The 72,089-nt window shown below is 43.0% G+C and overlaps 1 protein-coding gene across 1 annotated transcript; it reads left to right on the forward strand.

Annotated features, from left to right (window-relative positions):
* Nucleotides 1–1,428: 1,428 nt before the first annotated feature.
* Nucleotides 1,429–28,472, forward strand: LOC147440111 (large ribosomal subunit protein eL20z-like). The gene is made up of 5 exons (XM_086483876.1): nt 1,429–1,631; nt 26,487–26,575; nt 27,357–27,471; nt 27,813–27,930; nt 28,080–28,472. Exons 2-5 carry the CDS (start codon nt 26,560–26,562, stop codon nt 28,137–28,139), a joined length of 309 nt encoding a protein of 102 aa, XP_086340002.1. The 5' UTR covers nt 1,429–1,631; nt 26,487–26,559; the 3' UTR covers nt 28,140–28,472.
* Nucleotides 28,473–72,089: the final 43,617 nt, after the last annotated feature.

Consider the following 72,089-nt stretch of genomic DNA (forward strand, 5'->3'; position numbering starts at 1 on the left):
ATTGCATCACCTAGGTCATAATAAGGAACACGAAGATTGTATTGTACCAAGTCTCTCTTGATGGGAGAAACTATAATACAAATGCTTATTGGAGGGGGGACCGACTCCACATAAATCGGGTCCTCAACTGTTGTCATGTTCTCTAAATTCTCTCTCTTGCAAGAGTACTGTTCTTGCCAAGTTAATTAAATGCTATGTTTATGTTGCTACCATCAATTAAGTTCACCCGCTATGCTCACAAAGTAATTTCACAAAAGAAATTTCTCTCTAATTTTCGCTACTCTCAAAGTTAATAGGCCATTTCCATTACAAAAACTATGCACACAAATACTATGTTTTGCTTCAATATAATAGATAAAACAGTTTCTATATGATATCGCAAGTATTTAGACCTCCTTGATGTCACTAAGATCTTCTCAAATCTCAATCTATATTGTGTAACTGTGAGATCATTTATACCACCAATGTAGATCAGTGGTTGACATCTATAGAATCATTAGAGAATTACGTGTCTTTATAATAGTTAAGCAAAGTTTTGTATGGGATCACAAGTATTCAGACCCTATTGATGTCACTAAGATTTTCTATCATCTCAAACTGTATTCTCTAGATCTAAAGTCATTCATAACACCAATACAGAGCAATGTCTTGACATCTATACGATCACTGCATAATTATACCCTCGTTATTACTATTAAAGGAAATGGAGCTCATGATAGGGTGGATGCACATAACAAGCATAGAGCATGTTTGAAAATGTGGTGCAAAGATACTTGTTCTTCTCTTTTCTTTTTGTCAATTGAACATAAACAATTTTAGAACTAACATATGAAAATAGGCATGTTTGAAAATGCGGCACAAACATAACGTATTCTTCTCTCATCTTTTGTCAATTGAACATAAAAATTGAAAATTAGAATTGACTTCCCACCTCTCCAAGCATTCAAATACAGGTAAGTCTCACGTACCCTAAGTACTGTTTAAGCAAACATTTGTCTATCTTTCAACACATTTACACACAAATGGTAAAATCTTTCCCTAACCATGAAAATTATTCAGGTGAAATTCTCTCTTTCTGTCAATCATATGGGTTTTTGCCTCATGTTGGAGGAGGACAAATTGCTTACGAGTCTACGAAAACACGTGTAGAGGATGGAGTGTGCTAACTTCTTGTCCATGCCACACTATCTATCAACCTTCCTTTGCGTATAAAGGATTGCTAGGAACATGTAATCTTTTGTCCCTCAAGGCTCGGCATGAGCTTGAGGCAGATTTGTATATTTCTTGGTGATTTTTTAATACAATCACTCACAATTGTGAGTTTTGGGGGGAAAAAAAAAGGATGGAGTGCGCTAACTTCTTAGATTACGTATTGCAAGTCCTATAGAAAGTTGGAAACATATGCGTAGATTGCCCAAAGGCAAACTCCATCGAATTAGCGCCCCGGCCCGTTGAATTGGGTAGGTGGTCTTGTCAAGGAGGGTTTGTCTTGGCTTTCCGAATGAAATGAAGAAAACAGAGAGCATTTTCTTCTTCTGCGCATGTGAAGAGTCCGGAATCTGGATTGTTTAACTCATTCGTTTACCTTTGTTCGCCCCCCGGCGGGACTTGGCGAACAGCAGAGCAGACAGGTATTTGCACGTTTTCTTTCCACGTTTTCTTTCCATTCTGTACTATTGCGCATGTTCTCACCTCCGCATTTCTTCGTCCCCGACTAGCTGCATGTATGCGCTAAGCTCTGCTCTCCCTATTTTTTTTGCCTCACCTCTTGCATGTTTCAAGGCTCTAAGAATTGGCTTTGGCTGGATCTCCCCATGAGAATGGATAAAATTTGATTGTTCGGAAATGTGTAGTATATGCTGATCAATCTCACGCTTCAGGGTAGTTTCCACATGCTTCATCAATTAATCTCAACTTTTCTTGTATGTTTCTAAGGTTTTATTGCTTAACTGCTAATTTGGCAATCTGTCTTGCTTGCTCATTGATATATGTAACGGACTTTATATTGAGGTCTTAAAACTAATTTGGGCGAACAATCTAGTGTGATCCAGATGCGCGGTTTTTAAGAATTCACGGAAGTGTCATTGTTGGGATACTTAAATTCTTGGGTCATGTTCGTTGGTGGAGTATCAAATAAAACTGATGTGTACATAGGAGAGGATCTTGTTACCAGAGAGGCAATTGGTCAAGGTGTTGGAGCTGTAGAGCTAAAGCTCCTTTATTGTAGGTTGGCCGGCACCCTCCCTTAGTTTGGAGAAAGGGGTGGTGACCCTTCACCTTTCTATTTCTATGATGTACCTTTATATGTGTTGTGGACTGTATTGGAGTATTTTCATGTCATCGGGATCTATTAGGGGGCTGCTTGGCATCTCAGGTGAATACTATGGGCCTCTAGGCTCTGCCACCTCTTGGACATCTCTTCACATCCTAGGTTAGGTTTTAGAGCTTGTACACACCTCTCTTGCTTGCAAAGGAAACATAGTTATATTTTTAATTTTGCAAACTTTTTGGAGATGCTTAAAATGGGCTTGTTCCTAGGGGTAGTACAAATGTAAATACATGAGCATGGCATGAATTCAAAAGAATGATAAACTAAATCCTTTTCTTTCTTTCCTTGCGTTAGCAATTCCTTTTTGCTGATGGTTCCTTTTACTTTTCCCTGAAAGAGAGAGAGAGAGAGAGAGAGAGAGAGAGAGAGAGAGAGAGAGAGAGTCCCAACCAACCCTCTCAAGGGACCCCTACACGATTGCCGATGTGGTATTTGCTTTTGATTGAATGTACACACATACAATACCTCAAGTGCAGACTCTACTAACTCAAATGATGATTGTAGCCATGGTAACTTCTCAAGATGAGGCAGCTCCGGGGCTGATTTGATGCACCTTTGGATCCCTCTCGATGTGGGATTGCGGATGGCCACTAGGGGGTAGATTTGGCGCTCTCGATGTGAGCAATGTAGGGCTAAAAATTGGCTGCAAAAACGCAGATCTGAAGCATAAAATGTAGCAGATTTCTCGCGTCTAGTAGGGCTGAAAACGCAGATATCGATGATGCCAATGATGGATAGCAATGGAGCACTCGATGTCGGTGAGGGAATGGCCGAGGGGAGGCTCGATGGGTTGCCGAAGTACCGGACAGCAACGAGGATGGCTAGCGATCAAAACTGTAAGGTGCAGCGGAATGAATGTTGAACTTTGCTCAAGATGAGTGCTCCGAACTGTGCTCAAGGTTCCTTTTACTTAGGAAGGGAGAGCCTTCTGTTCTTTAATGAGAGAATGCAAGTGATCACAAACAAAGTGAATAGACACTGTGCATGAAGGTGCTGAGACTGAGAGATAGAGAGAGAAGAGAATACGACACCGGAAAGTTGTGAAACCCTCCTCCAAGGGCCCCACTCTCGATGGGGAGAGTGGTCTACTATTGAGTCTAAGTGCGTTGATGCAATGAGTCTAAGTGCTTGCTATGCCGAAGTCGACGCCGACGACGTGTGTGACTATGACGGCGGATCTATTGGAAACACTGGTCTTGCGTGAAACGTTGAATTGATGCTGTTGCAAAAAACGCTAACTTTGCTGTCCTTCAAAAACGTTGCATGCTGATAGCCAAATAGCTGGACATGCTGCTATTTTTGTTGCTAAATTGCTTGCTGAAGATGCAGATCTGATGGTGGTGAAAAACGCTGGTTCATTGGCTGAAATCATTGCTTTTTGTTGCGTGTAAAACGCTGGTCTGAGATACCCTTGGAAACGCTGATGGCTGATAGCAAAAACGCTGATTTATGGCTGTTTCAAAAGCGCTGATCATGGGCTGAATTCGCTGCAGCAACCGCCAAGTGCAGGGCTGAAAAACGCCAAGCTGAGGGGCTGAAATACGCTGGAGTCCTCTTGCTGAAAATGCCAGGCTGAAGGGGGGGGGGTTCTTGCTGAGAAGGTGCCTGTTGAGCAATGCTCCTGCTGCCTCTTCTACCAAAAAGTGCTAGCTCTGGTTTGCTTATATATTATCTTGGCAAAATTGCCCTACCTAGTTCCCAACAAAGGTCACTTAATAAATAAGTGAAAAATGTCAAAAATAGGAAAAATAGGTTTTAATGCACTGGAGAATTCCCCTGATGGATTCTGATGGGAATGCTGATGATCATGCTGTGTGCAACCGGAGGATATGCATCTAATCTAAGTGTCTGGACATGCACGATTTGCGAACAGACTCATAAAAGTGCCAGATCACTTCCTATTCTAGACTGACTTGAACTGAACCCAACCCTGGTCTTATTGTAGCTTGTCCACGGACACATAGGGTTGGATGTGTCACGGGACATCCCCTCCTTTTCAAAGTGAGGTACTGGTATTGAACTGTATGGCGTCGAGGGAGATCGCCAATAGCATCCGGAATCCTGGAAAGGACTCTTTGCGAGCCCACTCTGATGCGTGGAGCATGTGATACTTGAACTTCATAAAGGTCTGCAATGCTTGCTTCTTTGGGCCGCGCCGAAAGCGACACAAAGTCATTTGTGGCTCCTTTAACTTCGACTAGACTCATGCTTCTTCCTTCTTCAAGAATCTCCGAGGTTGAAAATTCGTGAAATTACTTCCAACACAAAAACATGAACATACCCATTCCATGTAAAGTGACTGGAAAACTTCTAGTCTTCTCTAAAGACTGTGCATGCAATGTAGATGAACAAATAGACAGCGCCAAACCGTTCACCACACACGCAAACAATGAGATCGAATCTCGTCTTTCTAATCTAAATCAATCAACAGTGGCAAATCAAAATGGACATACCCATGCTTGATGCTCAATCTTTCTTGTGCTCTTTCTGATACTGTGTCATGTCAAGGAAGAAACATGGGATGTGAATTCCTTGGGTGCAAACATTTCATCTTTTCATGAATCATCCACATACATCCGTGCTCATTCATGAGTGAATCGTACTCAACGTACAATATGTCATGCCTATGATAAGGGATCACATAAAGACGTTGACTAAAATACAGGAAACGATCACGAATGAAACACACAAACAATGCGTGCTGACTAATCATGTGAACATATAGTACTTCCTGTGGGGGTTCTTTGGACCTAGGCTCGAGAGCCAAGATCGGTTCTTCGTGTTTGATCGAATCTTCCTGTGGGGACTCTGTGGACCTCGACTCGAAAGCCAAGATCGATTCTTCGTGATTGATCGAATCTGCAACGAGGTTAGCTTCGCTAGAAAAAGCATCAACTAAACCATCATCCTTGTGAACAATCACGTCTTGATCATACAAATTATCATGCTCGTGAGAAATCACATCTTGATCATCATGCAAATCATCATGCTTGTCATTGTCATTCAAATCATCATGCTTATCATTATCATTCAAATCATCATGCAAATCTTGTGTGTCCTGCTTTGGAGAAGAAGAGACGGAGAGAGTCTCCTTCTCCTGATTCTGTTCAAACGGCGCCTGCACAATTGAAAAGAGTCGCAAGAACTCTTTCATGTGTTGGTCGCTCTTGTCCTTTCGTGTTTTGTTCTCGCGATCAAATTCTGCTCGTCTTTCTTTGGCTTCCAAGCATGCTTGCTCGTGCTCACGCTCTATGGCTGCCACTCTTTCTTTGTATTCACGTTGTCATCATGTCCATCATCGTCTTGCACCAAGCCTCCATAGGATCTGGTGCAATCCTTGGCGTAGATGGGGAAGGGGGAGGGTCAGAAAAACCTCCTGGTGGGGACAATTCTTCTTCGCTACTCCCATGCTCACCACCTCCAAGCGAAGTATCCATTCCGCTTCGAGTGATGACCATCCACTGAAGTCGTGGGTTCTTGTGGGTTCGTGTGGTCTTGGGTTCTTAAGTTCACGAGGAACTTGGGTTCTTGGGGTCCTTGGTTCTTGGGTTCTTGAGGGTCTTGAGATTCTTGAGTTCTTGCGGTTCTTGAGGTTCTTCTTTCGCTTGCAATCTGTGTTAGTCTTCACCCGAGTTCTGCTCTTATCCGCGGGCGCACCCCTTGGCGGCCTTGAGCTCACACCAAGGTTGCTTTTTCCCACCTCACGTCGATTGGCCGGCCGCTAAGTGCACGGTCCGCTCTCAATGAGTGAAAAGAGGCACAAGGGGAGGTTGGACAAGCCCTTCGTTCTTGGGATTCCTGTCACTCTTCAAAAACACGATTAGGGATCGACACGCCCAAGAGGACTTGGGTTATGTGCGACCGCAACAAGCAAAAAAAATTCTTGTGATTCTTGTGGTTCTTTCCTTGAGTGATACAGAACACTGCCAAAGCTCTGATACCAATGTTAGGTGCAGTGGAATGAATGTTGAACTTTGCTCAAGATGAGTGCTCCGAACTGTGCTCAAGGTTCCTTTTACTTAGGGAAGGGAGAGCCTTCCGTTCTTTAATGAGAGAATGCAAGTGATAAAAAACAAAGTGAATAGACACTGTGCGTGAAGGTGCTGAGACTAAGAGATAGAGAGAGAAGAGAATACGACACCGGAAAGTTGTAAAACCCTTCTCCAAGGGCCCCACTCTCGATGGCGAGAGTAGTCTACTATTGATTGCACAATCTGGTACAAGATGTTGATGCAATGAGTCTAAGTGCTTGCTATGCTGAAGTCGATGGCGATGACGAGTGCGACGATGGCGGCGGATCTACTGGAAACACTGGTCTTGCGTGAAACGCTGAATTGATGCTGTTGCAAAAAACGCTAACTTTGCTGTTCTTCAAAAATGCTGCATGCTAATAGCCAAAACGCTGGACATGCTGCTATTTTTGTTGCTAAATTGCTTGCTCAAAACGCAGATCTGATGGTGGTGAAAAACACTGGTGCGTTGGCTGAAATCACTGCTTTCTGCTGCGTGTAAAACGCTGGTCTGAGATGCCCTTGGAAACGCTGATGGCTGATAGCAAAAACGCTGATTTATGGCTGTTCCAAAAGCGCTGATCATGGGCTGAATTCGCTGCTGCAACCGCCAAGTGCAGGGCTGAAAAATGCCAGGCTGAGGGGCTGAAAAACGGTGGAGTCTTCTTGCTGAAAACGCTAGGCTGAAGGGGGGGGTTGTTCTTGTTGAGAAGGTGCCCGTTGAGCAATGCTCTTGCTGCCTCTTCTACCAGAAAGTGCGAGCTCTGGTTTTCTTATATATTATCTTAGCAAAATTGCCCTACCTAGTTTCCAACAAGTCACTTAATAAATAAATGAAAAATGTCAAAATTAGGGAAAATAGGTTTTAATGCACTGGAAAATTCCCTTGATGGATTCTGATGGGAATGCTGATGATCATGCTGTGTGCAACCGAAGGATATGCATCTAATCTAAGCGTCTGGACATGCACGGTCTGCGAACAGACTCACAAAAGTGCCAGATCACTTCCTATTCTAGACTGACTTGAATTGAATTGAACCTTGGCCATGCTGTAGCTTGTCCACGGACACATAGGGTTGGATGTGTCACGTGACAAAAACGCTAGGGCTGATTTGCTGGGCTGATTTGCTCGTCCACCTGGCGCTCATAAATATGAGTGAGATTGCTATGCTAAGTGCTCTCTTTATAGGATTGAAATTTGGGTTATAAACCAAGTAAGGGCTAGGTAGGGCAAATTGTCTACTAGACTCGAGAAATAAATCATAAAAATGATTTATTAATAAGTGTGGCCAGGGGGTCAGTTTCTGGGTGAAACTGTTGCACATCTGCCCACCCGGGAATTCGATCGATGCGGAAAATGGCTTGTTGGATTTCTCTAACCTAGAACTATATGCACATCATGCCCGATGCCTACCGTAGTGTAACAACACTTGTCAAAATGCATGTACAAACCATTTATGCAAGAGGGTTCCAAAACTAGAAAACCTAATCTAATGGACTTGTTCGGACATGCAGGTCCTTCGAATTGGCTCACAAAATTGCTGGTACTGATTCTCCTAGTATTCTAGACACTCCTATCTAGGAAGAAGTGGAAAACTGGCGTTAGAAGTCGATGAAGCATGTCCACGTGGCACGTAGAGCCATGTGTACGTGACCTCCCATCTTGCTTAAGGTGAGGTACAGGTATCGAACTCCATGCATACCATAAGATGGCCTCGGATGAAATTTTTTCTAGATGATGTCCTCGACGGTGACTTTTGAGAAAGAGGCTCCCTTGGGTGATGTGGAAATGTCGAAAACGCAAGGATGGCAATGATGCATCTACTTGTTAACAATGGACTGCCTCTTGGACAATGATGTCCTTGTTGGTTACCGCAAACAATAAACTTTGCTACCCCAACTCGGATGGTTTGAACCAAATTGCAAACCGGATGGATGCTCGTAGAGCGAATGGCTAGCCGGCGAGCCTACGCTGCCCCTTGCAATCAACATCTTCATGTTTCCAATGCTTGTCTTCAATGATGCAATCTGTAATGTGGAAGAATTTATGATTGCAAATATCCATGCTAGGATTTCTTTATGTCGAGGTGGTTGAGCGCGCACACCAAGTCAACTACCCTCTCGTAGGCCCATCGCAATTGTAACCCTTGGTATACAGTGTTTGCATTTTCTACGCTCAAGGCGCATGGTCCTGTGCGCAATTCCTGCAGTTCCCTGAGTGAGAGAAGCGTCCTTGGGCGAAACGTTACAACAGACACTCGAACACTAGAGAGAAAAAAACAAGATTGGCGAATTAGTGCAAAATCTTCAAAGCTCTGATACCAATGTTAGGTGCGACGGAATTGAAATGGTGAATGGTGAAGATATAGGTTTTACACCTCCACAAATTCTTTTCTTTCTTTCCTTGCGTTAGTGATTCCTTTTTGCTTGAATGATGGTTCTTTTTACTTTTCCCTAAAGAGAGAGAGAGAGAGAGAGAGAGAGAGAGAGAGAGAGAGAGAGAGAGAGAGAGAGAGAGACCCCATGTGGCCCCAACCAACCCTCTCAAGCGTCCCCCACACCGTTATCGATGTGGCATTTACTTTTGATTGCGTGAATGGAAACTCTACTGACTCGAATGATGATTGTCATCGTGGTAACTCCTCAAGACGAGGCACCTCCGGGGCTGATTTGATGCACCTTTGGATCCTTCTCGATGTGGGATTGCGGAGGGCCACCAAGGGGTAGATTTGGCGCTCTAGATGTGAGGAATGAAGAGGTGAAAACGCGCTACAAAAATGCAGGTCTGAAGTGTAAAACGCAATAGATCTCTCACATAAAGCAGGGCTGAAAACGTAGATCTCGATGATGCCGATGATGGACAGCAATGGAGCACTCGATGCCGGTGAGGGAATGGCCGAGGGGAGGCTCGATGGGTGCCGAAGTACTGGACCGCAATGATGATGGCTAGAGATCGCAGATCTAGGACGATCCGGCAAGGGAAGGGCTGAAAACTGAAAATGCTAGGGCTGATTTGTGAACAAAACGCTAGCGCTGATATGCTCCTCCACCTGGTGCTGGGAAGTCTGAGTGAAATCGCTAAGTGCTTCCTTTATAGGGCTGAAATTTTGGTTAGAATCAACTAAGGGCTAGGTAGGGCAAACTGTCCACCAGACCCAACAAATAAATCATAAAAATGATTTATTAATAAGTTTGGCCAAGGAGTCAGTTTCTGGGTGAAATTGTCGCACATCTGCCTACCCGAGAATCCGATCGACGCGGGGAATGGCTCGTTGGATTCCGAACCTAGGAATGTATGTGTCAGGTGCAATGGAAAGTGTTTAGCTCGGATATAGTACTCCGCACGAACACAAGGGCTACTTTACTTCACTTGAAAGAACTGAACTGAATGAGAGAGAGAGAGAGAGAGAGAGAGAGAGAGAGAGAGAGAAGAATAAGAAGAGAATTTTAACGTCGTGGGAAACTATCCCAAGAGACCTTAAAGATCTATCCGACGAGGAGAGTTGAACTCAAGACCTGTTATTCAAGAGGGAAATGGCATAACCAATCTACCACACTTGGGTGATAGAAAGGTTATACCATTTTCCTCTTCTTACAACAAGTTTTGCATGTTAATTCCTTGTAAGGCCACAGTGTCAGCACAAGATGTAGCATGGTTGTTCATCAATTTTGGTACCCCCTCTGTGGTTTGCCAAAATCGATTGTTTCAGATAGGGATGTTAAGTTCACGTCCAATTTTTGGCGCGTACTCTTTGGAAATTTTGGCTCTAAGTTGAATTTTTCATCGGCTTTTCATCCATAGTCAGATGGTCAGACAGAGATTTACAATCAGTTGGCTTTTGATGTTTTAAAGTCATATTTGCATGATCAACAGTCTCATTGGGAGCTCTATCTCCCATTGGTTCAGGCTATTTTGAATGACTCTTATTCCTTTGCCATTGGTCGAATTCCGTATGAGGGAGCTTTCGGCCGTCCGTCTTAGTCACTTTTGACTCGCTCGGTTAATCAAGCGCATGATGCCAATGCTGAAAGTTAGTCATTGGATGAGATTTTTGAGAGTGTGAAGCTTCGGCTAAGCAAGGCTCAAGAATCTTATTCACGGAAGGCTAATAAGCATTGTCAGGATGTTTTGATCAAGGAAGGGGATTGGTTGTATTTAAGAATCATGAAGCAACGTCTTAAGCAAGTCGGAAAGAAGTGTCCAAAGTTGTCTTTTCGAATGTATGGTCCATCTCTTGTCATTAAAAAGATAATTGAGGTTTCAATGAAATTGCAATTGCCTAACTCATGGTCAATGCACAACGTTTTCTATATTTCTTGGTTGAAAGTGTTTCAGGGCACATCTCTGAAGGACATTTCCGAAGAAGAAGAACCGGCGATCATCAATGAAGCAGAAGTCATGGAGCCGGAGCAAGTGTTGTTGCATCGGTTTCGACATGGTTCAAAGAAGCAAGTGAGACAATACTTTTTGAAGTTCAAAGATATAGGAACCCCCGAAGCAGTGTGGGTCGACGAAGAGTTTTTCAAAGATTACCCAGAGTTGTTGGCAGACTATAAGGAACCCATGCAGCTCGGTACCAGTACCTCACTTTAAAAAGGAGGGGATGTCACGTGCACATCTAGGCCTATGTGTATGTGGACAAGCTACTTCATGACAAGGATTCAGTTAGCCTAGCTTAGAAAGTGTTCTGACACTTTTGTGAGTCTGTTCGCAGAGCGTGCATGACCAGACACTTAAAGTAGATGCATATCCTCTAGTTTCACACAGCATGATCATCAACATTACCATCAGAATCCATCAGGAGCATTTTCGAGTGCACAGAACCTATTTTCCCTATTTTAGTCATTTGTTACTTATTATTTTTAAGGTGACTTTTGTTGGGAATTGGGTAGGGCAATTGAGCCAAGCAAATATAAAAGAAAACCTAGCGCTAGTGGAATCTGGCAGGAGGAGGAAGGAGAGCACATGCACCAAGTGCAGCAGGCCCTCTGGATAGCTTCTCAAGCAAGAACCCTCCATAGAACTTGTCACAAAACGGGAGCGTACATGAGCACTTAAAAATCTGAAAAATATAATACTTTGCAAACGTGAGAGAAGGGAGAAGATCGACACAGTATTGGGGACCAGAAGATGGGCTGGTCCCCCCCCCCGTTAAGAGTATTCTTTATTCAGGGAGAATTCTTATACAAGCACGAGAACCCGAGGAAACCCCTCCGTTCTGTAATCTTAGACCCGAAGGTCGTGCTTTCCCGTAAAGGGCTTGGGCGCAAGGCCGTTCCTTCCCGTAAGGGACTTAGGCGCGAAGCCGTACTTTCCCGTAAGGGACTTAGGCGTAAAGCCGTACTTCCCGTGAAGGGCTTTCTCGTAAGACGGGAGGTTCCTGCAAAACAAACCACACAAAGCAATAATTCTCAATGCGTATCAACACCTTATACTTGTCGCTCCTTGCTCGGAAAAGCGACCTCCGTACTCAGTCGTCACACGAACACTTGCCGTTTCCGTCGCCAACCTCTCCTCCAGAATCCCAGCGCTAGCACTTTCTGCTGCTCCGGGCCTCTCCTCCAACTGGAACGCTTGCTGCCCTTTTATAGGGCCTGGCACTCGGCGGGAATAGAACCGAAAAAGCAGAACTTGGGCGCCCTAGAGAGAGGAGAGAGAGAGATCGTTGGTGCTGGCGCTTTTTAGAGAGAGGAGAGAGAAATCGCAGATTCAGCCCATGCGTAGGTTTTTAGCGCTGGTTTTTTAGAGGGACTTGCTTTATTTTATTAATAAAGGGCTGGTCACTTAAAAGTGATCGGCCACTTAATAAAATAAAGTGTGAACCTGTTCAAACTTTAAAAACTCACTTAGTTAATGAAAACAATGCTACACAAACACATTCCAGGCGTCCCCGGGTGCAGGACACGGCACAGATGCAATGCAGACACAGACTCCTTGCGGGAAAACATCTGTCCTCCCGCGAATGTTCCTGCTTTTCGTAAAAAGCTTCATTGAACCCATCTTTATTCTTGTGCTTGTGTTCTTACGCGTATTTTCTTACTCAGTTCGGATTTCCTCCTTAGCCTACGGGATGCCCCCTTACTGATGCACCCGTCACCCATCATGTGACGCATCAGGGGCACTCGTAACCCGACCCTTTCCACCGAACTTACGGAAACTCCTTTGCGATGTTTACCGTCACCCATCAAATGACACATCAGAGTTGTCCGTTCTTGATGGCAGTTCCTGTAGCTACAATCTTTTAACAGTTCTTAGTGCACACAATAAAATATCCTAAAAAAGAGATTAATCATTAAAAATAAGAAAATAGTCCAATTAGCAACAGAACCCCCAGCGTTTTCAGCCTTCAAAACCCAATGTTTTCAGCCTTGGAAACCCAACATTTTCAGCCCTGGACTATCAGCGTTTTCAGGCCAGCACATCAACGATTCAAAGCTAGAAGTTCAGCGTTTTCAGGCCAGCACATCAACGATTCAAAGCTAGAAGTTCAGCGTTTTCGAGGACAACAGATTAGCGTTTTCAAGGATAGCAAACAACGCTTTTGCAATCCATCCCCTGGCGTTTTGAACAGCCTGAACTCAGCGTTTTCAGCAGCTGAGACAACAGCAGATCCAGTGTTTTTCAACAGATAGCATTTCAGCCATACGTCGTTGCCGTCGTCTCCAAACTTAGATCCACATTGCATCATAGCCTCATGAACTTGCATCAGCATTTTGTACCAGATTTGTGCAATCAATAGCATAGACCTCTCGCCATCGAGAGAGGGGCCCTTGGAGGAGGGTTTGATAACTTGTCTGGTGTCGTATACGTATTCTTCTCTCTCTATCTCTCAGTCTCAGCACCTTCATTCACAGTGTTTATCCACTTTGTTTGTGATCACTTGCACTCTCTCATTAAAGGAACAGAAGGCTCTCCCTTCCGTAAGTAAAAGGAACCTTGAGCACAGTTCGGAGCACTCATCTTGAGCAAAGTTCAACATTCACTTCCGCTGCACCTTACATGATACAACAGAATACTGTCAGCTCACAATATCCTTGAAACTCAAAAGAGACATCAGTGACTTTAGTATCAAAAATCGAGGCAATCTGTTGACAAAGGAGTAGAGCGACTCCACTCTTGTGCATACCCGCTTCACCAGATTCAGCCCAAGCTGAGTCGGGGTTCCATTTAGAATAGACTATGCTAATCCAAATGCTTCAAGGTAAAGATTCACAATCTGAGGAGTATCTGCTAGGTTCTCCTCCTCCATCCACTTCGCATCCAATGCGGGATAGTTCTTGAATTTAACCAAGAACCTTCTTATGGCTTTACCCTTTATCTTTTTGTCTTTATGTGCCAATATCTGTTCGAGAACAAGGATCTCCTCGTTTTCTTCCACTTCGGGTTGCTCATCAGGCTCCCCATCTTCGGGCACATTGCCTTTAAAAGGCTTCAAGAGACTCACATGAAAAGCATTGTGAATTCTTCAGTATCGGGCAGTTTCAGTCTTAAGGAGACATCATTTATCTTTTCTGAAATCTGGAAAGGTCCGTAGTATCGCATACTAAACTTTGGAAAAAGCCTCTCCTTTCCGTTTTTCTTTCTTAGGCGTGCCTTCTCAAAACGTAAAAGCACCCAATCGTTCTCCTTCAATTTCAAATCGCGACGATGGCGATCTGCTGCCTTTTTTCGTCTTTCTTGAGATTTCTGCAAAGCCTCGCGGACCTTGGCAAAAGCCGTGTCCAAGTCACGCGTGTACTCGTTGCCTTCAAAAATCTTAATCTTTCGTGCTTAGGAAGGGTGGAACCTTCGTAGCACCTTCAATAATCTCAAATGGTGTCTTCCTCGTCGAAGAGTGTATCGTGTTATTGTAGGCAAATTTCACCAAAGGTAAATACTTTTCCCATTGAGTCTTTTGATCCGAGATGTAAGACTTCAATAAATCTAGTATCATTGAATTAGCAATCTCTGATTGCCCGTCAGTCTGTGGGTGGAACGATGACGAGAACTGCAACCGCGTGCCAATGTTCTCCCAAATAGCCTTCCAAAACAAACTCGTGAATCTGGGGTCTCTGTCGGAGACAATTGTCTTAGGCATGCCATGTAATGTGAAGATCTGGGCCACAAAGAGTCTCGCTAAGTGATCTGGCACTGTTTTCTTCACTGGAATGAAATGAACTTGCTTGCTAAATCTGTCAATAACAGTCCAGATATCATCATGACGACTCTGTGTTCTCGAGAGATCATAAATGAAATCCATTGCAATACTTTCCCAGGGGGTGGGTATGGGTAAAGGCTGTAACAAACCCTGTGTTTTATGCTTGTCAAACTTGACCTTCTGGCATACCAAGCAACTGCGCACAAAATTGTCCACATCCTTCTTGAGTCCCGGCCAAAAGAAGTCTCTCTCCACATCCTTCAAGGTGGTAGCAATGCCGCGGTGACACGTAAAAGGTGGATAGTGGCATTCGGTTAAAACCTTTTCCCTCAACGGATATGTAACGCACAACATCATTTTCCTCATCAAGTAGCCATCCCGAATGAAATGTCCCGCCACTATCTCCCCATTCCGTATCCGAGTGAAAATATCTGCAAAATCTGTATCTGTGGCATATTGATCGACCATATCCTCGAAGCTCCTATGATGAATCGCGGAAATAGCCAGAACCAACGGCTTTCGAGACAAAGCATCTGCCACCAAGTTCTTCTGTCCTTGCACATGGACAATTTGGAAGTGAAACTGTGACAAAATGTTCGCCAACCGATCCTGCTTTTCCGATAGTTGCTTCTGTGACAAGAAGTAGCGTAAACTTTGATGGTTTGTGAAGACGGTAAAATCCGCTCCTAGTAGGTAATGTCGCCACTGAGTAAGAGCATGGATAACCGCCAAAAGCTCTTTCTCATATATCTGTGCTATCAATTCCGGCCTTGAAAACAATCGGCTTTCATAGGCAATGACATGGCCTTCTTGCATTAAGACCGCACCCAGACTACGACCACAAGCATAACAATATACTTCAAATGACTTCTGCAAGTCCAACAAAGTCAAAACTGGTTCTGTAGTCAATTTCTCTTTCTGTGTCTGAAAGGCAGTCACCTCTGTTCGTAGTTCCCAATAAAAGTCACTTAAAAATAATAAGTGAAAAATGTCAAAAATAGGGAAAATATGTCTAATGCACTGGAAAATGCTCTTGATGGATTCTAATGGTAATCTGATGGTCATGCTGTGTGCAACCAGAGGATATGCATCTACTCTAAGTGTCTGGACAGACTCACAAAAGTGCCAGATCACTTCCTATTCTAGACTGACTTGACTGGACTGAACCCTGGTCATGCTGTAGCTTGTTCACGGACACATAGGGTTGGATGTGTCACGTGACATCCCCTCCTTTTCAAAGTGAGGTACTGATACCGAACTGTATGGTGTCGAGGGAGATCGCCAACAACATCCGGAATCTTGGAAAGGACTCTTTGCCGGCCCATTATGATGTGTGGGTCGTGCGATACTTGAACTTCATAAAGGTCTGCAATGCCTTCTTCTTTGGGCCGCGCCGAAAGCGACAAAGTCATCTGAGTCTCCTTCAATGCTTCCACTTCTTTTATGGACGTAGGTCCACCTTCTTCAAGAATCTCCGAGGAGGAAAATTCCTGAAACCACTTCCAACACAAAAACATGAACATACCCATTCCATGTAAAGTGACTGGACAAATTCTAGTCTTCCTAAAAGACTGTGCATGCAATGTATATGAACATAAAGACAGAGTGCCAAACCGTTCATCAAGCACATGCAAACAATGAGATCGAATCGTTTCTTTTTGATCTAAATGAATCAACTGTGGCAAATCACAATGGAAATGCCCATGCTTGATGTTCATACTTTCTTGTGCTCTTTCTGATACTGTGTCGTGCCAAGGAAGAGACATGGAATGTGAATTCCTTGAATGCAAACTTTTCAGCTTTTCATGAGAAATCCGCATACATCCGTGCTCATCATGAATGAAACGTGCTCAATGTACAATATGTCATGCCTAGGAAAAGGGATCACATAAAGATGTTGACTAAAATACAGGAAACGATCACGAATGAAACACTCGTACAATGCGTGCTGACTAATCATTCGTACACATAATACTTCATGTGAGGGTTCTTTGGACCTAGGCTTGAGAGCCAAGATCGGTTTTTCGTGAGGGATCGAAACTTCCTGAGGGGGTTCTTTGGACCTCGACTCGAGAGCCAAGATCGGTTCTTCGTTAATGATCGAATCTGCAACGAGGTTAGCTTCACTAGAAAAAGTATCAACTAACACATCATCCTTGTGAACATCATCTTCATGCAAATCATCATGCTTGTGAGAAATCACATCTTGATCATGCAAATCATCATGCTTATCATTATCATTCAAATCATCATGCAAATCTTGTGTGTCATGCTTGGGAGAAGAAGAGATTGAGAGAGTCTCCTTTTCCCGAATCTCTTGCATCTGTGCCTGAACTTGAGAAAAGAGTCGCAACATCTCTTGCATTCTTGCTTTGTTCTCGCGATCAAATTTTGCTTGTCTTTCTTTGTTCTCGCGATCAAATTTTGCTTCTCTTTCTTCGCCCTCACGCTCTATGGCTGCCATTCTGTCTTCGTACTTACGATCAATTTCTGCTTGTCTTGCTTCGCGTTCTAACTTCCTTGCTTCGGGTTCTAACTTGTTGTCGGTCCAACTTCTCCATAGAATCTGGTGCAATCCTTGGCGTAGATGGGGAAGGGGGAGGGTCGGAAAAACCTCCTGGCGGGGAAAATTCTTGTTCGCCTCTCTCATGCTCATCACCTCCAAGCAAAGTATCCATTCCGCTTCGAGTGATGACCATCCACTGAAGTCGTGGGTTCTTGTGGTCTTGGGTTCTTAAGTTCACGAGGAACTTGCGTTCTTGGGTTCTTGGTTCTTGGGGTTCTTGAGTCCTTGAGGTTCTTGCGGGTCTTGAGGTTCTTGAGGTTCTTGAGTTTCTTCTTTCGCTTGCAATCTGTGTTAATCTTTCGCTTGCTGAGAAGTTTTCTGTTGAGCAATGCTCCTGCTGCTTCTTCTGCCAGAAAGGGCTAGCTTTGGTTTGCTTATATATTATCTTAGCAAAATTGCCTTACCTAGTTCCCAACAAAAGTCACTTAAAAATAATAAGTGAAAAATGTCAAAAATAGGGAAAATAGGTCTAATGCACTGGAAAATGCTCCTGATGGCAATGTGATGGTCATGTTGTGTGCAACCAGAGGATATGCATCTACTCTAAGTGTCTGGACATGCACGGTCTACAAACAGACTCACAAAAGTGCCAGATCACTTCTATTCTAGACTGACTCGACTGGACTGAACCCTGGTCATGCTGTAGCTTGTCCACGGACACATAGGGTTGGATGTGTCACGTGACAGCAGGAGCATTGGTTAGGCCAAAAGACATCACCAAAAACTCAAATAACCCAAAAGTCGTCCGAAAAGCTGTCTTGTAGACATCTCTCGACGCGATTCGGATCTGATGTTATCCGCTCTTCAAGTCGATCCTGCTAAAACACGAGGATCCCTGTAGTCGGTCAAGAATATCATCGATCCTAGGAATCGGAAATCTGTTCTTGATGGTGATTTTGTTGGGAGCTCTATAATCGATGCACATTCTCCAAGATCCGTCTTTCTTTAAAACCAACAACACTGGAGAGCAATACGGTGAAGTACTAGGCTGGACAAGACCCTTTTCCAAGAGGTCTTTCACTTGGTTCATAATTTCTTCATTTTGGGCTCGGCTCACATGGTAAGGTGGCCGGTTCGGTGGTGTGCTTCCAGGTATCAGATCAATGGTATGATCCTCAGGACGAGCGGGTGGTAAGTCGCCTGACAGGCCCTTTGAAAAGCAATCGGCATGAGTGTGGAGAAAATCTTGGCGTTCTTTAAAAATTGACATATTTGTCCTATTCACATCATTCAACTCTTTCAAAAAGATCGAGTAAACAAACAGACTGGATTTCATTAATTTTAAAACGGCCGAAGCCAATACAATAGGGATAGACTCGCTCTTAAGTTTCACATCAAGTACAATGGTTCGGCCCTTCTCTGTAGTGAAAGTTGCTTTTCTCACTCGATAGTTGACCTCGGCGTTGTTCTTATGGTACCAGGGAATTCCCAGGAGGACATCACAACCTTCCAAGGGCATTATGTAGAAGACCTCGTGCCCCAAATACCCCTGACAATGCAACCGAAATTTGCCAATGACAGGTGTAATGGCTACATCCTTGCCGAGTGCCGCTAGAACTGCCTCTGCTAGTGGTCCCATCCGATCGGGTGTGATCTCGAGCCGCGCCGCCAATTCAGGTGAAATGAAGTTGGCCTTGGCTCCTCCATCAAAGAAAATTAGGGCTTCTTGGTCTTTCACTTTGCTCCAAGCTCGGCAAAGTTCTGTACTCTCATCCATCGTGCTAGGGTCAGTATCCATGCAATCTGGAACAAGTCTTGCTTTCATCTTGCCTTTTCGTCCACGTTCCTTAGCTGCTTTCGAACTCTCAGGCCTTTCTTCATCTTTGTCGTTTTGTTCTTTCGGTGCCATTTTCGGGCACCGCGTGGAGATGTGCCCAGTTTCCTCGCATCCAAAGCACTTTCTCTCTTTGATGTAGTTAGCCCTCTCTCGAAGAGTGAGCTTGGGTCGTGCATCCTTTTCTTTCTTTTCTGGGTTGCTCTTCTTCTTTCTACTTTCATTGTTCGAAGTCTGTTTGGTCCTTTGCGTCATGATTTCATATGTGGGGTAGGTCAAACTGCCTGAATGAATGGCAAAACCCCATTTCGCATGACTCATCAGTTCCTGAATGGAATCTGAGTTTTGCTCTAAGCAGTGATCTCGAATCTCTGTAGGAAGTCCCAAGGTAAACCGCTCAATCTGTTATTTGAACGAGATCTTCTTAAATGAAGAAGTTGGCAGAAAAAAGCTCCAAAATCTCTCGCAATATGCGTCTAATGCATCTTTCTTGGTCATCCGAAGATGGTTCCAAGCAGCTCGTATGTCGCGTTCGTACTCCCGAGTCAACCAAGAAGAAATAAAAAGCCTTTTAAATTTCAGCCATTTAACTGGCGCTTTCTTGTTCAATAGAAGCGTGGACCACCAAGTTCGAGCATTTCCCTTGAAGTAAGAGGTAGCTGTCACGTGACACATCCAACCCTATGTGTCCGTGGACAAGCTACAACATGATCAGGGTTCAGTTCAGTCAAGTCAGTCTAGAATAGGAAGTGATCTGGCACTTTTGTGAGTTTGTTCGCAGACCGTGCATGCCCAGTCACTTAGTGTAGATGCATATCCTCTGGTTGCACATAGCATGATCATCAGATTACAGTCAGAACCCATCAGATTCCATCAGGAGCATTTTCCAGTGCATTTAGCCTACTTTTCCTATTTTTGACATCTTTCACTTATTATTTTAAGTGACTTTTGTTGGAAAGTAGGTAGGGCAATTTTGCTGAGTTTGTATATAAGCAAACCTAGACTAGCACTAATCGGCAGAAGAGGCAGCAGGAGCACCTTGCTTAACAGGCAACTTCTCAACAAGACCAAGCCTTGGTGTTTTCCCTCCAAGCAAAGATCCCCATCACTGGCGTTTTCCAACAAGCAGCCATACCTCTTAGCCTGGCGTTTTTGCATCAGCACACCATTGCCAGCAAGTCCCAAGCATAGCGTTTTGCATCAGCATCTATGCCAGCAGACCCAACTAGCTAGCGTTTTTGAGGAACCTTCCCTAGCGTTTTTCAGAAACACATCAGCCTAGCGTTTTTGAAGATCCCATCGGTTGCAGACATCGCCAATTCCAAGCAATGAAGACCAGCAGATTCAGCCCCTAAAGAAGTAGCAGATTCAGCCCGGAAAGACCATCAGTTTTCAGCCTAAAGAAACCTCAGTTTTAAACCTGCAGATTTTCAGCGTCAAAGACCTACAGAAACAACCCCCAAAATCAGCGTTTTTGGTTTGTAGCAGATTTCAGCCCATAGCCTTTTTGGACAACAGTAGAAAGATTGCAGATTTCAGCCCTAGTGTCGGCCTCGTCATCTCCGTCGTCGACACCGACATAGCCTAGACTTGCATCAGTCATATGCATTCCCATTGTACCAGTTTGTGCAATCATAAGTAGACCACTCTCACCGACGAGTGGGGCCTTCGGAGGAGGGTTTTACAATGTCTCTGGTGTCGTATCTCTCTTCTCTCTCTATCTCTCAGTCTCATACACTTGCACGCAGAGTGTCCATTCTCTCATTAAGAACGGAAGGCTCTACCTTCCATAAGAACAAAAGGAACCTTGAGCATAGTTCGGAGCACTGATCTTGAGCAAAGCGCAAAATTTCATTCCGTTGCACCTAACATTGGTATCAGAGCTTTGGCAGTGTTCTGTATCACTCAAGGAAAGAACCACAAGAATCACAAGTTTTTTTTTGCTTGTTGCGGTCGCACGAACCCAAGTTCGCTTGGGCGTGCTGATTCCTAATTGTGTTTTTGAAGAGTGACAGGAATCCCAAGAAAGAAGGGCTTGTCCAACCTCCCCTTGTGCCTCTTTTTACTCATTGAGAGCGGACCGTGCACTTAGCGGCCGGCCCATTGACGTGAGGTGGGAAAAAGCAACCTTGGTGTGAGCGCAAGGCCACCAAGGGGTGCGCCCGCGGAAAAGAGCAGAACTCGGGTGAAGAGAAGATCCTTTTCAAACACAGATTGCAAGCGAAAGAAGAACCTCAAGACCCTCAAGAACCTCAAGAACTCAAGACCCACAAGAAGCCAAGAACCCAAGTTTCTCGTGAACTCAAGAACCCAAGTTCCTCGTGAACTTAAGAACCCAAGACCACAAGAACCCACAAGAACTCACGACTTCAGAATGGTCATCACTCGAAGCGGAATGGATACTTCGCTTAGAGGTGATGAGCATGAGAGAGGCGAAGAAGAATTTTCCCCGCCAGGAGGTTTTTTCTGACCTTCCCCAGCTATGACAAGGATTGCACTAACTCCTATGGAGGCTTTGGACCAGATGTTTATGGAAAGGAAGTTAGAACGCTAAGCAAGAAATACAGAAAGAATGACAGAATTTGATCGTGAATGCAAAGAACGAAAAGCAAAAATGGATCGCGCACACGCAGAAAGAAAAGTAGAAATGGATCGCAGACACGCAGAAAGCAAAGCAGAAAGAGAAGCCAAAAGAAAGGAAGCCATAGAGCGTGAGCAAGAGTTTTGGCGACTCTTTTCTCAAGTTCAGGCACAAATGCAAGAGATTTGGGGAAAGGAGACTCTCTCAGTCTCTTCTTCTCCCAAGCATGACACACAAGATTTGCATGATTATGAGTTGCATGATGATGATTTGATTGACAATGATAAGCATGATGATTTGCATGATCAAGATGTGATTTCTCACAAGCATGATGAGTTGCATGAAGAAGATGTGATTGTTCACAAGAAGGATGATGTGTTAGTTGATACTTTCTCTAGTGAAGCTAACCTCATTGTAGAGACGATCAATCCCGAAGACCCGATCTTGGCTCTCGAGCCTAGGTCTACAGAACCCCTTCAGGAAGAACCGATCTTGGCTCTCGAGCTTAGGTCCAAAGAACCCTCACAGGAAGTATTATGTGTTCGCATGATTGATACGCACGCATTGTTCGAGTGTTTCATTCGTGACCGTTTCTTGTATTTTAGTCAGCGTCTTTATGTGATCCCTTCTCCTAGGCATGACATATTGTACGTTGAGCACGTTTCACTCATGAATGAGCACGAATGTATGCGGATTTTTCATGAAAAGTTGAAAAGTATGCATTCAAGGAAGTCACATTTCATGTCTCTTTCTTGGCACGACACGGATGTAGACAGAGCACATGAAAGTATGAGCACCAAGCATGGACATTTCCATTGTGAATTGTCACAGTTGATTGCTTTAGATCAAAAGAGAAAGATTCGATCTCATTGTTTGCGTGTGCATGGTGAACGGTTTGGCACTCCGTCTCTTTGTTCATCTACATTGCATGTACAATCTTTTAAGAAGACGAGATTTTTTCCACTCACTTTACATGGAATAGGTATGTTCATGGTTTTGTGTTGGAAATGGTTTTAGGAATTTTCAGCCATGGAGATTCTTGAAGAAGAAAGAAGCATGACTCGAGACGAAGTTGAAGCATAGAAGGAGGTACAAAAGACTTTGTGTCGCTTTCGGCGCGGCCCAAAGAAGCAAGCGTTGCAGACTTTTATGAAGTTCAAGTACCGCACGACCCACACATCAGTGGGCCGGCGAAGAGTCCCTTCTAGGATTCCGGATGCTATTGGCGATCTCCGTCGACGCCATACAGTCCGGTACCAGTACCTCACTTTGAAAAGGAGGGGATGTCACGTGACACATCCAACCCTATGTGTCCGTGGACAAGCTACAACATGATCAGGGTTCAGTTCAGTCAAGTCAGTATAGAATAGGAAGTGATCTGGTACTTTTGTGAGTCTGTTCGCAGACTGTGCATGCCCAGTCACTTGTGTAGATGCATATCCTTTGGTTGCACACAACATGATCATCAGATTACAGTCAGAATCCATCAGATTCCATCAGGAGCATTTTCCAGTCTATTTTTCCTATTTTTGATATTTTTCCCTGATTATTTTAAGTGACTTTTGTTGGAAAGTAGGTAGGCAATTTTGCTAAGTTTGTATATAAGCAAACCTAGACTAGCACTAATTGGCAGAAGAGGCAGCAGGAGCACCTTGCTCAACATGCAACTTCTCTGCAAGACCAAGCCTTGGTGTTTTCCCTCCAAGCAAAGATCCCCATCACTTGCGTTTTGCATCAGCATCACCGCCAGTAGACCCAACCAGCTAGCGTTTTTGAGGAACCTTCCCTTGCGTTTTTTAGAAACACATCAGCCTAGCGTTTTTGAAGATCCCATCGGTTGTAGACAGCGCCAATTCCAAGCAATGAAGACCAGCAGATTCAGCCCCTAAAGAAGTAGCAGATTCAGCCCGGAAAGACCATCAGTTTTCAGCCTAAAGAAACCTCAATTTTCAGCCCTAAACCTGCAGATTCTCAGCGTCAAAGACCTACAGAAACAGCCCCCAAAATCAGCGTTTTTGGACTGTAGCGGATTTCAGCCCATAGCGTTTTTGGACAGCAGTATAAAGATTGCAGAATTCAGCCCTAGTGTCGGCCTTGTCATCCCCGTTGTCGACATCGACATAGCCTAGACTTGCATCAGTCACATGCATTCCCATTGTACCAGTTTGTGCAATCATAAGTAGACCACTCTCGCCGACGAGTGGGGCCTTCGGAGGAGGGTTTTACAACGTCTCTGGTGTCGTATCTCTTCTCTCTCTATCTCTCAGTCTCATACACTTGCACGCACAGTGTCCATTCACTTTGTTTGTGATCATAGCATTCTCTCATTAAGAACGGAAGGCTCTACCTTCCATAAGAACAAAAGGAACCTTGAGCACAGTTCAGAGCACTCATCTTGAGCAAAGCGCAAACTTTCATTCCGCTGTAGCTAACAGTAGCCCTCCGAATTTTGGAGTGCTCTGAGTAATGTTGTCCAAAGAAAGCTATGTCAAACTGCTGTATGAAGGCATCTCGAAATCCAGAAAACGTGTCAAATTTAATTGATTGTCCACCTTCTTTAAACTCTCGGACTTTCTTGCTTTTATCTTCCAAAAAGTCCTAGTGGTTGGCTTTATAAAAATTCTTCTTCCTTGCATAAAATCTGCTGTCGTCAGAGTCCGAACTATCCGAAGACGAGTCCTCTGTAGAACTGTCAACAACTGGGCGAGATTTAGACTTTTTTGCCTTTTTCTTGCCCTTTTCGAAGCGTTGCTTTTTGCTTCGCTTTTTTCCTTTTCTGTCTTCTTCGCTCGAGTCAGAGGAGCTAGAAGAACTGTACGAAGAAGAAGAAGAAGAACTAGGTACTCCTTCAAATCGCACACACTTCTTCTGCTTTCTTGCCGAGGCAAAAGTAGATTGACAACCCAAATAACTCGGGAAGTTAGTGCCTTTCGTCTGCTTTTTGTCGTGTTGTTTGGCTTTGTCTGCACATCAAAAAGCTGGCTAATCCGTGCATCAACCACCTCTTCTAATTCTTGCTCTGTAAACATCCTCGGCGTAGGAGGTTGTTTGAGCATCGATTTGAGGGGTGGCTCTGTGGTTTGCCGCCACTGTGAGTGCACCTCTTCGAAGGAGGCCTGGGTGAAAAATTTTGCAAGTTTAGGGTCCTTATGCAAAATTCATCATCAACTTTGTCGCATCATCGACCAATCTCCAATGTTCCATCTCTTCAAGCTCCGCCTGAGTAGACTGAGGCGGGCCGTACTCCGCGTGAATCTTCTTCGTGATCTCTTCCCGCATCTCTGGATGCAAAGGAAGTCGATTGTCCTTTGCTTGAATTCATAAGTGCTGCGTAAAAAAGATCAGATTTCGCGGTAGAAGAGAAATCGGCCGCGCTTTGATACCACTGTAACAAACTTGGATACTTCAAGTCAAGAATCTGCCACGAACGACAACAATTCACTTCAAAACAGTTCACAATTTGATTCGACATCGGCCCGGCGGAGTTCCATGCCAAGAGGTATTGGCCCCAAAGACTGGCGCCCTTTTTGGTATTTCTTTTGTATTAAATCTGTTGCACAAAGTACAAGGGAGTGGGAGGGTCTCACTCTCAGACTCTGCGTCCAGATGCTCTGAGAAGTGGGAGCCCAAACTACACTTATAAAGAGTTAGAAGGGATGCCAAAAGCAGAGCCCCAAAAGCTGCCCCAAAAATAGGCTTACAAAATAAAGCAACTTCAAAAATAAAGCCCCTTTCTCTTTCTCAAGCTTGCATAGAAATAAGCAGGCCTAAAAGCTGCCGTATGTTGCTGCTTTTCGGTACGCTGCGTGCCACGTGGCTACCCGTAGTTTCCGCCGCAATTTGCGGGTGTTGACCGTACGGCAGTGCCACGTCATCATTTCAGCTTGTTTTCCCCGTGATTGTCCATACCAAAGGGGAAGGTGTCTGTGTACACGGGCTGCCACGTCACTGGGTTGTGACAAGTTGTGATGTGGGAGGTCAGCATAGGTAGTGGTGTAGAGGGGTGGAGCAAGAGGAGTCCCTTCTCGACCTTTGCCGAGTATAAGGGGGCTAGCTCATGTGTGAAATTGATCGTGGTGTGGGGTGCGTGTCATGGGTGTGTGGGGTGTGGCGTCGCCAGTGAAGGAGAGTTCAAGATAGGTGTGATCGGCTTCAATCGGTATGGGTGGGATGGTGAAAGAGCTAAGTAGGTGGGTGGCCTCTTTGTGTCCCATGATGTAATCTGCGGTACTCCCCCCCCCTCTGCTGCAGTTCCATGTGGTATGCATGTTAGTCCTTCTGAAAGAGGGGGGGGGGGGGGGGGGGGGAATGAAAATGAAATGAAATGAAATGTTATATTAACGTCTTCAAAAGGCCAAAGTGACCTATGAGACCAGAAAGTTACAATGTGGTGGATCTGATACAAAGTCAGAGTAACAAGAGGACAAAATGACAGCAATGACAAAATGACAAAACAAAATACTATGGAATCATGAACTGCTAGGTGTGAACTAAGCAGCTAAACAGCTAGCTGGGATAGCTAGATCACAGGAGATCCAGCATCGGTTGCTGGTGGATCTCATCAATCTCCTCCATGGTCAGTAGTCTGACCAGGCGTCGTGCATGTTGAGCCAAAGTGATCCGAATCCTCTGTTGCAGCCTCCGTCGATGCTGTGTAGTCCTCCGCAGTCGTGGGCGTCTACATCTCCCCAGCTCAGTCGCTCGGTCGATCAGTGTGCCTCTCGGGTGAGGTGACGAGCTCTGCTGAGGTAGTAACTCCTCCAGGTGTCCAGTGGCAGCTCTAAAGAAGTCTGTGATCTGTCTCTGAGACTAGCTAGCCTCTCCTCTCATCAGGCTCTCTCTGTGTCTGCGCAGCTCGAGCAAAAACAAACCCAGGCATCTCTGATCCTCGTACCGCATGACTCTAGAGAATGGTCCAAAGCCCTCTCTGAACAAGCAATGGAAGCGGCCTCGTATCTCGTAGTAGACGGGGCAGTGGCATGTCTCAGGCTCGATGTGAGAGAGAGAGAGAGAGAGAGAGAGAGAGAGAGAGGGGGGGGGTATTGATCGTGTGAATATTTAATTGTTGATTCTATTCTTTGTTTCTAGGATGATTTAACCTGGTACCTTGGGTACCTCTACACAAAGGTTGTCAAATCGGTTTCAAGAAACGTCCATCAACATGGTCAAGTTCAAAGGTACAACTTATTTGCAACTAACTTCAGCTGCTTAAGTATTGTGGAGTAGAAATAAATTTGTCAATTATGTCATGAAATTTATTCAGTTTAAAGAACTTCCAAATGATTGACAAATTATGTCTGGTATCCTTTTTTTTAGTGGATCTTTCTTTGTAGTTTTTGGTGCTGACTCTCAACATCCTTCCCAGATTTTATATCGTGTTTTACCCAAATTGTTTATCACAGTACAACAATCTGACCCTATAATTCCTCGACCACCAGTCCTCCCCATTCCAGTCACTCAGAATATACAGTTATCAATGGACAGCTATACACAGTTACCAATGGATAGTGTACCCATACTGGAAGATTTTCCCTTCCTCCTCACTAATCACCCCACTGTCATGATTCCGTGTTTGTTGTCTTAGTTCAATGATGCAGATGTGGAAAGTGACTGGCCAAGAGGACCCGTGCTCTCGATTGGTTGACTCTTTACTGGATAGACATGCCTTTTCATAGAAGAGCCACACTCTTCCAATGATCGTCTATGTCCCTTTGCGTATGGGTAGTGCCTCTTCATTGATTGGTTGCAGCTCTTTACCAAAAGGATGTGTTGTTAACTTATGAGCAGATGTGTCTCTTGATATGCATCTTTTAATCTCGTTTATATGGAGCCTATTGTAACACTGTTCAGTTGAACAATTGCATAGGACGGTTCTATGTCGAAGCGTACATGTGCTATGATAAGTATGATATGAATGTCAACAAAATGTTCTGACAGCGTCCTGTCTGTCTGCTTCAGGTTCTAAAGCTGCAAATGGGGGTTACATTGCTTTGGAAGATGGAAAACTTGACTCTTATGATGGAATGTTTGACAAGCCGCTTCTGTGCTTTGGATGTGGAATTGGCTGGTTGCTGTAAGTAATTCAGCCATCTGTGATACTTAAAAGGAAATTAGGGTTAGTGTGGGACTGTTACGTGGTGTACTGGTTCCATGCTTGACATATCTATAAAGCTTTCATTGTGGGGTGGGTTAGGCTTCTAGCTGAAGTTGACGATGCCTAATCTCTTACGGGCAAACTCTTGCAGAACCCTTGAAGTGGTTTTGCCTTCTGCTTTGCTTTGTCCTTTTGTAGTCATAATACTAGTTTTCTCCAGTAAAATGAAATTCTTAAAGAGTTATGTCTGCAGCAATGTTTATCAAAGCGGAACTTCATAGTTGCTCAATCGCTCCCTTATGTTGGCATTCATGTGGCAGATTTTTAGTGGGGATTATATTTCCGATTGCATGGTTTGCTGGAACGATTTTATACTTGATAGGCTACTCCAAGTCTGATCCACGAGAACGGGCAGGACTTGGTGCTTGTGCTGCTGCTGTGAGTGTAATCTTTCTTGAATGGCTAAGTTCTTATGACTGCGAACTCTATGAAGCTGAATAGCTTGGATATCTACTCTTTTCTGTTAGTACGAAGGTGTTCCAGAGAAGGATGATCGATTAGCTTTAACACGTTTTTCCTGTATTCAGGCACTCATTTGTACCTTCATAGGTGCTGTGGTCTTCCTGGTGGTAATTTTCAAGGGCTAGTCTATCATTGTGCAAGTTCTCGCTGTCAGGCAATGCGGGGGCGCATATTTGACTTTTGGTGCATCGACATGCTTCTTATAGCTCAAAAGATGTTTCACCAAGCTCAACTAGAGTGTGTACCATAGGAGGAGAAAATATGAAGTTCATACAAATAAGTGTATGTAAAAAGCTACCAGATTTTTTTGTAAATATCATGTTTTAAGTTTAAAGTGTTGTAATCTGCTTTTCGGTCCTTCGATGATTGTTTTGGATATCCAGAGGACACAAACAAATGTACTTTGATTTGTTTCTTAGGCCGGGCTTGGCTGTCTCTAGTAGAAATTGTTACCTCTCTCTCTCTCTCCCCCCCCCCCCCCCCCCCCCCTCCCCTTTTTTCCCTTGTGTCCACCCTCCTGTGTGCATTAGATTTTACTCAATTCACACGGGCTCATATGCTCACACATGCTTGTGCATGTATGTGGACACATTGTTCATAGTAAGATTCGATTGCATTTAGGGAACTGAGCTAGGCGTAGCACGAGGCTGTTGTTTCAAGGGAAATAAGAAGCATTGCAATCATGAGGTTGAGAGACTGGAAACGGACTTATTTAGTGATCTAGTAAGTTTAAGAGTTGAGGTGTTTTGTCCTTAATTTGCATCACTTGATGTGAAGTATTATCCTAAACAGCTAAAAATGTATCTTCCCCTTCATTAAAAAATTATTCCGAGGTATTTTTGAGTGCAAAACAAGGGAAAGAGGGTTCTTGTACTAAGAGAATCAGATATTGCAAGGAATATCAGAACTAATGCAATATATTTACCTGTCTTGTATGAGTTGAAGAAAACACCACCATCCAAGAAAGTATATATCTCGTACTTTGTGTAGTTTATGCAATAGTCAGGGATCGTTGCAATTAGCAAGGTACGTGACGAGTAAGATGTTGATACAAAAACCTTACATTTGCGTCTAATTCTACTTGTCCAAAGTGATCACGAAGTCGAAAGCCAGCTTCCCGAGGTTTTTGTTGAGTTTAGTGTGGGGTCCACAACTCTTTGATTTTGAAGACTACTTGGTTTCTTTATGTTACTGATTTCTTAGCCTAAATTGTTCTCTCTTCCTCAATACAATGCCTAAGGGACGAATTTTTGCTACAACTAGAATCTTTGTGACTTTGCTTGCATTATTGTCTCTCCGGGACAAGTTTTTCGAAATGGCCAATGATGTATGCCCTATTTACAAACCAAGACAACCCCTTTCAATATGTTGGCTTCATGTCAATCTATATATGAATGATAGGTCTCAACAAAGTGTGGCGACTGATAGGAAAGTGTGGCAACTGATAGGAAAGTGTGGCAACGAACTTATGTTGCCACTGTTGCCACACTTTGTTGCCACCCTTTCAATATGTTGACCTTGGATTTTCTGTCTTTGGAGGTAGCGTTTCATCGAGCAAGGCACCCATCTTTTGCAAGAGTTTAGAACACTACAAATTTCCTTCGCCAACAAAAACCACCCTTCGCACAATTGCAAAGAGGTTTCAAAAGGCACACCAAATGCAGGCTTTGTCAGGTTCTTGGGCTTTTAAAATGTTTGGTCTAGAGAACCCAGCGTCTTGAAACATAAGCTAAAAACCAATGCTAAGCTCCATTGTGATAGCATTTTGAAAAGCTCTATACAAGTGGCCTTGCACTTATCACTGCGTTTCAAAAAGGCTTGATCAAAGTTAGCTCCCTGAAGTGGCCAGAACGAGGGTATTTCAAAAGGCCTAGGAAAAGACTGGTCCCCAAGACAAGCCATCGATAGCGTCATAGAGGACCAGCCTTCCCATATTATAGAATGCTCCCAGAAAAGTGGCTAGCTGGTCCCAAAAAATTCTTGACAAATGGCAAGTGTTTCAAAATGTTGTTGCTAGTGGGCACAAAGTTAAGACATTCATCTACTGTCAAAGGAGGTCACAGATTTGGCAAAGGCTCCACGTGTCAAGCTATTGCTCAAGAAGATAGGCCTCAAGGGCTTCATAGAATTATTCCCTTGTGGAGTAGATTATCAAAGAGCCTATGAGCTGCTCTCCACCATTATGGAAGACGACTCAACAACTATTTCAGACCTCAACCACTCTAGTAGAGGTCACACCCATGGGGGATAGAGTGGCCGAGCCTTTGAGGCTACCAGGAGAAGGGCAAACCATGCGACATGGCATCTCTCAACCATTGACATATATTCGAGAGCATCGACATCCTTTGCTAATTTGAAGCAGAAAGAGGTGTTGATACCCTAAGGATTTACCACCAATACTTCCATTTCACTGACAAGAAGCCTGCTAGATACACATGCCCCACGCATGCAGTGGCATCAACATTTACTAAAGCTTACAAGAAAAATGGTAGCTTGCCTATCAACCATGCACAATATGTGCACATGGCACTTACAAGGCTAAAGAAACCCTCTTGCATGTCTTGGATCCCCTCTCCTCCTTTTCAATGCACGTAGCTCCTACCATGATTAGATAGCACGAGGCTTTGATACCATGTCAAAGTTGACGATGCAAAGGCATAGAGATTGGGAGAGATTGCATGAGAAAGAGAAAGAGAGGAGGGAGAGAGAGAGTATTTTGAACCAACCAACTTGCAAATGAACGATATGATTATACAATAGGGGCAGAGATGCCTATACGTACCAACTTAGAAACCTTAAGTATCCCACCCTAGTAAATTTTCCTACATAGAATCATGTCAAATAAGGAGAATAATACCTAAAAGATAGAATATATACTAGGACCACATTGGGCATTCACTTGATATGCATAAGCTTTAACAATAGAAGCACTGCATCATCCGCATAGTATAACAAAAGCATGATTACCGCATTGCAAATAGTTGCCTCTTAAATGACTTCTTATTGAATAAAGTCAAGTACCATGTCAAAGAATCTAATGCTTACTTTTAAATTCACCGAAATTTAACTATGAAAGGAGAGAGTTTTCCTTAAGAGAGAGATAGCAAGGAGATTATAGGTTGTGCCGCGCTGATTTCTATACACAATTACACATAAAAAACACTATAATCATGAACATAATTCAAAAAAAGTACACAATCAAGATCAACAACTTGGTGAAGACCGGATTTTTTGAGAGTCGGTCCCCTCTCCAAAGGGGCTGGTATTATAATTCTCTCAAATGAAAGCTTTGTTACAATACATGTCTGTGCTCTTGGGGAGCCTTTCTTGAATCAAGAAGATGGTGTTCTTCAAGATTCCATGGTATAACCCTCCTTCCCAAACCCTAAACACCCCAACGGGGAGAAATGAATTACAGGAAAAGAGGAAGACGAGGGTAAAAAGAAGTATTTTTCAAGAGAGAGAATTGATAATCCGTGTACGCTTGTTCATGGGCAAGTTCTTAGCAAAGCTTAGTAATAGTATAGTAGAGATGGAGAAGAAGAAACTTTTACCGGCTTGGATTTGCATCCATAGCCAAAAGATTGAGCATAGAGTCCATCTCTAGAGCTCCCATGAGAGAGGGGGAGAGCTTGCTTTGCCAACTTGGGCACTTGAGAGAGCGTGTGAGAGGATCAAGAGAGAAAAAATTCGCAACGAGCCCCTCTTTATATGCTTGTGTAAGTGTGCAAGTAGTCTTTAATTAGAATGCTTACCACTTGGCCAATGAGGTGGGAACACCCCATTATGAAACTCATGCTTATCCTACACTTTTCCTAGCTTGCCTTGCGTGAAGAACCCCCCCCCCCCCCCCCTCCGCTCCCCCCTTTGGGGCTCTTCTTGGTAGGTGGAGACACCACACACACTCACACACTTGTTAAGTTCACACAAAGAGCTCACATCAAGATTACATTGTGATCATAACAAGATCACATTTTGATCACACCCTTTTAGTGCACCTTTTTTATCACATCCTTTTAGTGCTCACCGTGATCAAAATAGTGCACAACTGCAATCCGACGATGTAAATGAATGCCACTCGCACCTTTTGACATGGACCATTGATCCCCATTGGGGAGGTCTGTGTCAACCAGTCTTGAGGATTGCAAGGGATGCAACACATATGCTTGCTGAGAGGTAGAGGGTGCGGGAGGGCCAAATTCCCACAACAAGGCAAGTAGTGGGGGGACCGTGAAAAGCGTGTCGAACATCGATGACATGGCGTAGTTCCTATCAAGGTCAGAGCGAGCCATGTATGCCATGACTTGGATGGGTGAGTTTTGATATGGCACGATGCCCCAACCGCCTAGTTTTGTGGGATTCTGGCCCACCTACCCTGTTTGGCAACTGAATGCCATGTGTGCAATTGGGATGAATTAAAAAGTGATAAGATGACCTAGTATGCTTTGACGTGTCCACATCTTATGCAATTATGATATTAACCAAGAATTAAAACACCTCCAAAAAGCATAAAATAATTGTATAGTTAAGAATCTTAAAGGAGAATTGGGACCTTGAATTTTTTATTCATTATATATGAAGAAAGGATGGTTACAATGGAAAAATCCAAACATTAAAAACCATCATTTTGTAGGTTCTTGGCTAAAAGTACATCTATATTTTTGAAGGTGACCCTTTTGGCATGGGCCATGCAGGAAACTGTGTCAAAGAAAAGTTGGACTATTATGTCCTCAATTGCCTCGTATAGGGCCATTAGCACAATGCTCTATATCATTGTTAAAAAATAACCATACATATCCATTATTCTCAAAGCACGTGCAAAAAAGAAGCTTTAGGTATTATAGGTGCTCCTCTTATTCCTGCATGTTTACAAGTGTGTGGATGGCTTCTTCTTCTTTGCACAATTTTTATAGCATTGTGGAAACTTTTTTAGATTTGAGGTCCTAGATGTAGCATTTTGGGTGATCTTCCTCATCCTTATGCTTTGCCTCGGTCTTGGATTCCTCATTCACATTGTGGGATCTCTCCCTCTCCTATAACCTTAATCCTCTCATCCTCTTCTTGCTATCTTATCCTTCTCCTTTTCATATCCTTATCCTCTCATCAGCCTTACGCTGCGCCTCATCATTGTGGGGTTTCTTCTTCTCCTTTAACCTCATCCTCCCCTCCTCTTCTTGCTATCTTTTGCTCTGAAGTTCTTCTTCTTTCTTCTTTTCCTTTTCCTCCTCTATCTTTGATATCTTTCTCTCTACATCATCATCATTGGGAATGATATGCTTGACTCTTGTATAATGCATGGACCAAATTTTCTTAGCGTTCTATGCCCTGTAGCCTATTGTTCCATGCATGTACTCTCCAACCTAGTTTCTTCTTTAGGAGTGAAGATTTATATTCTTCTTGGTGTTTTTGGACCTTGCTCTTCCTCTATGGATTTCTAGTTTGTTCCTCCTCAACTACTTTCTTGCATGCTCCTACATATATTTCTGCTACTCCTCTTTCTTTGCCCCTTTCCCCTTCAATTCTCTTTTTTTTCTCCCTTTACTTCTGGATATGGGGATGTTTCTCTTTGATACGAAGTTCATCTAGGGGGAGAGAGGATCTGGGAAGGGTGCTCCTGTCACATGCAATCATGGCAGGATGTCATCAAACATATGGCGATAGTGAAGAGTTCATCTACATGCAATGGGGGTTGCAGGTTTTCAATGGCATCTTTTACATGAGGTGGAGCTCAGGTGGAGGTTGTGGGTTTGTAGATTTATGAATGGTGGCCACGTCATTAGCCACCATGGTGGTTAAATCCTTGGTTTGGTGATCATTGCTAGCCTCAAGTAGTTGAATTAAAAAACATGAATGAGAGAAGAGCTGCAAAAGAAGTAGTAGAGAATAGCACTAAAAAGTCTCTATACTGCTTTATTGCAAATAGTGTCTGAATTAGAAGGAAATAGGCCCAATAAGTTATAGGAGGTTATTTGAGAGTGCAACACTAAAATGGGAGTGCAACACTAAAATTTGCAACACTAAAATTTGCACCAATTAAAGGAAGTGAATCTAGAAAAAAATATCTTTGAGATTGATTTAGGATCTATGTATAGAGACATTGAATCTGAGAGATTGATGATATCAGAGAGGAAACTCTCAAAAATTTGCCATCTTATCTAGAAATCACATATAATAGTCCCACCATCATAGAGAAAAATCTTTATGCCGGTCTTGAATTCCAAAGGATTGCAAGATTTGCTTGCAATGCGAGTTAGGTTCACTTTAACCTTGTTAGAGTTGTTAAAAGTTTAACCTTAAATGTGGAAAGATAATGGAAAATGTTTGGAAAATTTGGGAATGAGAAATCCTATGAAAAGCCTTGAAAAGAAATTGGAGGACATGAGTGAACCTAGAAAAACTGTGGAGCTTGTTCCCATAAACAAGGTCAAGGAGATTCTTGTGAGGGAGAAGATGGTAATATACTACTCAACCTTTAGAGTACCAAGGATTAAAACCCCTAGATATTCTAGATAGCAATTCTAGCATTTCCATAACCATCAAAGAAATTTAGGAATAGTGGGATAAACCTAAATTTAGACAAACTTGAACAAAACTCCAGTTAGTTGGCGGGTACATAGAAAAACCCATTGGAGTTTTGAAACAAGTTGTAGTGACCTTGTGAAATTGAGTATGAAAATACTTTTGCAGTGGTAGATTTTAGTATCAAAAAAAGCTATGATGTTATCTTGGAAAGACCGTCTATATGCCAACTCAAGATGGCCCAAGATTGGGGCTACAATTATATCTACTTGCATCATATGGAAAATGCTACTCAAATTAACTTGACTAATCATAGCTCTAGAGATGTACGAAAAACTCCTATGGAAGAGTTTCTTTGCTATAACTGTAGAATCAGATCTTCCATCTTGGCTTAACTCAAAACCTCACTTATGGATGTGTGGAGCATCAGAGAGTAACAACCCAAGTAGAGAAGACTGCTAATCAAGGAAGGATCATTTGAAGATGATGCATATATTCTAGAACCTTTTCTTGAGGAAGACATAGAACCCTTGGAATGGATACAGATTTTGGACACTTTGAATATGTGTGTTAATGATGTAACTCCGACCACATTTTGAGATGAAAATGGGCTAGAAATGCTTCCAATTTTCATAGTTAGTATGATATGAGAAGACAATGAAATAGGACTAGAATTAGAACATAAGGTGTAGTGTCTTGAAAATCCAAGACAAAGTATCTATTCAAAGACCTTAGTTCTAATCCAGAAATAATTGAGGGCCCCACTAAGAGCAAAACAAAAGTGATACGGAAGAGTCAACAAATGTTGAGCGAAAGGGTGAAAAGGAAACTTTTCATGATTTGAAACAAAATTTTGAGAGAAGAAGAAAATAATGAAAGAATTGATGGTTTTGCAAGTGAGTGTGAGAATGAGGAGGACAAGTTTTACAATTTTCATAGTGAAAGACAACATCAATAGTCACATTACAAAAGCAAGGAGTGAAAAAGGGAATCAAGAAAAGCCCCATGCAAGGAGTGAAGGGCTATACACATTTTTTATGCAATTCAATTCAACGCTTTAGATTTCATCAAAGACATGGTAACATCACAATTTTCTCAAGTATCGGGTAGCCTGGTAAGGACCAAGAAGAAAAGAAAGACGATTATAGCAAGAAATCGTAGTCAAGCAGGGTTGGCCTCTACACCTCCACGACCGGAGTACATTACCACAAGGGCAATAGATGAAGCTATCAATGAAAATGGGCGGGGCACCACCTAGCATATGTATGGCTAGGATGCAAACACAGATGGCCTAGAGCGGTAGAAATGGCATGCCATCTAGCTAAGCCATTATGAAAACAAATGGTGATACACACACTAGGGAAGATGCACACTCAAGATGAAGGTATGGGTGCATGCAAGTGGTCTATGTCATGAATTGCTGATAAAATACAAGTGGCTCGTGATATCATGATTGCATGGCATGAAAAATCACCCATGAAACATGCTTCCCAAGTGGGAGAGCAAGGGAGAAAGAGAGAATCAACACAAAGGCATGATAAAATAAAATTTTTATTTATTAATGATACTTATAAGGGCATTAATGTGATGACACCAACATCCAAAGGGGAAAGCTCCTCATGTGAGGCATGCATGATGAGGAAACACCATGATGATGTGGACATTAGTAGTAGCATGACAGATGGCAAATGCTAGGAGCACCCAAGAGCAGGATGACATCGATGCTCGTTGCCCTAGAGTGGTCATGGTGCCTTCATGTGGGTGTTTTGTGTTCGCCTCATGAGTGCTCTAATTGATCTTCCCACTTCCTTAGTACATGATTTTTGTGTGTGAGTGCATGCTATTTCTCTTGTGCAGGTGATGTGTTTTTGGGTCTATCTCTCTTTTTTGTGTCCCCTCTATAGTGATAATGACCCCTCTTATATAGGGAAAGAGGGTGGGATTTTGATAATTTTATTAAGCCCAAACAAAGGCCATGTGAGTGTGGATCACTCTTACCTAGGTAGGTGTGCATGGGCCAAACTAGTAGTCTTATGAGAGAGATGGAAGACAGAGAGAGAGGGGGAGATGGAAGAGAGAGAGAGAGAGAGAGAGAGAGAGAGAGAGAGAGAAGGGGAGGGGGGGGGGGGGGGGAGGGATGAAGAATTTACATGGATTTCTAGTCGTAGCTAGCTTATTAGGAGAGAGAGAATAGGGATTTTCTACTATCAAGAACATAGTTTGAATGAACTTCCAATGAACCATTTCCATCATTATGAATCTTGAGACAACAAGCTGCATCATTACAATGTCTTTTATAGAGTAACAACTCCTTAACACTTGAACATGTAAACCTCGCCAGTAAAAACCCTTAAGCATATTTCTTAAGACCCCTCTCTTGCACATCATTAATTTTTTCCATTCATTGAGCGTGTTTTCATGTTATAAGGCTATATTACAAGGCCTTGCATAAGATACAACTATTTTTATGCCTGTGTGTTTTATAGAAATTTTCTCTTAACATTTATAGTTTATTGCAAAAATTTTCAAGTTTTCAAGTTACTTTTTTTCCCTAGACCAAATATGGGGACAAGTGCCAAAGGATGAGTCCTAGGTGTGTGTAACATATATATAATAGTTTTATATAAAAAAAAATAGAGTGATCCAATAAAAAATAGAAAAACTTTGATGATTTTGGATTTTTTTGAAGATTTCATTTCTCAAAACTTTCCAATATTTGTGGTTGTTTTGTATTTTTGTTTCATGTTTTAATAATTTTTGCTAGACTTTATATATTTTATTTAATTTATATCATACAATTAATCTAAAAATTAATTTTGGTTTACTTTTTTGTAATTTTGTTCCATTTTTCATTAGTTTTTGCTAAATTTAAAGTGTTTTCTTTAACGTACTATAGATAATTTTTTTAATATTATAAACAATATTAAAAAAAAAAAACAAGATTTAGTAAAGACAAGGTGTGATAGAAGTACTACTGGAAGTTAGAGCAAGTGATTCTAAGTCAAATTGACGACAGCCATATTTTTAAGGCAGAATGGCCAAATGTGAAAAATGAGTGAATTCTAGGCATGCAATGTCCATTTTCATCATTTTTTGAGTCATTAGTTGTCTGACAGACACGATAGGACAAAATTATGACAAATTTTGAGAGCATCCTTTACCAAAGGCAACTAAAGAGTTTTGGGATGACATGGAACTGAAGGGTCGTGGTAGCGTACCATTGTAAAGCGGGAATGGAATTGTACTAGTACTAATAGAAAAATATCCTTTCATAAACCACAAGACAATGAAGCCTTTTCTTGTTGTCAGAACATGGATCAATATGCTTTACAAAGGCTAAGAACTTGAAGAAATGTGAGAAAAAAATATGTACATAGTGTAGAAACAAGGTTGAAGGAGACTAGTTTGTGAAAGCATAAAGAAAGTGTTTTAGGTTTATTCAAATAAGTTCTTTTTGTAGAAACCATAGCTAATTGGATGCGACAATGGAGTCCAGCTTGCATTCTGGGAATGAGATTGTGAAAATATGCTCCACAAGAATGTATGATGTAGTCGAGGCTTTTCAAAAACATCAATGTGTTGATGAAACAAGTGAGCATGAGGTGAGGGTGGAGACTAAGTAAAGATCGTGCAAAGAAAGTGAAACAAGTGGCACTACCTGCCCCATAATAAAACATGTGTTTCATAGTACCTAAAAATATTGGAGCTCTACGCTTCATCAAAACATGTGGCCTATGAACAAAGTCACAATCAAGAATATGGGTACAAGGACAACCATGGATGAGTTTGTAGAGTCATTTTCAAGAAGGACTATATATATTCAATAGGGGATTTATGTTCAAGGTATGATCAGCTCCAATTGGCTACCAAAAGAAGGTACTTGACCACCATGAGGACACCTTGGGGTTGGTAAGGATATGTACCTTATCGTAGGGAGCGACCAATTTAGCTGTGCATATGATGAATAAATTTCTACGTGATTTTATTCCTTAAATTACCATGCCCTTTCTTGATGATGTGCGTATTAAAGTATGTGATGTGAACAAAGACAAAGCTCTAGATTCGAAGGGGGTGCTGCAAGTTTGTGGCAAACCATATAATTAGAGAAAGTGAACCTTAACTTATCAAGGCAGAAATCCATGTTTGGGGTCAATGAGGTGATTATTGACGTGGGACATATGTGTGGTCGTGATGGTAGAAGACATTTTCTAGACAAGATTGATGCTATTCAAATAATGAAAGAGACATGTATATCTATCACTCGGGTTTGAATATTTCTTGTGCATATGTATTTACGTTAGATAAATTCCACATACATAATTCTACACATGATGAATATAATAAATAAATTTCTATGTGATTTTATTCCTTAAATTGCCATGCCCTTTCTTGATGATGTGCCTATTACAGTATGTGATGTGAACAAAGATGAAGCTCTAGATTTGGGGGGGAGGTGCCGCAAGTTTGTGGAAAACCATATAGCTAGAGCAAGTGAACCTTACCTTATCATGGCAAAAATCCATGTTTGGGGGGTCAATGACGTGGTTATTGTGGGAAATGGGGAAAACTTTTCTAACCAAGATTGATGTTATTCAAAAAATGAAAGTGACATGCATACCTATCACTCAGGTTTGTAGATTTCTTGGTGCTCCATATGTCTTTTACCTTAGATAGATTCCACATTATGCACATGTAGCTGATCCTCTTTATCAACTTTTGAAAAAAAAAGGTTTCAATGGAAGAAATGTAGACACATATGAAAAGATTGAAGAAGCTACTCGTTTCATCACCGTCAACATTGAGAATTGTTGAGGATGAGTGTGAAAGACTTGTGATTGTAACATTGAATAGCATTCCTATAGGTATTGGATGGGCAATAGGGCAAGATGATGAAGAAGGAAAGAGATATGTGGTTAGATTTGGTTCTATAGTTTTGAGTTCTTGTCACAATGAAATTATCCACAGGTTAAGAGGGACTTGTGGGGAATAGTCATCATTACATTAAAATGTGATAAAGAATAATTGATAGGTGCACATGTAGTTGTGGAAATAGATTGTCTTCCTCTTCTTGGGACAATTACAAGCTGTTCTATTGTCGACATTTCTATGCTACAATGGATTGCTTACATCAAATACTTAAACCAACAGTTTGAGCATATTGCAGACAAAGACAATCCACAATGGTAGACATGCTAGGGCAAGATATGAAGATGAAGACGAGATGATTGATGACAGATTTATGTTGCATGCACACAGTCCTATTCTACCAGTCATGCCAAGAGTGATCACTGATCTTGGAACGAAATGGATGAATTGGCACTTTCTACCATTATGCTGACTTTGGCAGAAAGCATTTACTTCAATGTAGCAGACAAGATGTCGGCTTATCAAGCATGTTTAAAGCTGAGTGATCTTTATGAGAAGCAGAGTGCAGCTTCACAGGTATACTGGCTTAAGAAGCTTGTTGACTTGAAGATGAAAGAAGGGACACCTATGTCCAATCATCTGAATGAATTCAACACAATCTATAGTCAGTTGTCAGCTCAAGGTGTCAAGTTTGATGAACCTGTTAGAGCTATGTTCCTGTTGATCACACTGCCGAAAAGCTGGGACACTTTTCGCACAGCTTTGAGTAATTCTGCACCTCCAGATGGTTTGAACATAGCAGGTGTAGAAGGAAGTCTGCTTACTGAAGAAACCAATAGAAAGACAATGGACAAAGGCAAAGGAACAGCCTTAGTTGTCAGGGGAAGGACCAAAGAAAAGTACAAAAGTGGAAAGAGGAATCAGTCTCGTAGCAAGTCCCGCAGTGCTAAAGGCAAGAGTGACATAGAATGCTACCATTGTGGCAAGAAGGGTCACACGAAAAGAGACTGCAGAGAATGGAAAGCAGAAAAAGGCAAAGAGAAAGCTGAAGACCATGGTGAGAAGAACAAGTCCTCAGTGAAGATTCAAGAAATAAATGTGACAAACACTGTTGCAGAGGATGACAGTCTAGTGTCAGGAGACATCTACTTCTTGAAGAATACAATGGACTCAGCTCTTCTTACAGCATCTGATGGAAATGCACTGAGTGACTGGATTATAGACTCAGGGGCATCACTTCATGTGTCTCCAAACAAGGAGTGGTTTACCTCTTACGTGACCACTAAAGATCATGTTCGGCTAGGCAATGGGCAGACATGTGAGATCTTAGGTGTTGGAGATGTTCAATTGAAGTTTCAGAATGGCTCTTCTTTCATGCTGAAGAATGTGAGACATGTTCCCGCAATTACAAAGAGCTTGATCAGCACAGGTTTACTTGATGATGCTGGCTACGTCACCACTTTTGGACATAACATGTGGAAGATATCCAAGGGTTCTATGACAGTAGCACATGGAGTAAAGTCTGGAGGACTTTACATGATTTATGTATCAAATGTCTCTAAAAATGTAATCAATGTAACCGAGCAGCCGAACGTTTCTTTGTGGCATAGCCGGTTAGGACATATGTCCAAGAAGGGAATGGAAATCTTGTCTTGTTCTGGTTATTTGCCTGGCTTTTCATTTAATGATTTTGAATTCTGTGAACATTGTCTGTATGGTAAGCAAACACAGCAGCCACATAAGCATAGAAGCAGTAGAAGAGATACACAGTTGGCACTTGTTCATAGTGATTTGTGTGGACCTATGCCTAACCTATCTCTAGGGGGAGCTTCTTACTTTATGACATTTATAGATGATTACTCGAGGAAAGTATGGGTTTACTTTCTCAAGCACAAGGATGAAGCGTTGAGTGTTTTCAAAACGTTTGTGACACTTGTGGAGAATCAGAGTTGCAAGAAGCTTAAATGCTTACGCACTGACAATGGTGGAGAGTATGTTTCAAAGGCCTTTCAGGACTTTTGTGAGTCAAAAGGTATAAAACGTGAACTTACTGCTCCTTACAATCCTCCTCAAAATGGTGTTGCTGAGAGGATGAATAGGACCATACAAGAGAAGGTCAGAAGTATGTTGTCTAATGCACAACTGCCAAATGGGTTTTGGGCTGAAGCTGTATCAACAACTGTTCATCTTGTAAATAGATCTTCTAGCAAGGTTTTGCAGAAGGATTCAGTGCCAGAGATGGTATGGTCAGGCAAAATTCCCTCATACAAGAATCTCAGAGTCTTTGGATGTGAGGCATATACTCACGTTCCAAAGGAATTTAGGAACAAACTTGAGCCAAAGAGTAGAAAGTGCATCTTTCTAGGCTATGGTAATTCTGGTGAGATGGGGTACAGACTTTGGGATCCCGAATCCAGAAAGGTTGTCCGCAGCAATGATGTTCACTTTAATGAATCCAAATATCATTCTAAACCAGAGAGGGTTGAGGAGATTAGAAGAGTTGTCTTCCAAGAAGATGGACCTGCACGTGTAAGACAAAATGTCAGGGCTCAAGAGGAGCAAGGGCAGGATAGAGTGGAACCACAGGTTGTGGCTGAGCTTGAGCCACCTATTGTGCGTAGATCTGGACGTGTTACACGACCTCCTGATAGGTTTGTTCCATCTATGAACTATGTCATGTTGACTGATTGCAATGAGCCTTCATGTTACAAGGAAGCAGTGCAAATGAAGGACTCCGGGAATTGGCAATTGGCCATGCAGTCAGAGATGACAGCTCTGCATAAAAACAAGACATGGAAGCTAGTTAAATTACCACAGGGCAAAAAGGCTCTACCTTGTAAATGGGTTTACAGGTATAAGATCACCGCTCATGATAGTCAGCCAAAGTACAAAGCAAGGCTTGTTGCCAAGGGCTTTAAGCAAGAACAAGGCATTGACTTTGATGAAGTCTTCTCTCTGGTGGTCAAGATGACTACATTGAGATGCTTTCTTGCATTGGTTGCCATATTAGATTTGGTGTTGCACCAAATGGATGTCAAGACAGCATTCTTGCATGGTGATTTAGATGTGGAAATTTACATGCAGCAGCCAGAAGGGTCTGTTGAGAAAGGCAAGGAAGATTGGGTATGCCAGTTGTTAAAGAGTCTTTATGGCTTAAAACAATCACTGAGGGCATGGTACCATAAATTCCACAAGTTTATACTTTCTCAAGGCTACAAACGTAGTGAGTTCGATCACTGTCTATATACAAAGAAGGCTAAGGATGGTAGTTGGCTGATCCTTATTTTGTATGTGGATGACATGTTGATTGCTGGCAAGCACTTGGAAGAAATTTCAGCTTTGAAGTCAAAGATGGAAAAATCGTTTGACATGAAAGACATGGGTGAGGCAAGTCATATACTTGGTATGCGCATTGAGAGAGACAGATCAAAGAAGTTGATTTGGTTATCTCAAACAGAGTATATTGACAAGGTTTTGCAACGTTTCAATATGGAGAAGGGAAAGGCACTGAGTGTTCCATTGCCACCATATGTGAAACTTAGCAAACAAGATTGTCCTGTGTCTGAGGAAGAACAGGCTGAAACGGATAAGATTCCATATGCGTATGCAGTGGGTAGTTTGATGTATGCAATGATTGATACTCGCCCAGACATTGCATTTGCAGTGGGAGTAGTAAGTCCATACATGTCAAACCCAGGCAAGAAACATTGGGAGGCAGTGAAAGGAATATTGAGATACCTAAAAGCTACAAAGAGTATGCGTATATGCTATGGGAGTCAAGAGCTAAGTGTAAAGGGTTTTACAGACTCAGATTATGCAGGTGACTTAGACAACCAAAGGTCTGAGTCAGGGTATGTCTTTACATTGGCTGGTGGAGCAGTATGATGGCGTTCTAGATTACAAGATTGTGTTACTCAGTCTACTACAGAGACTGAATATGTTGCAGCATCAGAGGCATGCAAAGAATCAATTTGGCTTAATTGACTAGTAACAGATTTGGGAATCAAAGAAGAGATGCCTGTGTTATATTGTGATAGTCAAAGTGCTATACAATTGGCTCGCAATCCAGTTTATCACTCAAAGACAAAGCATGTGGATGTGAAGTATCATTTCATCAGGGAAACGCTCGAGGATAAGCAACTTCAGCTTGTCAAAGTTCACACCACAGAAAATCCTGCTGATCTACTTACAAAAGGACTTCCCTCAGAGAGCTTTGCGCATTTTTGCAAGCAGTTAGGTGTAGGGTAGTACATCACTTCTCTACATCTCTTGTATATTAGCTTGTATAGTAGCTTCTCTCACACTTAAAGTACCACATTGGACTTTAAGTGGGAGGTTGTTGGGGTATAAAGTCCAATGTGGTCGCCCAGGTAAGTGGGCGGGCCGCCAGGTATGTACACATATTCTTTTGTAAAAACCTAATAAGAACTCACTATGCTCTACACATTACAGTAGAGCGAGTTCACCATATCGTCGTGCTCTTCTTCTCGCACTCTCTCTCGCGTCGCACTTCCGCTCGTACTCCTTCATGTGCATGAAAGCCTCACACCCAAACACTTTGAGAAATGCATAATTCACCGGTTTACCTCCATGCCTCTTCTGGAACTCCCCCATCCAATGCCGTTGAGGGTGACTGGTTGATTAAGTACACAGACGTACTTATAGCTTCTGCCCAAAGCTCGAGCGGTAGGCCCACATGTAGCCGCATGCTTTGTGCTCGCTCCATGATTGTCTTGTTCATCCTTTCCAAAATCCCATTTTGTTGAGGTGTCCTTGGGGTTGTCCTTTGCCTCGGAATGCCATTGATAGCACAAAAGCTTTCAAAAGCTTGGCTGTAATTTTCGCCTCCATTGTTGGATCTGAGGCATTTAACCTTGTTTCATTCTCCATAAAAGCTTTCCACCTTTGAAATATGAAAAATACATAGGGCTTATTCTTTATGACATAAACCCATGTTTTTCTAGTCGCATCGTCTATGAATGTTACATAGTACAATGAGCCACCAAGTGATGGTGTACTTGCAGGACCCCAAACATCAGAATGAACCAATTCAAGTTTTTTGTTTTTTATTTTATTTCTTGATTTTTGAAATTTTACGCTCTTTTGTTTACCATAAACACAATGTTCATAGAACTCTAAGTCCACTTCTTTCAAACCTGGCAGAAGCTTCTTTGTTTGAAGGATTTGCATTCCTTTGGCACTCATATGCCCAAGCCGGTAGTGCCACACCACACTGTCAATGTCATAAAATCTAATATCTGACCAACCCAAATGATTTTCTCATATTAAACTGATCATTTAATGTGGGAGAATAAACGGGAACAAGGGTTAAGATATAGATGTTCTAATAGATCTATTTAAGCATGGGGCCAATGATAAAGGGGCCCATATGAGAAAAGGTCTATCAAAGAGAAAGGTTGACTAATGGAGCAAAAGACCTTAGGGTTTTCTTCATTAAATCCTCCAAAGCTAAGTGTTAAAAGCTTTAAGACATAGTCTTTAAAATTTTACTCTTTAGTCACTAAAGTCCAAGCAAGCAAGGGGGTAGCTTGCTTAAGCTGGGCTGTGCTTAAGCAAAGGGGCTGCCTCCTTACCAAGTTCAAAGTACTTTCTACTAAAGAGGGGGCGAGCCCTACAAAGGGGGGAGGTAGATATTAAGTGATCACCTCACCAAGGACCCATACCCTTATGAAAGGAAAGGGGCCACTTGTCAAGTGTAGAGACACACTACTCAAGCAAGTAGGGGTTGTGATTAAGCAAGGGATGTGCTTAAGCAAGGGGGGTGCTAGCTTAGCCTCACAAAGGGAAAGAAGGACACTTGTCAAGAGGCTACACACCTTGCCCCAAAGGGAGCCCAACTCTCATTGGCTAGAGGGCTACATGGCCCAATCAACTTCAAAGGAACTCTAGGAAAGGGGGTCGACCTAGCTCTCTCTCTCTCTCTCTCTCTCTCTCTCTCTCTCTCTCTCATTTGAGCCTCCCACGAGCTCTCTCTCCTTCATTCTCCCCTTCACACACTCTTGTGAAGCAAGGATTCCATCTCCTTCTCCAAGCTTGAGAAGTTGAGTGCCTACTACCACAAGCTCTTGGCTATGGATGCAAATCCACACAAGAGAATGCTTATGCTTGCCTATCAATCTCTCTAATCTCCATTAACTCTATGCTAAGCTATGCTACAAGAGCTATTAGTGATTATGTGCAAGGGGTTATTTCTTTCTAGTAGAGCTACTTCTACTTCTCTCTTCTTCCTCACTCCCTGCTAGCTCTCCTCACCTTTCATGGTGTTTGAGGTCTTGGGATTGAGGTTGGGCATTTTTCAAGTTCATGCTAATCAGGTTTATTGTTGTAGTTATGCTAATGCTTGGTGAGTGAAGCTTACCATCTTCATCTCATCAAGAAGGTCTCAAGGAACACAAACAGTTGTATTGTAAACAAGTCTTCCGTCATGGAAGAATCTATAATACAAATGCCTATTGGAGGGGGGACCGGCTCCAACTAATCCGGTCCTCTATTGGTGTCAATTTCTCTAAACTGTCACTCTCTTTTGCAAGTATTGATCATGCCATGTTAATGAAGTAATGTGTTAAGTGTTGCTCTCTCTCTATCCAAGCACTTTCTTTATCACTATACATCTCTACACAAAGAATACTCAAGGAAATGCTCAATATGTTATTTACTTTCTGCTCCAACTCAAGTTAAAAGGCTAATTCCATTACATTGGTATCAGAGCATTTGGTTTCTCTTTTCTTGCTTAAGAAGAGAGGTCCTTAAGTAGTCTATAAATGGTTGATGTTGTTAATTATATTAGGGTAAGTGGAACTGGGATCTATTATCGGTTTTGTTGAGACCACTATGTGGGGGACGGTGCACACCTCGAGAGCTTTGGACTTAATAATGGAGTCTTTTTAGACTTGCCTACGGCTTTTGCCTACGGCTTTACCATTATTGAGCCATAAGAAGTCCAAAAGGAGCTAGCCCTTGGCAACTTTGCTATGTTAGACCTACTCCTCTACTCTCTATAATTAACCACTTCGAGTCGTGGGTGTAGATACTTAAGAGCCAATTTTCAAAGGCTAAGAGGAGTGGCAACTAAGGTTTTGAATTGCCAAAGCATACACTAAGTACATACAGAAATTTTAACATGGCTGACAATAATCAAGAGAGTAGAATGAACATTGATAGCTTTGATTTTGCAGATGAAGGTGCTAATGATGATGCTCCCATGTTTGTGAATTATCTCGTTACTAGGTTGCAGCAAGCTATGGGAAACCCTGCTTTGCAAGCCGAAGTTACTCAACAACTTCGTGCTTATGGAATTTCCCTTCCTCTCCAAGAGGAGAGAGAGCTTAGGAGGCCTCTTGAAGAGACCCCCAAAAGAAGACTCTCTGCCATCCGAGAGGAGGAATCCAAGGAGCAAGAAAGCAGTGAAAGTTTAAGTTCCTCTGAAGATGTGGCTCCACGAAGACGGCGGTCTAGACGATCGTCCACTCCTCCCAAGAGGAAAAGATCAACACATAGTCCTTCTCCTCAACATTCTGAAAGGCAAGAGAGGAAACAAAGGAAGAAAAGGGCTAGGAAGAGGCCACCCTCTTCTCCTTCTTCTTCACCTTCCTCCTCTTCTGACGAAAGTTATGGCTATTCTCCTAGAGAATACAAGAGGGGAGGACATCGCAAATCATTTCCTGCATGGCGAAGGTCACAAAAACTAAAGAAGTTCAAGGAGGGAGGAAAGAGTATCTCTTTTCTCACCTATGATGGCACCTTTGGTGCTACCGACAAAGTGTTGGCCTTCATTCATCAATTTGATGCGGCCTTTGGAGATGAGGGCTTCACAGAGTCCTCCAAGCTACGCCATGTAGCTATGCACTTCCAAAAACCAGCTCGTCAATGGTGGGCTAGCCTTCGTGGAAATGGTGAAGCCCCAAAGACATGGAAAACTCTACGCGTTTCCATCATGAAGCAGTTCCTTGCAAGCGATGCAAAGGAAAAAGTGCTTACAGAATGGCGCAGCTTGAAGCTCCTCTCCCATGAGTCTATCCACAAATATGTAGACAAGTTTTGGGATTTACATCTCAAGGCTACTGTCTTTCAAAAGATAGACTTTGCCGAGCAAAGGCAGCAATTCTGTGCGGGATTACCTGAAGAGATGGCCGAATACATCAACTCTCAACGGCCTGGTACTATTAGCGAAGTAATCCATCACACCATGGTTGCTTCACACATCAATTTCCATCAAGGGGCTAGACATAATGTCAAGCCCATGGAAAACAAAGACAAAAATGATGCAAAGGGGAAAACCAATGTTCAAAATACTTCCCAAGTCAATTCCAACAACAACAACAACAATCGGTCCAAGGAGAAGGGAGTTTACAAAGGTAAAAACAAACTCTCTCCTGAAGAGCTTGAAGCTTTTCGCAAGGAACATAAGTGTTTCAAGTGTGGGAGCAAGGACATGGCTATCGTTCTTGCCCCAAGAAGAATACTTGCAATGAGACTCCTAGGGCTTCCACCATTGAAGCTCCAAAAGAAGATGCTCATTGCAAAGGATCATCACTTTCCTATGCTTGGGGAAAGGTAAGAGAGCATGATGCCTTCATCTTGTTTGACCCTGGCTCTACTCTCAACTTCATATCAATGGAGTTGGCCACCAAGTTGGGCATTCAAGCTTTTGAGATGGGAGATATAGTAGTGGCTGATGCAGATTTCAAGGGACAACAAGACTCCGTTATTCCCTTGATTGGGAAGTTGAGGCTTCATGTCCAAAGCTATGTCGACAAGGAAGACTTCTTCATCTCTCCTCTCCAACATGAGGATGTTATCCTAGGGGCACCATGGTTTGATCGCATGGCTGCCAACATGAAGTTCCCTGAAAGGAGAATCTACTTCATCTACAGGGGAAAGAACATGTATATAGATGCTAGTGAGCGTGGTCGCACTATTCCACTTGTAAATCCTCTTGCTTTTGATAAGTCATTGAAGAGCTCAGTTTCTGCGTACATGATTTTTGTCAAAAAGTCTCTAAAAGATACTAATGTTTCATCAAATGTAAATGGTAGGAATCAAGAAGAGTTAGACTTGTCTAATTTTCTAAAAGGATTCCAAGATGTGTTCATCGATGATATCCCTATGGACTTACCTCCAAAACGAGGGGATGATGACCATCATATTGAGCTCCTTCTTGGAAGCTCACCACCTAACAAGCCTCCTTATCGAGTCGATTTTCTCATATTAAACTGATAATTTAATGTGGGAGAATAAACGGGAACAAGGGTTAAGATATAGATGTTCTAATAGATCTATTTAAGCACGGGGCCAATGATAAAGGGGCCCATATGAGAAAAGGTCTATCAAAGAGAAAGGTTAACTAATGGAGCAAAAGACCTTAGGGTTCTCTTCATTAAAGTCTCCAAAGGTAAGTGTTAAAAGCTTTAAGAGATAGTCTTTAAAATTTTACTCTTTAGTCAATAAAGTCCAAGCAGGCAAGGGGGTAGCTTGCTTAAGCTAGGGCTGTGCTTAAGCAGGGGGGGTTGCCTGCTTACCAAGTTCAAAGTACTTGCTACTAAAGAGGGGGCGAGCCCTACAAAGGGGGGAGGTAGATAGTAAGTGATCACCTCACCAAGGACCCATACCCTTATGAAAGGAAAGGGGCCACTTGTTAAGTGTAGAGACACACTGCTCAAGCAAGTAGGGGTTGTGCTTAAGCAGGGGCTGTGCTTAAGCAAGGGGGGTGCTAGCTTAGCCTCACAAAGGGAAAGAAGGACACTTGTCAAGAGGCTACACACCTTGCCCCAAAGGGAGCCTAGCTCTCATTGGCTAGAGGGGTACATGGCCCAATCAACTTCAAAGGAACTCTAGGAAAGGGGATCGACCTAGCTCTCTCTCTCTCTCTCTCTCTCTCTCTCTCTCTCATTTGAGCCTCCCACGAGCTCTCTCTCCTTCATTCTCCCTTTCACACACTCTTGTGAAGCAAGGATTCCATCTCCTTCTCCAAGCTTGAGAAGTTGAGTGCCTACTACCACAAGCTCTTGGCTATGGATGCAAATCCACACAAGAGAATGCTTATGCTTGCCTATCAATCTCTCTAATCTCCATTAACTCTATGCTAAGCTATGCTACAAGAGCTATGAGTGATTATGTGCAAGGGGTTATTTCTTTCTAGTAGAGCTACTTCTACTTCTCTCTTCTTCCTCACTCCCTGCTAGCTCTCCTCACCTTTCATGGTGTTTGAGGTCTTGGGATTGAGGCTGGGCATTTTTCAAGTTCATGCTAATCAGGTTTATTGTTGTAGTTATGCTAATGCTTGGTGAGTGAATCTTACCATCTTCATCTCATCAAGAAGGTCTCAAGGAACACAAACAGTTGTATTGTAAACAAGTCTTCCGTCATGGAAGAATCTATAATACAAATGCCTATTGGAGGGGGGACCGGCTCCAACTAATCTGGTCCTCTATTGGTGTCAATTTCTCTAAACTGTCACTCTCTTTTACAAGTATTGATCATGCCATGTTAATGAAGTAATGTGTTAAGTGTTGCTCTCTCTCTATCCAAGCACTTTCTTTATCACTATACATCTACACACTAAAGAATACTCAATATGTTATTTACTTTCCGCTCCAACTCAAGTTAAAAGGCTAATTCCATTACAGTCAACTTCTGTAGTTGCTGCACAAGCTGAAGGTTGCGTGCTGATAGTACACAAGTAAAGTGTACCGACCTTTTCTCCCTTGGCAACCACCAAAGATTCCTTTGAGATCTTCCACTGTTTGTTTCCGAATGCAATGTTGTGACCTTCATCGTCCAATTGTCCTGTAGAGATCAAATTTTTTTGAAGAGAAGGAACATGCCTGACATCTTTAAGCTTCCATTCATGTTCGGTAGCAATTTTGACAGAAACTGTACCTTTGCCGACAATCTCACAAGCTTCATTATCTCCCAAGTATACAAACCCAAAATTACCTTTGGTGTAATCTTGGAAATGTTGCTTGTGTGGTGTCACATGGAATGAATCCCTAGAATCTACTATCCAAGAATTGGACACATTGTCCAATGAGAGAATTAGAGCATCTTGCTCTACTTTACCTGCCACATTAGCCTTCGATGTTGGCTTTTTGTCTTGAGACTCAGTCTCCTTCTTCTGCTGAGACCAACAATCCTTCTTGATGCGACCCTTCTTGCCGCAGTTCCAACATTCAAGAACTGACTTTGTGCCTGACTTGCTCCATCTTGAGCGATCACAACCCTTTTGGTTTTTGAACCTCTCGTTAGGCCTTCCTCTTGTTTCCACTGACAGTGCAACACTTGATTATTCTCCCGTGCTTCTCCTTCGTATTTCCTTGCTTAGGAGAAGACCCATAACATCATCAAACTTAAGAGTATTTGTGCCAAAAATAGAACTACATTAGGAAAAATATGGACTCTCCTTGGGCCTTTTTGATTAGTGAAGGCTTAAGGGAGAACCAATGAGGGGGCTCTTGGGATATCACTTAGAGGGGGAGGAATGGTAGGGGTGCAACCTAATTGTCTTCCTCTTCAATGTTTGGTTCTTAGAGAGAGGTGGGAGGGAGGCTGGGGGGGGCGGGGGGGGGGTGGTAAATAGGAGGAAAGAGGTGTCATAAAAGAGGGAGGGACCCCCCAAAAGAAAAACGCGCATGCTTAAAAACCCTAAAAAATGATTTTTTTAAAGTTTCAAAATTGATTCATTTGCCTCCAAAACTGCCCCAAAACATAAACTAACTTTAAAAAGTCAATTTCCCCTCCAAAATCCACTTTTCTCTCCCTCCCTCACTACTTTTCTCTCCCACACTCTCCCTCTTCTCCCTCCTCCCATTCTCTCTCTACAGTCAAGGCAGCCATAGCCAAAAGCTTTCCACCACTCTCTTCCTCTCTCCATAGCTCCCCCTTCCTTCACACCTTCATCAACCCTCTACAGTCCCACACCCCATAGCCCACAGCTCCACTATCCTCTCTACCTCTCACTCCTCCCCTCTTTCTCTATCTCCACTGGCAAAGCCACCATAGCCACCATAGGCAGCTCACCTCACCCTCCCCTCAGCTCCTCATTCTCTCTCCACAGTACCCACACACAATAGCCCACAACCTTGCCCACTTCTCTCCCTCACCTTCCTCCCACCCATTTCCAATCCCTTCCTAAGCCCTTCCCAAGCATGTCCACCGCTAACACGCATAGACGGCCCAAACCAGAGATAGAGGAGATTGTGTTGCACAACACAAAAAATTCAGAGGGGGGATGGATCCCACAGGTATTCAAGAAGGGTTCATGGGTCTACATGCAACCGTCACGTGCTAGACCTCATCGCGTACGATGTCGAGGCGTATTGGAACGCCATTGGAAAGGAAGACTATTGGCATTCAAAGAAACCAAGTCCGGAATGGTGGCCATCGTGCAACACGTGTACAGTGCAGCTGAGATCCACCTCAAGAGAGCTTCAACTCAATTTTCACCTCATTGTAAGTCATCATGGTTTAGCTATCCCAGGCATATGTCATGTTTATGTTTATGCGATCATTATGTTTGACTAAGGGCATTTGTAAAGATGTTTTTCCATCCAGCTTAATTGAGGAGCAGCCGCTTGAGTGCCTCTCAGGCACGTTCATGGTTGTGCATGCTCACATTGGGGAGCTTATGTTTCCTAATGTCTCATCGAAAAAACTTACTGAGCAGCGAATATACATGTACTCCCACAAGTACGTGGTGCTGAAGTCAAGCCAAAGCTATGGTAGGTTAGAAGCCGTGGAGACACCCTCATTGCAGACTGTAGAATGGCCAACTCCAGACCATTGGGCCTTGCTTTCTTTCAAGCGCAAGGTGCTGCAAGATTTTCAAGGGTCCCTAAAGTTTGGTAGGGCAACCACATCGGTGGGTCTCAGTTGACATTGTCCCATTCATTTGTTTGTGCATGCATTCCGCTCTCTGCCGATTGTAGAAACACCAACAATGTTTGTTTGCAAAGAAGTTGACATAGATGCAATGGACACCATTCTAGGTGTCAATTGGGGCTATGTTGACTGTTTGCATGATGGTGACCGTTACAAGTGCAATGTGTCCCCCACACAGCTTTGCCTTTGGTATTTGAAAGCAAGGTGCACCTTGTATGCACGGTTTAGCTACGAGAGGTGGATGCACAAATGTGGCAAATGGATACCCTTGCAGCTGACAGCCGAAGAGGTTCAATCCTTTGAAATTGGTGTCCACATGCCCAATAATGAGGTGGAGGTGGTTGCAGTGAATCCGCATTGGACTCTTGCCAATCTTCGGGAACACTTTGTCATAATGTGATTCGAGGATGTCGGCAATGCAAGTTTCAAACTGGAACAACGCAAGGTCTGCTTTGTGCTTACTTAGCTACCTTTTCGTATTTTTTGTGGGTATTTGTATTTTCATTGCCCATTTTTTGGTTGTGTAGATTGGAAGGCGGATGGAGGCCACTATGCTTGTTTACAAAGATTGGGCTACAGACGAAATCATCTTGTCTAAGTGAATTGGCTTGTAACTTTAATTGTTTATATATTGGATATTTTATTAAAGATTTTGAAAATTTTTAAGGTGTTGTACTTGATTTTGTACTTGAGTTTTAAGGTGGTGTAAATTTATTTTTAAAATGCATATTTTTTATTTTTTTCGAGATGGAATATGTCTATATAAGGGGGACCACCTCCTCATTTCACCATTTTCATCCTAGCATTGCAGAGAGACCTAGCATACCCAATCACGCAAAGAGAAGACATGGCTGTACTAGTGCTTTAGATGCATTCCTTACTGAGGTTGGGCATGCAAATCGCCCTGAGCTTCAAGCATTTTTCACAACCCAACCCGATTTGGAAACCACCTTGACCCTCCACTCTCAATCTCTTGATCACATTACTTCATACATTTCCACGTGCATGGGGAGATTCATTGTTGAGTTACCAAACCGGCAAGGGTAATGGGTCCTTGAGGGCCTTCTCCACCACATCTACCAAGGGGACATGCCATTTCATCAGCGGGTTGCACGATTTGCCACCATAGCACAACCCGCCGGACAATATGTGCGGCTTGAAGCTGAGGGAAGGATCGGAAACACTTTTTTATCTGTTTAGGCCATAATGATCTTCCTCCTTCACGAGTGCCCAGCAGACCCTGACGTAGTGATACCACACTTGCAGATTGGCGGGGTATTGGCTGATATGAAGGACCCCAAGCCCACGGCCATTGACACATCCGCAGAGGAGAGGACACTTGCCTTGACCTACCCTGTAGGGATTCAAGGACTCTTGGAGGCCTCTCCATCTGTCGGTTCATCCTCGGGACCGCCAGAAGGAACCACCACTCGGGATGCCATCCCTCAGGTAGAGATTACCCGCTTCTCCTCCATTGTGGTGGGTAGGGAGGAGTTTGTGTTTATGCATGATATGGATAAATCCTTTGAGCTTCGCATGGATGAGTGTTTCGCCATCCTCGATGCCCATGGAAAGTTTGAGGTTGATACCACCACCTCCCATGACGATGATCTCCTACTGCCCATGGGGAATAATTTGGCGGACACAGTGGCGATCGCACAAGCCGAGGTGGCAGCGGCCGAGCAGGCCAAGGTCTCTGAGGAGGAGTTTGTGGCCGTGCAAGACATGTGTTTGGCTAAACGCGCAAGAGTGGATTCACCATCACCTGCTGCAACACCTGTTTTTCTTGATCCAAAGGGGAAGTCAAGTGTGGATCTTTACTTGCACCCGGATGTTGATGAGGAGGATAATAGACAAGAGTTATAGATGCTCACTTACATTTGATTGTTACAAATGATTTTGTTAATGTTATATCATAATTCTGTTCCATATCTCACAAAATCTATGTTTTGCAGGATGTTTTGGAGGTTGACGCCTGTGTTAGGAAATAAAACATAGCTAAATAGATTTTTGAGTAGATTACTTAATGGAGAGAGATAGATTTCACACACAAGAGATTATAGAGTAGAGAGAGAGAGAGAGAGATTACACACGATATACGTGGTTCACCCAATGTGGGCTACGTCCACGAGAAAGCAGCCACTCAATGGCTTTAGCACTTCAAAAGAAGAAGTAGTTTACAAAGGGATTAAACCCTTAATAGAGCTCCCGCCTTGCTTCACTCTCACCACCTCACACTCACCTTGTTGCATCAACTTCACACTATGAAATGTGTGTAGAAATGGATCCTTTTATAGGCCAAAAGGGTTGCCCTCTCTTATGAGAGGTAGCCATGTGTAGCCGCCCTTGTGCGAATAAGTCCAAATCGGACCCTCCAATCCGCCCATGTGTGGCTGCCCTTGAGAAGACAAGTCCGCTTTTGAATTCGGCCACCAGCCATTGAATTCAGCCATCGGCCACCGGCCATTGACTACCGGCCACCGGCCAACCGACCGGTTCTTTTGCGACCACTTTTCGGCCGCCGTCCGGCCATAATATTCCGGCGAAAAGGAATATTCAGCCACCGGCCACTGGCCATTGACTACCGGCCACCGGCCAACCGACCGGTTGTTTTGCGACCACTTTTCGGCCGCCGTCCGGCCATAATATTCCGGCGAAAAGGAATATTTCGGCGAGGGAAAAAAAAAGTCTCGGAGGCCTCCGCCCCCGAGGCCCCTAAAGTTGCCCTTGATTCTTGTCCGTGAAAATTTTGGTTTCCGGTGAGTGATTTTCCTTTACACACGATGGCTTCTCCTCATAATGGGGGCCTTACAAATGTGTGCTTTTACCACAGAAAATTATAAGGGTAAATCAGGCTCCATACTTAACAATCTCCCACTTGGAGACAGATCTCCAAACCAAACCTGTGACTGCTTTCCATTCTGGCTTCTTATCCTTGAATGCCAATTGAAGATGAGCAAAAGCTCAACTTCTCCTTGTTGACCACCTTTGTAAACATGTCTGCAGGATTTTCACTTGTATGCACCTTTCCTAGCTTTAGCTGTCCCTCTTCCAAAAGAGTGCGTATGAAGTGATACCTCACCTCAATGTTCTTTGTCCTTCAATGAAAGGCTGAGTTCTTCGCAAGATGGATAGCATTTTGGCTATCACTGTACAAGACACAATTGTCTTGTTTGAATCCAAGCTCTTCTAAGAATTTGTGAAGCCATAGAATTTCTTTGCTTGCCTCCATCATTGCTACATACTCTGCTTCCGTGGTAGAAAGTGAAACCACTTTCTGCAGCTTTGAAGCCCAGCTTAGTGCTGTGCCTCCAACTGTGAACACATAGCCAGTAGTGCTCCTTCGAGTATCTTTGTCACCTGCCATATCTGCATCAGCATACCCCTCTAGAAAAATATCAGTTCCTCCAAAATACAAAGCATTTGTTGTTGTCCCTTTTAGATACCTAAGTATCCACTTCACAGCTTGCCAATGCTATTTACCTGGGTTGTCCATGAACCTACTCACACTCCCACTGCATGTGCAATGTCTGGCCTTGTCCAGACCATAGCATACGTTAGAGAACCTACCACTACAGCATATGGAACTTTAGACATATAGGCTATCTCCTCTTGTGTCTTTGGACACATATCCTTTGTTAGTTTAAAGTGACCAGCCAAAGGTGTAGAAACTGGTTTTGCATTTTGCATTGCACACCTTTCTAGTACCTTCTTGATGTAATATTCTTGAGATAGCTTTATTGTCTTCTTCGTCCTGTCCCTTGATATTTTCATACCAAGTATCCTCTTTGCAGCACTTAAATCTTTCAATTAAAAAGATTTAGACAGTTCCTCTTTTAGGTCTTTGATGTCTTGCATGTTAGCACTTGCAATCAACATGTCATCAATATACAACATTAGGATGATAAATTTCCCATCTCCCAAATTCTTCGTGTAGACGCAGTGATCCGAGTTGCATCTCGTGAATCCATGATCCAACATCCATCGATCAAAATTCAAGTACCATTGTCTTGATGCTTGCTTTAAACCATACAAGATCTTCTTTATTCTGCAAACCATTTTCTTCTTACCTTTTACTTCATACCCCTTTGGTTAAAGCATGTAGATTTCCTCCTCTAAGTCACCGTGAGGGAATGCCATATTTACATCCATTTGCTCGACATGTAGATCATGAGCAGCCACAAGGCTTAAGACAAGCCTAATTGAGTTCATTTTTACAACATGAGAAAATATTTCATTGAAGTCAATACCTTTCTTTTGAGAAAACCCTTTTACCACAAGCCTAGACTTGTACCTTTTCTTCCCACCTTCTTCTTCCTTCACCTTGTACACCCATTTGTTTTGAAGTGCCCACTTACCTTTAGGAAACTCAACCAATTCCCATGTTTGGTTGCGATGTAGTGAGTCCATCTCCACTTGCATGCTCTTTGTCCATTCTTCTTTGGATTCATGTTGCATAGCTTCTTCGTATGATTCCGGCTCTCCAGAATCTGAGATCAAGAGATGGTTGAAGGAAGGAACAAACCTTTCTGGAGGTCTACTTGCTCATGTAGATCTTCGGGGAATAGGTTGAGGCTCCTCATTTGGTTGACGTTGTTGCACATTGTCACCGTTTGCAGTCCTTGAGTCTTCTCCATCCTCAAGCTCCATGTACTCATCACCTCTTTCTTTTGTTTGATTTCTTTCCAAGTAATCTTTGTACATATTTTGTTCATTAAAAATTACATCCCTACTCCTTAAGATTTTACCATCTTCACGATTCCATAGGCGATACCCAAAGTCACCTTCTCCATAGCCAATGAAGAAACACTTTTTAGACTTTGCATCTAGCTTTGATCTTAGGCTTCTATCTATGTGCATAAAAGCCTCACACCCAAACACTTTGAGAAATGCATAATTCACTGGTTTACCTGTCCATGCCTCTTCTGGAACTCCCCCATCCAATGCCGTTGAGGGTGACCGATTGATTAAGTACACAGATGTACTTACAGCTTCTGCCCAAAGCTCAAGCGGTAGGCCTGCATGTAGCCGCATGCTTCGTGCTTGCTCCATGATTGTCGTGTTCATCCTTTCCGAAATACAATTTTGCTGAGGTGTCCTTGGGGTTGTCCATTGACTCCGAATGCCATTGCTAGCACAAAAGCTTTCAAAAGCTTGGCTGCAATATTCACCTCCATTGTCGGCGGATCTGAGGCATTTAACCTTGGTACCTGTTTCATTCTCCACAAAGGCTTTCCACCTTTGAAATATGGAAAATACATCGGATTTATTCTTCATGACATAAACCCATGTTTTTCTAGTCGCATCGTCTATGAATGTTACATAATACAATGAGCCACCAAGTGATGGTGTACTTGCACGACCCAAAACATCAGAATGAACCAACTCAAGTTTTTTTATTTTTCTTTCATTTTTTGATTTTTGAAATTTTACCCTCTTTTGTTTACCATAAGCACAATCTTCACACAACTCTAAGTCCACTTCTTTCAAACCTGGTAGAAGCTTCTTTGTTTGAAGGATTTGCATTCCTTTGGCACTCATATGCCCAAGCCGATAGTGCCACACTGCACTGTCAACTTCTGTAGTTGCTGCACAAGCTGAAGGTTGCGTGCTAATAGTACACAAGTAAAGTGTACCGACCTTTTCTCCCTTGGCAACCACCAAAGATCCCTTTGAGATCTTCCACCGTTTGTTTCCGAATGCAATGTTGTGACCTTCATAGTCCAATTTTCCTATAGAGATTAAATTTTTGCGAAGAGAAGGAACATGCCTAACATCTTTAAGCTTCCATTCATTTTCGTTAGTAGTTTTGACATAAACTTTACCTTTGCCGACAATCTCACAAGCTTCATCATCTCCCAAGTATACATACCCAAAATTACCTTTGGTGTAGTCTTGGAAATGTTGCTTGTGTGGTGTCGCATGGAATGAAGCCCCGAAATCTACTATCCAGGAATTAGACACATTGTCTAATGAGAGAATTAGAGCATCTTGCTCTACTTTACCTGCCACATTGGCCTCCGATGTTGGCTTGCTGTCTTGAGACTTTGTCTCCTTCTTCTTCTTGGACCAGCAATCCTTCTTGACGTGGCCCTTCTTGTCGTAGTTCCAACATGCAAGAACTAACTTTGTGCGTGACTAGCTCCGCCTTGAGCGATCACGACCCTTTTGGTTTTTGAACCTCTCCTTAGGCCTTCCTCTTGTTTCCACTGATAGTGCAGCACTTGATGATTCTCTTGTGCTTCTCCTTCGCATTTCCTCGCTTAGGAGAACACCCACAACATCATCAAACTTAAGAGTATTTGTGCCAGAGATAGAATTACTTACAACCATCACAAGGTTGTCCCAACTATCCGGTAGAGGTGATAGTATAAGGAGAGCTTGCACTTCGTCATCGAAATTGATTTTCACTGATCGAAGTTGACTTATGTTTGTGTTAAAGTCATTTAGGTGTTCTGCAACTGAACTATTCTCTGCCATCTTTAGATTGAACAAGCGCTTCATAAGAAATACCGTATTGGATGTCGATGGTTTCTCGTAGAAGTCGTCAAGTGACTTCATCAAGTCCTCCGTGGCCTTCATCTCCGAAACATTGAAGGCCACCGTTGACGCCAAGCTTAACCGGATTGTTCCCAGTGCCTTTCGATCAAGGACAATCCATGCTTCATTTGCCATTGTTGCGGGCTTCTTCGCAAGACCGCCTAGTGGCAAATAGAGGTCCTTCTGGTAGAGATAGTTTTCAATCTGCATCTTCCAATGTTGGTAGTTTTTGCCGTTGAACTTCTCAATCTTGAGCTTCCCTTCCTCCGCCATAACTCCCACTCAATTCAAGGAATCCTTTCCTTGAGATAATTTAGCTACGAGCAAACCTTGCTCTGATACCAGTTGTTAGAAAATAAGATGTAGGTAAATAGATTTTTGAGTAGATTACTTAATGGAGAGAGATAGATTTCACACACAAGAGATTATAGAGGAGAGAGAGAGAGAGAGAGAGAGAGTACACACGATATACGTGGTTCACCCAATGTGGGCTACGTCCACGCGAAAGCAGCCACTCAATGGCTTTAGCACTTCAAAAGAAGAAGTAGTTTACAAAGGGATTAAACCCTTGATAGAGCTCCCGCCTTGCTTCACTCTCACCGCCTCACACTCACCTTGTTGCATCAACTTCACACTATATAATGTGTGTAGAAATGGCCTCCTTTTATAGGCCAAAAGGGCTGCCCTCTCTTATGAGAGACAGCCATGTGTAGCCGCCCTTGTGCGAATAAGTCTAAATCGGACCCTCCAATCCGCCCATGTGTGGCCGCCCTTGAGAAGATAAGTCCGCTTTTGAATTCGGCCACAGGCCACCGGCCATTGACTATCGGCCACCGGCCAACCGACCGGTTGTTTTTCGACCACTTTTAGGCCGCCGTCCGGCCATAATAATCCGGCAAAAAGGAATATTCCGGCAAGGGGAAAAAAAAAGTCTCAGGGGGCCTCCGCATCCGAGGCCCCTAAAGTTGCCCTTGATTCTTGTCCGTAAAAATTTTGGTTTTTGGTGAGTGATTTTCCTTCACGTACGATGGCTTCTCCTCATAATGGGGGCCTTACAAATGTGCGCTTTTACCACAGAAAATTACAATGGTAAATCAGGCTCCATACTTAACATCTTGGGCGCAACGGTCAGGGGGGAGGAGGACGCGGTTTGGACCTCAAGCGGCACTTGCTCACTACCTCGGCACACTTCCGACTGGTGTCGTGGTTTTTGTGGATGACGACTACTCTCCCAATGGTCGCTACAACATTTTTTCTCTCCGTTCACTCTCCAAGGTGTTGTGCTTAACAACCGTTGCCCAATCGGCCAACCTTGTAGTGCTTGTAAAGAAAGATTTTGCAATATCCACTTTCGGCGTTAACTTTAACCGGCGCCTTATTGCCCATGTCAGCATGAACCATGTTGTAGGGGTTAATGACACCCAAGAAATCACAACCACTTTACTTAACATGGAGCCACCCCAAAAGGCCAAGCGCCAGAAAATTGTAATTTGAAAGATCCTAAAGCAAAAGCCGGATATCATGTAAAGCATCGATTTCTTTAATGAAACTACTTTTTGGTGTCTACGACTCTCTTACTTGCAAGTTTTTGAATTTCTTATATGTTTGGCTTCCATTGTGTATGCGAAGCACCATAATTTCTGATATGACTACTAAAGGGTTTGGCAGGCCTTAAAATTATTAATATGCATACTTTGTTATATGCTAGGCTTCCAAAGTTATTGATGTGCCTACTGAAGGGCTTGGAAGGCCCTAAAATGGGCTGCCACAAGGGCGCGCATTTGGGACTTCCATCAACAAATGAAAGGGGCAAATGCACGCCCTTGTGGCAGCTCATATTGGAGCATGTAAAGCCCATTTAGGAGCATACCCAGGTACGTTACATGTGCAAAACCCAAAGACAAGAGATAAATATGTTTTGGCAGCTCATTTGCGATAATCTCAAGCCCATCTTGTACTAGACCGAGATACTTAAAGTTGTTATATGTTAGGCTTCCAAAGTTGTTATATGTTAGGCTTCACAGATGCAATAACCATCCTTCAAAATTTCTATGCTACATGGACTAAGGGGGGATGATTTCCAGATGCATCTATGCTAATTGAAGCATTGAAGCAAATAAAATATCCTTATTGCTTGTTAAAATTTTCTGGAAACCATTGGAAAGGGCTTGGAATGCCCTAGAAAAGGCTGCCACAAGGGCGCGCATTTTGTCCATCCATATGCCTCTGGAAGCCCCAAATGCGCGCCCTTGTGGCAGCTTGTTTGGGGGCATTCCAAGCCATTTTCAAGACTTTCTAGATGCTTTTGCCATGCAATAGTGAGTTTTCCCTTGCTTCAATGCTTCACATAGCATGGATGCATCATGAAGTGCATGCCCCACTTAGCCAAGGTGCTTAACGTAGGCAAGTTTTCACAATAACAAGCTAATGGCTACATACATACAATAGAAGGTAGACAAAACATGGACCAGTGCTACATCGCATGGTACAAAAGCAAAGCGATACAATGCACAATGGGGTATACAATAAAAGACGCTTATATTCAAATTCTTCCCAATACAATGCACAGAGTGGGGTATACAATCAAAAGACGCTTATATTCAAATTCTTCCCAATCTTGGAAGTTCCGTAAATACAAAAAGATTTGATGCCTAATTACAAGCTATTCCTCATGTCGCAAACGGCAAGCAAGCTGCATATCCTTGGGAATAATGGTTACACGCTTTGCATGGATGGCACATAGGTTCGAATCCTCGAATATGCTAGTTAGATATTTCTCTGCTGCCTCTTGGACTGCCTCTATGGCCACGGCACCCATCCAAAACTGAGTGTTGTATAATTGCAAAACCTCCCTCCATAGCATTGCAAAAGGGGCCCTCCGAATCAAGAGCTCGGTGCTCTTTTGATAGTGGCGAATCTTCGCAAAAGCACGGCTGCGCTTTCGTACCTTCTGAGGTTGACGTGGAGGTGTATTTGTTGTATGAGTTGGGGCAGCTTGCTTCCTCTTCTTGTAGACAATGCTCTTTCTCTTTTTTTTCCGCACAGGCACTTCCAACACCTCATAATCTGATTCCACCCACTCTCCATCCGATTCGTGCTCTTCACTATTGAGCGGATGTGATGGTGTAGGTCCACTCCCTTTAGGGAGTGTCTTACCCCCAATAGACATGTGAGCCTCATAAGTTTGTATTTTGATGCCAACCCATGGGGCATCTTCATCCGTTTTCGTCTCTTCGGAGCCTTCCAACGGCTGCTTTTGGTTGTTTTTTTCTTTGCCTTGGTCGCTCTCATCCTCCTTGTTGCCATCAAAATCGTTGGAGTCCGATGAATAAACAACAAGGCGATGCTTCCTTCTCTCTTTTGCTGCTGTAGAGGACTGGCCATGCTGATTTGAAGCTCTAGATTCTTAGGTGTGGACGTCACCTTGAGCTTGTGAAGTTCCAGCTTCTGTTGTTGTACCTTTGAGTCGTTGGCCATCCGGCCCCTCTGGATATGCAATCCTTGCCGTTTGTTTTGTTCTTTCCATGGTAGCACCTAGTAGGGAAAATGACAAAATGAGCGCCTTCAACCTTTAAATAGTTTTTTTTTGAGATTTGGGCCCTTTCACACTATGCGGCCAATTAAGTGAAACTCAAATAAACAAATTGAATAACAAGTAAACCTGGATCATGTGGACGGCGGACGTGAAGCCCAAAAGCTGTCTTTTCGATACTTAGTTTCACGCCAAGCTTCATGGCCCAGGGATGCTCACGCGCGTTTCCACTTCTCGGATGCTACAGTACGGGAGGCGTTGCGTAACTGCTTTGCTTACATCGACTCTCTTGCTTTCTCAGTAGTGCGAGTTCTCCCAAAGGTGTGCCTAAAAAACCAGTTGAATATCTCTTGGAGGTAGTTGGAGTGTGAACCACCACCACCATGCCGAGTATTCTTGAAGTAGACTCCTTTTGCTCGATAGTGGGACTTCTCCATGCCTTGTGTACTCCATATATCAAGCAAACCATAGCGGTCCATGAAGTATGCACCATGCGCATAGAGAATGTGCTAAAAAAACCAAAAAGGAGATAAGCCAATAGAAAAGTTGCATTTTCAAACATTGCATATGTATTAAGTCCGTTAAAACAAACCATGTAGTGTGTAATCTTGCTTTCAAACCATCCGTCCTTAGCGGCCTTTGTGAATTCATAAAGCACCTTCTTGAACTCCTCTCGCTGCTCAACGGTGGTGCTTGAAAGATTCATCATTCGCACAACCTTTTGAAAGGATGACCATACTAGCTTGCGTTGGTTAGCAACCTCCACATTGGGATCTTTGTCCATCGTGCATGAACACAAATCTTTCCACAACTCCCACCGCTTCTCACTTGCTAGATCGACACTTGCCTTGGATACCTGCATTGGAGACTTTGACATCTTCTTGAAAAATTGACGTGCCTTGGCTCCATTCATGGAAACCTTTTGTGCCACCTCAAATGTCTTCTCCCTACAAGTCTCTGCTACAATGTTCACCCTTGATCGGTGACATCCAATCTCATTAAGGAGCATCTCCACCCCCTGCAAGGAGTATTTTGACCGTTGAATGGGCTTCATTGTGAAATCATAATCAATGTGATTCTTTGGGATCCTATCAAATATTCGCATAAACGCATGCAATGTACAATAGTGAATATTGTTGAGGGAGAAGGGAATTATGGAGTTCCACCCAGGATCTTTGCTATCCCTATCGGGCACCTCTAGCATATCACATGAAAGAACGAAAGTTTGTCACTCCTTATTTATATGGTCATCATTATCTTTGTCCTGACCTTCCACTTGAGTTGCTCGATCTGTCTTGTGCCCTTTCACACAGAATGGGCAGGGAAGTAAAGAATTTCCACCTTGTTTGCATCCAAGCATGCACTTTATGGTCTTTAGATCACCACCTAAATGCCATTCAACATCAAACTCCCCACGTCCTGGAACCATGAGCTTCTCACCGTTTATTTGAGCTTTAATGACCTTTGTGACCCATGGGATTCTACTGAAAATCCATGCAAGGACTTCATGTGTCTCTTTCGGAACTTCAATTGCACCAAGCCACCATATATCCTTCTCTGATTACACACTAAAAGAGGGCTTTGTCGCTTCACTCGAACTGCAAGATTGCTTGACATAAGCTAGGGCTTCATTCATAAGTGTGATGCTCATTCTCTCCAACTTTCTCCCTTTGACAATTACACACTCATCCAACTCAGCACAAACACAAGCTTGCCTTCAAGAATTGCCAACAATATAAAGCCTCAGAATGCATGTTATGACACATCATACAGCATGTAGGCAACCCTAAACTAACCCGAATCACTCAAATTGTAGAAAATAGCCATGGACTGCTGCAATCGTATCAAGTCCACAAAGATATTGTTGAATTTGGTGTAAACAAACCCTTCGGTCCGCAACACACTGTTAGAAACAACACCTCTTCCCTTCCCCCGGCCCTTCCTTCCTTGTGATTTGCTACGGAGCGACTGAAGAGACATCGTGTCTTCAATATACAAGTAGTCTCCTAATCGGTGAACAACATCTTCATTTGACACCCTCTTGGCAATCGCCACTCTGTGAGGAAGTGGAAATAGGTTTTCCGTGACTCCTCGACTTCTTAATGCACCTTTTAACAATTGATGGATTGCTTGATAGACCTTCGTACTAATCCCAACAGCATCACAAATATCCTGAACATCTAGATCATTGACAATATTAGAAAAATCACTAAGAACTCTCTTAGTTATTGCATCTTTCAAGTGTTTTGTCTCTAGAGCATCAAGCATCCCAATAAAGTCCTCTTTGTTGAAACAAGAACGAAGTAAAGAAGCCGGAGCTGACGCATTCTCACCACCGCACGTTTCTTGGACAATGTTCCTACTACCCAAAACAACAATGATGAGCGGTATTAGACTTAAACAACATGAGGGACAGGACATCTTACCTCATAGCTGCCACCCTTCATTTTCTTGCACCACCACGTGGTGCAAGAGTCTGAATTTCGGACAACTCTCGTTTCCTCACCCTACCTCCCTTGGCAGTACTCTTCATGTGTAAAAGAGTATCCTCAAGCTTTTTAATTACATTTTCCTTGGTTGTGATGGTGCTCTTTGCTCCCTCAAGCGCACTAGTAGCTGTTTGCATCTGATCTTGAAGATTGTGGAAACCCTCAAGCGCACTAGTAGTTGTTTGCATATGATCTTGAAGATTGTGGAAACTCCCATTTAGCAACTGCCAATGACGCAAGTAGATCTCGGACCGCGCAATCTCGTGTCTGTTGAGTCTCTTGCAGTAGCCCAACAAACCTTGCTCTCCATTTCCAACGTATTGCAACAGTGATGGAATGTTTGTAAAAGGCGGATGGACATTGAGAGAAGGTTTCTTTGGGTACAACATCCGTCTGTCCAAAGATCCACATTCTTCTCCCCTTGAGCGCGGCGTTCGTTGGTTGAAGGTAATGTACCCAAGCATGTTTTCTTTGTCGGAACATACTCTTGAGGTAGGTGTAGGAAAAGCCCTGGAGACCTACCACGTGAAAAGCTTGCTGGGACAGTGGTCACGTCGTCAAGAGGCATTGTAGGATGGAGAGATGGGTGTGTAGGTGTAGCAGCAGGTGCAGGTGCAAGGGGGATGGGTGTAGGAGAGGAGCTTAGATTAGGAGGGAAAGTTTTCAATTTTGGGAGGAATTTCCTAAAAGTTATGGAGAGAGTAAAAAAATGCTGAATTATGAGTAATTTAACTTAAAAATCTTTTTTTTAATATGTATATATGTTGGGGGTACTTTTTAGGGGGAAATAGAGTTTTTTTGAAAGTTTTTGAAAAAAGTCATTTTTTTGACCTCTTTGACCCACGGATTTGATTAGGTGGCATGGGAGAGTTAAGAGGCCACTTACAAGTTGGCCAAAAAGCTAGAGAGAGAAGACCCCCTACCCCCTTACTTTTCAAATGGTTTACCCCCCCCCCTTCCTTACTTTTTAAATGGTTACCCCCCCCCCCCGCCCCCCTTCCCCCTACCTTTTTAGTGGTCAAAGGTGGAGGAGACCCTACCAAAATAGACCCATTCAAAACCTTTGTCCCCCTTAATCTTGGTAGGCTTCCTTGAAATTAGGGATTCTTACAAAGCCCATGGAGAGTCCATATTTTTCCTAATGACTTACAGCCATCACAAAGCTGTCTCAACTATCCGGTAGAGATGATAGTATAAGGAGAGCTCGCACTTCATCATTGAAATTGATTTTCACCGATCGAAGTTGACTTATGTTTGTGTTAAAGTCATTTAGGTGTTCTGCAACTAAACCATTCTCTGCCATCTTTAGATTGAACAAGCGCTTCATAAAAAATACCTTATTGGATGCTTATGGTTTCTCATAGAAGTCATCAAGTGACTTCATCAAGTCCTCCGTGGTCTTCATCTCCAAAACATTGAAGGCCATCGTTGACGCCAAGCTTAACCGGATTGTTCCGAGTGCCTTTCGATCAAGGACAATCCATGCTTCATCTGCCATTGTTGTGGGCTTCTTCGCAAGACCGCATAGTAGCAAATAGAGGTCCTTCTCGTAGAAATAGTCTTCAATCTCCATCTTCCAATGTTGGTAGTTTTTGCCGTTGAACTTCTCAATCTTGAGCTTCCCTTCCTCCGCCATAACTCCCACTCAATTCAAGGAATCCTTTCCTTGAGATTATTTAGCTACAAGAAAACCTTGCTTTGATACCAGTTGTTAGGAAATATGACGTAGTTAAGTAGATAATTGAGTAGATTACTTAATGGAGAGAGATAATTTTCACACACAAGAGATTATAGAGTAGAGAGAGAGAGAGAGAGAGAGAGAGAGAGAGAGAGAGAGAGAGTACACACGATATACGTGGTTCACCCAATGTGAGCTACGTCCATGGGAAAGCGGCCACTCAATGGCTTTAGTACTTCAAAACAAGAAGTACGTTACAAAGGGATTATCCCCTTAATAGAGCTCCCGCCTTGCTTCACTCTCACCACCTCACACTCACCTTGTTGCATCAACTTCACAATATATAATGTGTAGAGAAATGGATTCCTTTTATAGGCCAAAAGGGCTACCGTGTCTCATGAAAGGCAGCCATGTGTAGCCACCCTTGTGTAGATAAGTCCAAATCGGACCCTCCAATCCGCCCATGTGTGGCCGCCCTTGAGAACACAAGTCCACTTTTGAATTTGGCCACGACCATTGAATTCGACCACCGGCCACCGGCCATTGACTACCGGCCACCGTCCAACCGATCGATGGTTTTCCGACCACTTTTCGGCCACCGTCCGGCCATAAATATTCCGGCGAAGCTAGTCTTGAGCGTGAAAATTTTGGTTTTTGGCGAGTTATTTTATTTTTCGGCGAGTTATTTTTCTTCACTCACGATGGCTTCTCCTCATAATGGGGGCCTTACAAATGTGCGTTTTCAACACAAAAAATTACAAGGGGCAAATCAGGCTCCATACTTAACAATGGAAGCCCTAGGAGTCTCATTGCGAGCATTTTTATTGGGGCAAGAATGATAGCACTTACGGTCCTTGAAAAAGCTTCAAGCTCTTTAGGAGAGAGTTTGTTTTTGTCTTTTTAAACTCCCTTCATCTTGAATCTATTGTTGTTGTTGGTGGTGGAAGTGCCTTGGGAGGAATTTTGGGCATTGGTAAACCCTTTGCATCATTCTTGTCTTTGTTTTCCATTAGCTTGACATTCCATCTAGCCCTTTGTTGGAAATTGATGCGTGAAGAAACCATGGTGTGATGGATTACTTCGGTGATAGAACCAGGCCGTTGAGAGTTGACGTATTCGTCCATCTCTTCAGGTAATCCCGCACAGAATTGTTGCTTTTGCTCGGTGAAGTCTATCTTTTGGAAGACAATAGCCTTGAAATGTAAATCCCAAAACTTGTCAACATATTTGTGGATAGATTCATGAGAGAGAAGCTTCAAACTGCGCCATTTGGTGAGCACTTTGTCCTTTGTATCACTTGCAAGGAATTGCTTCATGATGGAAACTCGTAGAGTTTTCCATGTATTTGGGGCTTTTTCGTTGCCACGAAGGCTAGTCCACCATTGATGAGTCAATTTTTGGAAGTGCATAGTTACATGGCGTAGCTTGAAGGACTCTATGAAGCCCTTGTCTCCAAAGGCCGCATCAAATTGTTGGATGAAGGCCAATACTTTGTCAGTGGCACCAAAGGTGCCATCATAGACGAGAAAAGAGATACTCTTTCCTCCCTCTTTGAACTTCTTGAGATTTTGTGACCTTTGTCATGCAGGGTATGATTTGCGGTGTCCTTCCATCTTGTATTCTCTAGAAGAATATCCATAGCTTTCGCTAGAAGAGGAGGAAGGTGAAGAAGAAGAAGAAGAAGAAGAGGGTGACCTCTTTCTTTCCCTTTTCTTCCTTTGTGTTCTCTCTTCCCTTTTGGAATGTCGAGGAGAAGGACTATGTGTTGATATTTTCCTCTTGTGAGGAGTTGGAGATCGTTTAGATCACCGTCTATATGGATCCACATCTTCAAAGGAACTTAAAGTTTCATTGCTTTCTTGCTCTTTGGATTCCTCTTTTTGTATGGGAGAGATTCTTCTTTTGGGGGTCTCTTCAAGAGGCCTCCTAAGGTCTCTCTCCTCTTGGAGAGGAAGGGAAATCCCATAAGCGCGAAGTTGTTGTCTTTACCCCTTTAGAAAAGCACTCAAGCTACTGTAACCGTGGCTCGCATATCATTAATTGCAAGGAATAGAAGAGAGGGTCTTTCAATGCCAAAATAGTACCGGCTCCTGTCAAGCTTCTAATAGCTCAATAGTGGTTAAGCCGTAGGCAAACCCCGTAGGACTCCACTATTAAGACCATAGCTCTCGACGGTGATGCCTCATTATCTGCACGAAGCAGGCACACTGCAAGGCTGAAAAATCCCTATTCTACTTACTCAATTGTGATTAATAATACCAACTATTTATAGTTAGCTTGAGAACCTCCCTTCTTGAGCAAGAAAAGAGAAACCTTGTGCTCTGATACCAATGTAACATTAAATGGCCTAGTAACTTGTGTGTAGTGGAAAATAGCCTAGACTTAGTGAGTATTTCATTAGAATAGATTCCTAACGAGCATAGCAAGAGTGCTTGGATGGAGAGAGAAACAAAAAACATAACACCTAGCTAGATAGGCATGAACAATACTTCAAAAGAGAGAGAGATTAAGCTATTGACAACAGTTGAGGACCGGATTTACATGGATCCGGTCCCCCCTCCAAAAGGCTTTGTATTATAAGTTTCCACCATCAAGGGAGACATTTTACAATACAATACTTTGTGTTCCTTCAATATCTTGCTGGTGCAATGAAGATGGAAGCTTGAAGCACCATGCACACTCTTATAAAACACAACAACAATTCCCTCACTGTCTCAGACCCAAGACCTCACACACCTTCGAAGATGGTGAGAGCTAGCGGGGTATGAGGGTAGATTGAGAGGAAGAAGGAGTAGTCTTACAAGAAAGAAGTATATCTCCTCACCTAATCACTCATATTATCTTAGCATAGCTTAGTAATTAGCATGGTAGAGGAGATGAGCATGCATTGGAGCTTGGATCTTGGTTGGATTTGCATCACAAAGCCAAGAGTTGTTGGTGTAGGCCTCCCTTCTCACAAGCTTGGAGTAGGTGATGAGCTTGGAGTAGGTGATGAGATTTCCATTAAATCTTGAGAAGGAGAGAGAGTCTTCTTGCTTCACACATGAGATTGTGTGAGTGTGTGTGTGATAATTCCTTGAAAAAATCAGCCCCCTCTCTCTCTTGGTTGACCCCTCATGCATTTTACTCATGCTGGCACCCCATTGGACCCTGTAGAGCTTAGCCAATGTAATTGAGAAGCATACGTGATAGCCTTGTGACATGTGTCCCCCTTTCCTATTTTGTGAGGGTTTGAGGTAATTAAATAATGAAATTAAACTCTCATTGGACCCCTTAGTCTTCTGGCCAATAGGAATCAGGCAAGCCATTGAGTTGTTGAATGCTCATTGGACCCGTTGGGAGACTGTCCAATAGTCTTCTAGAGAGCTTTGAGACGTCTTTCAATGTGCTCAATAGGAAGCCATGCAATATAGGTGTGTATGATGTGTTTTTACCCAAAGGAGAATGTAGTGAACTAAAATGTCGCAATATAAGTTTATTTACTCATTTCTAAGTTGATCAACTTGCTATAACTCTCATTCACAAAACTAGACTAGATGTGCTACATAACTTAAAGCTGTTGGAATTAGGGTTGCAGAGAAACACACACAGCTTAGAGAAGACAAAGGAAGCTCAAGGCACACAATAGAGAGTGTGTTACTTAGTGTGCAATGGAAAGATGGATAGCCCTAGAGTGATGGGCGTATATACAATGCACGGGGGAAAAAACCTCCTAAAGAGGGAAAAAATGCCCCGGCGGTCCTAGTGTGTAAACACACATCACTACCACATGTATATGGTAACAAATCCCCCTTGGAGTGATGCGGTGAACGAGAGCTGGCACATGAGTAAAGGGAAGTGCCATGCCCTAAGGACATGAACAGTCCACAAAGGGGAGTAAGCCCAAAGCTTTGCGGAAAGCTTCAAGCTTCTCATGAGACAATGACTTTGTGAAAAGATTTGCAAGGTTGTCCTGTGTTGGCACATAAGCCAGCTGATCTCTCTTGCTGAGAGCCTCTCCCTGACATAGTGGTAATGCACCTCAATGTGCTTTGTGCGAGCATGAAAAACTGGGTTCCTCGCAACTACCAATGCACTCTGCTTGTCAGTGTAGATAGTGTTGGCTATGTCCTGTCCAATACCCAAATCAGCCATAAGTCGTCTGAGCCATACACACTCAACTGTAGCTGTGAAGACTGCCCTGTACTCAGCCTCACAACTCGAAGTGGCCATAGTAGGTTGCTTCTTGCTCAACCATGATATACATGAACTTCCAAGCATGAAACAAAAACCTGATGTGGACACTCAACCCAATCTGAGTCCGAAAAAGCATGTAAGTCTGGTGGCAATGATCCCCCCTTGGGATAAAACAAGCCAAGATGTAAAGTGCCACTAAGGTAGCGGAAAATCCTCTTGACAGCCTGCCAATGCTTAGACCTTGGGCTATGCATAAATCTGCTGACTGTGAGACTACAAACTGAATATCCGGCCTCGTATTGCATACATAAATGAGGCAGCCAACAGCACTTTGGTAAAGAGTGACATCAGCAGGATCGCCAACATCATGTAGACTCAACTTCAAACCTGTTTCCATGGGAGTGGCAATAGGTTTGCAATCCTCAAGTCCAAACTTACATAGCAATGTCTCTATGTAACTTTTCTGACACAAGGCAATACCACCATCACACTGCTTAAACTGTATACCCAAGTAATGATGCAGCAGCCCCAAATCTTTCATCTTGAAAGTAGCATTCAAATCAGCCTTAAATTCAACAATATGTCTCTCATTTGGTCCAGTTATCAGCAAATCATCAACATAAAGAACCACAATGAGAACTACATCACCCTCACACTTTACATACAATGTGCTTTCTGTTGGACTATTTACGAAAGCCTTGTTTAACCAAATGAGTGTTAGCTTTCTCATACCAAGCAGGAGGAGAGTGCTTCAACCCATACAAAGCCTTCTTACATCTGCACACTTTGTCCTCTTGTCCTTTTATGACAAAACCGCGAGGCTGCGTTACATAAACTTCCTCAAATATGTCACCATTCAAGAAAGCAGTAACAATGTCTGATTGATGTACATCCCAACCAAAATGAGCTGCCAATGCACATAGAAAACGAACAGTAGTCATACGACAAGTGGGAGAAAAAGTCTCTTCATAATCAATGCCTTTTTGGTGTGCATAACCCATTGCAACAAGTCGAGCCTTATGGCGATCGATCTCACCATCCGGCTTGCGTTTTAACTTGTAAACCCACTTCGTACCAATGGCCTTTTTTCGAGGAGGCAAATCACATAAAGTCCATGTGTGATTTTCTATAAGTGCATCATATTCTGATTGCATGGCAGCCATCCAATTTTCTGAATTCTGTGCTTCATCAAAAGACAGAGGCTCCTCAACATCATGTAAGCTAGACACAGCCAAAGCATAACAATCTAATGCATAAGATGCATGGCGAGAGCCTGAACGAGTACGACTAGACAAAGGTGCATCCAATTTACTGTCACGCAAAGTGTGCACCAACCATTTTGGCATACCTCTAGCCTGCTCATTTTCAGCCCTTTCCT

This window comes from Adiantum capillus-veneris, chromosome 16 (assembly GCF_014529385.1).
Source record: "Adiantum capillus-veneris isolate H3 chromosome 16, ASM1452938v2, whole genome shotgun sequence".
NCBI classification, from domain to species: Eukaryota; Viridiplantae; Streptophyta; class Polypodiopsida; order Polypodiales; family Pteridaceae; genus Adiantum; species Adiantum capillus-veneris.

Bases quoted from the DNA above. Each gene is read 5' to 3' on its own strand.
- LOC147440111 (XM_086483876.1), top strand. The intron at 27,472-27,812 runs GTAAGTAATTCA...TTCATGTGGCAG, and splicing joins TGTGGAATTGGCTGGTTGCT to ATTTTTAGTGGGGATTATAT. The intron at 27,931-28,079 runs GTGAGTGTAATC...TCCTGTATTCAG, and splicing joins TTGGTGCTTGTGCTGCTGCT to GCACTCATTTGTACCTTCAT.